This window comes from Glycine soja, chromosome 6 (assembly GCF_004193775.1).
Source record: "Glycine soja cultivar W05 chromosome 6, ASM419377v2, whole genome shotgun sequence".
Lineage (NCBI taxonomy): Eukaryota > Viridiplantae > Streptophyta > Magnoliopsida > Fabales > Fabaceae > Glycine > Glycine soja.
In genome coordinates, this window is record NC_041007.1 from 27,006,725 (window position 1) to 27,078,813 (window position 72,089).

At 36.7% G+C, this 72,089-nt stretch overlaps 1 protein-coding gene across 1 annotated transcript; it reads left to right on the forward strand.

The window, feature by feature from the left end:
• Positions 1 to 18,216: 18,216 nt before the first annotated feature.
• LOC114416745 (amino acid transporter AVT6A-like) lies at positions 18,217 to 29,641 on the forward strand. Its single transcript, XM_028381732.1, has 4 exons — positions 18,217 to 19,012; positions 20,079 to 20,282; positions 27,952 to 28,417; positions 28,999 to 29,641. The coding sequence occupies exons 1-4, from the start codon at positions 18,409 to 18,411 to the stop codon at positions 29,135 to 29,137; spliced, it is 1,413 nt and encodes a 470-aa protein (XP_028237533.1). The 5' UTR covers positions 18,217 to 18,408; the 3' UTR covers positions 29,138 to 29,641.
• The last annotated feature ends 42,448 nt before the right edge of the window (positions 29,642 to 72,089 follow it).

Below are 72,089 nucleotides of genomic sequence, written 5' to 3' on the forward strand. Positions count from 1 at the left end.
ACAAACCCTTCAGGTTGCTCCATATAGATTTCCTCTTCCAATTCACCATTTAGAAAAGCAGTTTTAACATCCATTTGGTGTACCACTAGACTGTGAATAGCAAAAAGAGATATTAGCACCCGAATAGATGTTATTCTAGTAACTGGTGAAAAGGTGTCGAAGAAATCCACATTCTCTCTTTGCCTAAAACCCTTGGCTACAAGGCGAGCCTTGTATTTATCCACAGTACCATCAGGTTTTAGTTTCTTTTTCAAGATCCATTTACAACCTATTGGTTTGCAACCAGGAGGCAAGTCTACTAAATGTTAGGTCTTGTTAGATTCTAAAGAATCCATCTCATCATTAATGGCTTCTTGCCACAAGTCAACATCCAAAGAAGACAAAGCTTCTTGGAGGTTTGATGGGTCCTCCTCTAATGTATAGGCCATATAATCGGGCCCATAATCTTTAGCAATTCTTGCTCTCTTACCTCTTCGAGGCTCTATATCTGGTTCTGGTTGTGCAAGATTTTCACTACTAATAGTAGGAAGATAACTAGATGAAGTACCCCCAATATTCCTTAATTTAAAAGGAAATTTATTTTCATAAAAATCCGCATCATTTGACTCTATGATCACTTTTGCGTTTAGGTCATAAAACCTATACGTTTTTCTATTAGAAGCATAACCAATGAACACACATTCATAGGCTCTGTTCTTTCTTTCAGCTTTACCATTCATTTCAGGTGAATATGGAGCAATCGTCTCATGTATGATTCCATGCAAATTATAAAACTCATTAAACAAACTGGAATCATACTCTGTGCCTTACCACTTCGAAGTTTCTTAATTTTCTTATTGAATTGATTTTCAATTCCTGTTACATATAACTTAAACATGTCAAGCGCTTCACTTTTATTTTTCATAAGGTATACATATGTATAATCAGAGCAATCATAAATAAAAGTGATAAAATATCGTTTTCCATTTTTGGTCAACATTCCATCAAATTCACATATATCAGAATGTATTAAATTCAATGGCTCAGATTCTTTAACTACTGATTTATGTGATTTCTTAGTTATTTTAGATTGACTGCAAAAAAACACATTTTTCAAAGTGATTTGAAGATAGCTTTGAAATAAAACCTAAGTTACTCATGTTAGATATGCAACGACTATTTATATGACAAAGTCTAGAATGCCAGATATTAAAATCACACAGCATGTAAGCAGAAGGAGAAACTTTATTAATATCAAGATTCAATTTGAACATGCCATCAGTGGCGTACCCTTTCCCTACAAATACCCTATTCTTGGTCAAAGTAAATAAATTTGCACCTATGGCCTGAGTAAACCCAGCCTTGTTTAAAAGAAAACCAGAAACCAAATTCTTTCTCATCTCTGGAGTATGCATCACATCTTTGAGAATCAAAGTCTTTCCAGGGTAAACTTCAGTTCAACATCTTCAGTTCCAATAACAGTAGTGGTATGGGAATCACCCAGCAACACTTTCTTATTTTCAACATTCGTGTATGTTTTAAACATAGCACGATCATAGCAGACATGGCGGGAGGCGCCAATGTCTACCCACCATCCATATGATCCTCCAATCATATTGATCTCAATTATCACAACTATGTATGGCTCTTGAGTCATGTTAGCCTAGGGAGCACCTATCATTGAAGGATTTCTGCATTTACATGCCATATGTTCCAGTTTGCCACAATTGTAGCAGAGGAATGGCTCACCGGGATTATTGTTGGCAGGTGGATGTTGTCTAGCATGTTGGACCCTTGGGGGGTTCTTGTTGCGGTTGGAGGTATTGTTCACATTGCGGTTCTGATTCTTAAGCTTTTTGCCAATAGGCTTCAGAACTGCACCTGTGTTCTTCCTTTTAGTGTTGTTGTGAGACACAACCAACACTTCATCTTTTTGATCTTGTCTGCGTGCCTCTTTCTCAATGTGCAGACGTGTGATCAGAGACTCCAAAGAGAATTCTTTGGTCTTGTGTCTGAGAAGATTTTTGAAATCCTTCCAGCCAGGAGGCAGCTTGTCTATGATGACAGCAACCTGAAATTGCTCATCCAAAGCCATACCCTCTGATATGATATCATGGGCAATTTTCTGTATATCATGGGATTGAGACTCTACTGATTTATCATCAGTCATTTGATACTTGAGGTAGCGGGTAACAACATACTTTTTAGTCCCAGCTTCCTCAGTATCATACTTCTCTTCTAGAGCCAGCCAAACTAATTTGGCACACTTATATGGGCTATAATAATCATAGAGATCATCAGCTAACCCATTCAGAATGAAATTCTTGCATAGGTAATAATTTTCATTCTAGAGAGCTAATTCCATAGTCATTTTATCCTTCACTTCCTTCTCAGCATCCTCAGGTACTACCGGAATATCAGTGTTCAAAACATAGGCAACTTTTCTCATAGTTAAAGAAAACATCATTTTTTGTTGCCAACGTTTGAAATAATACCCTTCAAACCTAAAAGGTTTGTTGAGGTCATTGCTGTTCGAGCTAGTAATATCTACGGTAGACATAGCATAGCCGAAATCATCTTAAAATTGTTGTAACAATAGTTTATGGCAAACCGAAAAAATTACTGGTTGAGTCACGAACAATATCGCATTCTTTAAGACGTTTCGTGGCACTGCCAAAAATTGTGCACGCAGACTATCAACCACGAAGTCCCCAGGATAAAATAGCTCAGATCACTGTATAAGATTCCCACTGCACTGAGGGAACCTTTTCTAGAATTACACCCCCTTGTATGACTTGAAAAGTCACTCTAACAGCCAATCGAAAATATGACTTGAAAAGTCACTCTAATAGCCAACCGAAAAATATGACTTGAAAAGTCACTATTATAGCCAACAGAAAATATGACTTAAAAAGTCAGTATTATGGCCAACCAAAATTTTAGAGCGACAGAAAGAAAGAGGGAGAAGTTTGCCGGAAATGCATCGGCTGAAATATCGGATGGAGAAAGAAAAGTTGAGGAAATGCTTCTCAACTGGGACGAGGAAAAAAGAAGAAAGGAGCTCTCTATATATAGGGAGTGAAACACTATTCAAGTGTTTATCCTGAGCGATGTGGGACTTGAAGCCTTTTTTATCTTTTTTTTTTCTCTTTTTTTTTCAAACTTTCATCCACATTCTCCTTTGTTCTAACAGAATCACCATCAAAGGATTTTTATCTGTTGACTTTCTCAATATTTTTATGGACTTTTTGGAAAAAACTGTGGATTACCATTGGGAGTGGAGAGCACCCCTTCGAGTTTCGTTGAACTTTTCAATGGAGACAACATTGGAAAGAAAATTGTCTAAATAGCAGAGTAGTGATCAATGAGTGCAAAAAATGTTACTCATGTCACCTCTATTAGTTAGCTTAGCGTGTGATCAATAAACTTTATTGAGAATAAGATGTAAGAAAATAACATGTATTATGAAAGTGGAACAAAACATACATTCGTAAGAAATTGATGTGTTAGTCATTCTTATCAAGCGTAAACCTCAATATTGTTCCTACAGTCTACTACAAGCTATGACATTGAGAATAGAATGAGGTTTAGAGAATTATTGCTGCTAGGCCTAATCGAAGTAGTTTCTTTTTATTATTGGTGTTGATTTTACTATAACAAATAGTGTAAGAATGTTACTCAACTAATAGGTTCTAGAATGAGGTTTGTTATTGAGCTATTAGGAAATTGTTGAATGCGTTAGTGCAAGATTGATATCATGCTATTATAAAAATATTATAATTTGTTGGCACAAAAAATGTTAGCCATTGGAGTAACAATTATTGATTGGCTACAACTGACATAAGGAAACCGATTGAGGCGACTAATGTGACTAATTTGAAGTAAAATAGTAAAATGAATAGAGTGAAACACTTTGAATAGTGTGTAGGTCAATTTAGAAAATGCGTAAGACAATTGGATGGATAATGGAGCGGTTGAAGGATTAATAGTTGTGATCTCCTAGATTTTAGGAATTTTTTAATTTTGTTTCAACTAGTGTAATTATTAGTTGATCATCATAAATAGGATCTGTCACATCGACACAAACACCAATACACAAAAATCCAGTCATTTTCTTGCCTATTATTTGTATTATTTCTCTCACTTGCCTTATTTCGCCTATTTCTTTAAGATTCTTTATTTGCTTTTAGTCATTTATTGGTTCCTTTACCGCAATTCCACATAAGAGTAATTTAATTTAGAAACTTCAGTTCATTGATTGCTAGAAAGCTCTTTGGAGTGGACTAGTAATTCAACCAAGGAACAGAATTCCTTCCTTGTGTCAATTGCTTAAAGAAAATCATTACTTGGTACTTAGTTGTCACCACAGTTAAGGGAATTTCATACCAACATAAAATTGCCAGGCCTAATGGGACCCCAGTTACATCATTAAGGTTTCCAACTCTTCTAGCAGACCATCCTTACGTATGCAATTACGATCATGGAAACAGAAAATGGAACCACTCGCTAAGGGATCTTCTAGCCATCGAGCCACTGCTCAAGTAGGCGTAGGTGATACATCGATAGCTCCCGCATATGTAGTCATTAATAACTTTGTGGTATCCATGACAAATGCTACTATTAGGGTTTTATTTTGCATTGGATTCAACTTATAGACCAAATGTAACCCAATCATGATGTAGTAACTGAACTATCGTGCAGGTCGTCTCCCAAAGGAATAAATGAGGGATTTCATGTAATTATTTAACTAAGAACTAGGTTTTTGTATTTTTGTTGTGTGATTGCCACAAAATAAATAACATAAAATAAATTACAATAAAAATTAAATGACAACAAAATAATTAATTAATGATAGAAATACTAGACTTAGATGGCGACGTCGATCTTGATGAATGAATGCCTAGGTTTGGACTTGGAATTCGCTTTGATCTACTGTAACTTCACTATTATCTACTCATCACTCTTGCTCATCCCCAATTCATTGATGTATTCTACCCCAATTCCTACATGGTTGCAGATTCTAAACTACTTTCCCGATACCTAATCCCTTGGACATATCGACACAAGCAATCAACATTAATGGTTGACAATTAGTGAGACTTAACCAAGATTATTCTATCCCTAGAGATAATCCCAATTAAGTACTTGATTCATGTTTAGGTTTCAACAAGGCTCGCCAAAGCGAAAGCCAATTCCTGAATTCATCTATAAGATGACCAATCAAATAAAAACATTAAGTACATAAACAAATAAAGAACTCAAGACGAAGAATTGAATTGATAGAATTAAAGCGAAACAAGGTTCATCCTTTCCACTCCTAGGTTGAACGAATTGCACTCATAAAAATAATACAATGAAACCTAGAGTTTCTAATGGAATAATGGAGGTGTCTAGTAGGTGGAAGTTTAAAATATAATTCTAGAAACTGCTTTGAACTTTTACTCGTTATAATGAATGTCTAGCCTCCTATTTATAGAATTGTAGCTAGGTTTAATGAAGGAGATAATTATAAAAAATTACAAGCAAATAATATCTCTAATTAGTTTAAGTAATTATCTTCTTCTTCAGCTGATTTATCCTTGAAAAATATCTTGCTCTTGATTTTTCTAGCTTTATCTTCAATTTTTGCAATTTCTCCTTCTAGCACTTTTTACTAATGTTGGGCCTCTGGAGCTCTTGCAAATATGATATATTTTTGCTGAAAAATTATCAAAAATTCATTAAAAATAACTAAAACATAAAATTTTACCTAAGACAAAGTAAAAAAACTGAATTTAAAGCTAATTTGATTCAAAACAAGGCCTAAAGTTAACTAAAATGCCAAATAAACGTCACAAAATGCATATGAAAATCCGATAAATTTGACGATTATCAACTACCAATCAGTCGAATCTTATCTTGGAAGACTGTGTAGATGGTAAGACATAATTTCTAAATACCATGCCAGTAGTACTAGAGATGGCGACACATGTCCCATCTGTCATACACCACCATATGGAGATGGGCGTCCATGATATCATGCAACAACTTTTGAAACAATTGGGACATATGGTGAAATGCATGGTCATGAATGAAATCCAAAATACTTGAGAGGAGGAACGTCATCATGGCTAGTCAGAGGAAACAACTAATTTTGTACCCAGAATTAAGCCTTGTCAACTTATGGTCATTGGGCCTGTGACAGGCATTGAAGCCTTTGGCCCCTCTCCAATGCAGTTTGGTACTATAAAAATGGCTAGGCGTCCACCTAATGTCTCAGGTGTCATTGGATTGCCATCATTACCCTCAACAACTTTCGTACCAATGTGATGCAATCCTACCCCGCAAGGGCATTGGATAGAAGACTCCAAGTAGATTGGGCCAGAGATGCAAGCGAATGCCCTATGGTTCTCATGAGCCTTAGGGCAGATTTCGGGTCCATGGGCTAAGTATGAGCCCACTTATCATAGTACATATTAGATTAAGGTTTTATTATTTTTGGGCCTTTTATTTTGGGCTCTATAATGTAGGTAAGGTACCCTAGAAATGTAGGATTTTTCAGCCCTTGTATTTTAGGGCACCTAGACTAATTTTTGTATTAGGGGTAGTTTTGTAATTTCACATGCATTAAGTGAATACTTGATGTGTGTGTTGGAAAATAAATTTAATTGAATTGGGAGAAGCCCAATCCAATTAAATTTTAGAGGGGGAGGTGAACATTTGCTTGCTACACCCCATTGCCACATCATATAGTCACACTTTGTGCATGTGCTTCATGCTTTACATGCCTTATGCCACCTAAGCATACTTAGTGGAAAATCTTGGACTTGATCTTGAATTAGTGGGCTGAACCATAGCTAAAATTCACTAATCATAATTAGTGAAATTTTGGCTCCAAAGTTTGGCTCCACAAATTCAATTTCAAATTCAGGTAAAATTTTTATAGAAATTCAAATTTCCCTCCAATTTTGTGTGACACTTAGGCTATAAATAGAGGCCTTGTGTGTGCATTTTTTATAACTTTGATCATTTGAAAATTAAACTTCATATTTCAAAGCTCTTTTAGAGCACAAAATTTCATGCTCTTCTCTTCCTCTCACTTCTTTCATCTCCTTCTTCCTCCAAGCTCTTATCCATGGCCTCCTATGGTGGTGAGCTTCTTCTAGACTCATCTTCTCCTTGAAGTGGCGTCTCCTCTCTCTCTTCCTTCTCTATTCCGCTGCCACTCATCTTCCAAGAAGCAAAGGAATTCATGGATGAAGAAGATCCTAGGCCTACAAGCTCCAATGGAGCTTACATCACAATGTTTCAACTGTCATCAAGATATATGGGTGGGGGTCAGACATGAGGGGACCCGAGTTGTAACGAACCGCTTCGTAGCGCGTCGCTACGATATCACTAACTCTAAAATGTAACATTTCAGTTTTAAGTGAAAACTGCATTAATTTGATTATGAAAACGAGGGTAAATTTTTCACGATATACATTCATCAAACAATGCACAAACACATGAATACATACATACATACATACATACATACATACATACATATATATATATATATATATATATATATATATATATATATTAAACCACTATACATCATTCGCATGTTAGAACATAATTCAATTTTTACATGTATCTAAACATGGGATTTACATGCCCAATCAAAAAGAGTCAAAGAACCAACTAAGGAAGAGTTGATAACAAAACACAACTTTCTCCCAAAATAAATTCTAACGTTACACCGGATCACGCAAGTAGTATAAAATGGTAAGTGAATATCGAGTATCGAACTCTCAGGGAACTTATTTTACTTGGTAAAGCTGTGGTTCAGTAAATAAATGTATTGGGATGAAAGTTTGGTGTGTGGTATGGACATATATGTAAACTAAACTATTCAAAAGCAAATCACGTGAGTAGTGGTGTGTGAAGACAGATAGACAACGTGTTGGTCTTCCTACTGGGTGACTGATGTTATTAAGGATGTTCTCTACCTAACAATGTTCATGTGTTCTATGTTGTCTCCTGGACTACTAAACCCCGATGTCTCATGCATGTTTAGTTTAATCCTAATCAAGCGTCATCCTCAGATGTCTCTTGTTGGACTAAACTTAACTAGAACCGCATTAAGACATAACATAACAAAAACTAGGTTACCGTACCCCGATGTCTCGTGAAAATATGATAAGCTAGCCTTGTCCTATCAGGTTCTAAGGATCAAACCATTTCCCAATGTTGAGTGACCCTAACTAAGCATGCAGTTGCATGATCAAGGCAAAGACACACTAAAATTAAATACTGATAGCACAGTGAACACAGAAAACATCATTAGATAGATATGAAAGTATTTACATCAAGTACACCATAGGAAGAACCAACTGAGGATTTAGCTCTCCATAGCAGGAAAGCTTCCTTTACAACAATGAGAAAAGAAGATGAAAGATAGAAGAAATACAAGTAGTGGGGATGTCTCCTCCACCTCTAGAAACCTCACAATCTCTCAAAATCTCATCCAAAGCTCCGCAAGATGGCTTCCTCATCAAGCTCAGCTCTCTCTCTGTCTCTCCACAACCAAAAACTCTAAAAAAACTCAACAACCCTTCCAAATCGAGATTTTAGCTTTAAATAGGCAATCCTGTCGGTGGGCGCGCGCTTAGCGGAAGATGAGCTCGCTTAGCACGCGTAAGTGACTTTTGGCTTAGCGCATGTCTTCTTGCTTAGCCTAAGGGTTAAATGTGGTGCGCTTAGCGAGTTGACACTCGCTCAATGCCTCTGTACAACTCATCCTTCTTCCAGATTCTTTTGCGCGCTTAGTTGGAGGATAGTGCGCTTAGCGGATGGCTCGCCCAGCGCGTGGCGTGGCTTAGCGAGTTCATAAATTCTGCACTTCACCAATCTTGCCCATTTTGCCTGAAATTGAAAAGGAATGATCATTAAATACACAAAATTGGGATACTGAGTATCTATTGCTTAAATTAACAAAAAGTAATTGCAATACTACCAAAAACAACTATAAATAGGAGGAGTCATAAACAATTTACAATAATTTCTTACACAAAAGTTAGTCGTATTGACCGACTAACAAATGTTATCACGTCGTCTTGGCGGCTCCAACAAAAGACTTCCCTTCAAGTCACCTACTACTACTCATCTGCTCCCACGGATGAAAGTTCGAGATTATCACAGGCACCAACCACACGGTACAAAAATTGTAAGGGTGAGTTTACTATAAAAGATCAACAAACACCAAATGACAATGATTAGCAAGAAAAAAGAACAATAACCACAATTGTTCTCAATAATCCATCAGTTCAACATACACTTAACAAGCTAGTCATCAACTTTTCCACAATTCAAATCAATTATGCTCATAATGATGCATGCACCTGACTCAACTTTAAAATGAATATGGTGCCATTTGTCCGGAAATAGCCTAAGTGTGTCCACATGACACCCTCACTTTGAAAAACTAGGCAACAAGTGTCGAGGTCAGCCTGTCGTGCACATGCAACTTCCTCCCCATGATGATTAACCTGAGTCTCAAGGAAGTTCTAAACCTAGTGATATGCCCCCAAGTACAAGTATATTTCCTCATGAAAAACTACAAGTACTTATTTGACAAAGGTTATACCATTTCCATGAAATATGGCGTATGAAACATGAGCATCACCAATACACTGACCATTGATAGTTAAAGATTCTAAGCCATCCCTTTCTCTCTCCAGAGATGCTTAAAACTCTTTAAACCGTCTATTTCCCCCTCTAGGGATATGCAACATGGTCACTACACCCCCCATGTACATACACAACATAAATCATCATAATTACATCATCAACATCAACATCATTTCATCTTAATATCATTGTCAACATCAACATCATCTCATCTCAATATCATTATCAACATCATCTCATCTCAATATTATCATCAACATTAATATCATCTCATCTCAACATCATCATCAACTTCACAAGCAATCATATTCCACATACATACATATGAATTCACGCCTAGGATTCACATTCCCTATGTCTTTAGACAACACAAACTTCACACAACAACAATCCATAATATCATGAGACTGATATTTTAAAGAAAGTTCTAAATTAAAGAGGAAAACTATGGTATTCAAAACAAACTCTTATACCTATTTAAATTTAATAAAGAAGTAAATAGAAGAACAAATATAAAATTTTGGGCAGTCTTTTCTGTAATTAAGACTTTTTCCAAAAATTACAATCATTATAACGACAACTTCAATAACAAATATATCACATCCCATTAGTTTAAAATATAGTTTTTCTTGAAAACCAACATACACATCAATAACAAATATATCACATCCCATTAGTTAATAACATAATTTTTCTTGAAAATCAGCACACACAAGGACAAGCATACATCTCCAAAATTGGGTTCCCTGACTCCAACTATGGTATCAAAAGTTGTAAGCAAACAATAAAATCCCCTCACCTATCTATATCTCTCTGTTAGTTCCTTGCGGTGTTGTTCTAAAATCTCTTAGGTTCATGTTCATTCGTCCAAATGCAGAGCTCTATATACTAAATCAAAGACAATTTAGTATAGATTTCAAAGACAAGGTTAATATCAACTTTTGGGGCCAAATGCCCATTCAATTTAAAAAGGGGCTAAAGGAGTGTTTTGAGATCCACATCAAAGAGATGCCATTTTGAAATTCTATTCACATCACTGTGACTAGGGTTCAGCGAAGGTTACAAAAACAAAGTCTATTTTATAAAAGGCAACTTTTACAATGCCTCATTTCAAGGGTTTTTCAAAGTAAGTGTAAAAACATCCAATAACGGTACCTAAGTCATAAGAGATGCAAAGATAGGCTCAAACTAACTAAGAGAAGACTTAGAAATCACGATTACCTCGAAGAAACCGTGAAAGGAGGATTGGAGGCCCCGTTCTCTACTGAATCCTCGAGTTGAGTTTTGAAGATTCCGCTTTGATTAAACTTTTCTTCTTCGTGCGGTGGTCCAACAGCAACCAACGACGGCTTGTGGAAGTCAGTGGTTGTTGACAGTGGTGGAGGAGGAGGTTGGGGGTGTTGGGTGAGGGTTTAGGGGAGAAAATGGGATAACAATGTGTGTTTTACGCTACTAGACATAGTTGTAGCCTACAAGAATCACCCAGGCAAAATTTTGCTTGCCTGGGAAACTCAGACTCGCCTGGGCAAGTTCTGGGCGAATTCTGCTCCAACATATTTTAGTACTTCTGTGCAAAGGTTATATCTCACACTCTAGATGTAATTTTGCAAATCCCGACGATTAAAACATGCAAACGTGGGTTTAAAACAGATAGTGGAAATCTAAAAGTTATCCAAAGGTTAACGAATCTTAGATCATGGTTTTACTGAAACATGTTTTGGGTCAATCTCAGAATCACACAGTTCTAACGCAGATCAATCAAAATCCACATAACCTAATATCCAGACCAAGTAGTTGCTCAAGGATAATTCACATAAAACTTCACTTATCCAAATTAATCAAGTAATTAAATAATACAAGAAATACATCAAATATATTTTTTCAGTTATCAAAATTTCAGGGCATTACATGTGTCATTAATATATGGGGCATCACTAGTCGATGACTAAGGGGAAAATACTCAAATTCCATTATGTATGCCACCCTATAATAGGGCAGGGCCACAAGCAGATGGCAGACAACACTCTTCCATGACAGAAAACCCTATACCCACTTAGACTGAGGCAAAAACGTCTGCTTCTCAGGCCATATATGCTAACATGATAGCAGATGCAATACATAAACATTTTGGGGTGAAATTGAAGCCAATTAAAGTGCTAGTGTATTGAAAGCCCTATCCATAGTGAATTAACAAAATTGCCCTTTTGCCAAAAAGGTGCAAGTTCCCAAATTTTGCAACTTTTTCAGGTGAGGATTGGTAATCCACCATGGAGGATGTTAGCTATTTTATGGCTCAGTGTTGAGAAGCCAACCAAAATGATTACTAGCAACTACAGTTGTTCCCCTTGTTGTTCACTAGCACGACATTCACTTGATATTCAAGTTTTTCACCAAATTCAGACATTTCGGTAGTCGATTTGATGAATACCAAAAAATTGGAAAACAACTTCAGACCTTCAACATATAAGACATTGTCTATGGAGGCTAGAGATGGAATATTATTTTACATGTAACAACAATCGTTCCTTTGCCCATGCCTTCAAAGGCAATTTTTCCTCCTTCAAGTGGCTTTAGGTCAAGGAACATAGAACTTTCCCCTGTCATGTGTAATAATGACTATGGAATCGATTCAAAACAAATAAAACTAGGAAATTATGTAGTACAAGATTAACCTAGGTCAACTCTGAGATACGATTCAATTTGGTTCCTACTTTGGTTCACTTATAAATAGTAAGGGGAATTTCAACAAATAGTTTGTAGGCACTGGAAGGAAATGCAAAAACACAAAACAAAAATGTGAAATCTAAACTAAAATAGAGTTTTAGTTGCAAAACACAAACAAAATCACACAAACATGTTGTATAACAGATTCAAAATCATCAATACAATTCACCAAACCAATGCAAATGAGTTATCATAGTTTGACAGAAAATGATCATATTATGAAATTTCAATCAATGTCATTGGAGTTAGTTCAATCGAATTAATCCCTAAATTCATTGAGATCGTAAATTAGGTTGGAATATTGTCAAAAAAATTTGTGATTAAATTTTGAAATTAGGAAATGAATCGATAACTTAATTCGTTTTTAATCCTAAGCCTAAAAGATGAACATTCACATAGAATTGAAATACTAAACCAAAACTCAAATTCAACTTTGCTTGGAGTGGATCCTTGGATTGATTGAGTGTTTAGCCTTCCATGATCATCACCAGTGAAAGAGCCACAAAATTTGTGCAAGAAAAATGAAGAACAAAAGTGAAAAGAGGAAGAAGAATGAAGAATAGTTGAGAGAAAAAGAGAGAAAAAAGTTTGATCTTAAAGCTTGCACAACAAGTAACTAAATCTATTTTTGATACAAAATGAAGTAACTAACTAACTAACTAACCAAATTCCATTAATATATACAGTTACTACTCAGACGAAAGGGATAGGTCTTGATTAGGCCCATTTAATCTACCTAATTAAACTAATTACACAAAGCGAAGTCCAAATTCATAGCACAGTTATTCAAGTACAGAGGTTTTGACTTCCAAGCCCAATTTAGCCCTCTAGATGATAGATATGGCCCTAGCTTATTTGTGAAAAAATTGAAGATCTATTTTTTAGATTTCTAGGGACTACTCACATGCTCCATTTTGAGTTCTGTAGTGTCCTATAGGCCTTACATAAGGCAGATAGGTCAAGTAAGCACAAAAATATGAAAATAAGTCACAATTATCAATTAAGCTCAATCATTTTCCAAAGACCAAAATTAAGTTAAAGTGAGAAAATAAGGGTCAAAGAGGTGTCAATTGAGCTAAGAAGAACAAAAAATTACTATACTACAAATGCTCAATCAATGTGCTGTGAGCATCGTCTATCCAGGTACCAGATTAAGCCCTGACCTTTTCCAACCAAGGATATCTGCAATAGGAACAATATGGGATTTTAGTACCCAAAACGTTTTGGGTCCAAAAACATTAGTACTCTTAGGCATTTTCTTCTTCTTATGGATACATTTGAATTTGGTGTGTCCAAACTTACCAAAAAAGTCATATTTGTTTGACTCAGACTGTGCCTTGGAGGATGATACCCCTTTCTCTAGACCTAGGCCAAACTGATCTTGTGGATGTTTGTGGAATTTTAAAAGCATGGTCAACATGTTTGAAGTTTCCAAAAACTTCCCAAAGTCTTTTGTATGACATTCTACTTCCTCTCTTAGTTTTTCAATTATGGAAGGTTCGTCTCTCTTATTGGCCTAACTTAGACTTTCTTCCAACATGTATATTTTCTTTTTCAGATATCCATTTCATTTCTTCAACTCAGCATTTTCAAAACAAATGATTTAAATTTTTCTATATATGTTTTACACTGAAGTGAAGTCACATGACAGTTTTGAAGAAGAACATCATAAGGCATATCCTCTTCATCATTTGATGAAGCGTTGGAAGAAGTATCAGATTCAGAGCATGTTTTTACCTTAACCTTTTCATCCGTATCAACCATCAGATAAATGTTGTCTTGCTCATCATCTGAATTGCTACTCTTCTCAATGTATGAGTCGTCTAAAGTGACCATCAAACACTTCTTTTTCTTGTCACTAGAGTAGCTCATTTTCTTTAGCTGGGGACACTGAAATTCAAACTAGATGATTTCATTTCTTTCCTCATTGTATTTCTTTTTCAATATTGTGTCCTTTCTTCTAGAGAAATGGTGGTATTTTCTTTTCTTCTTCATCATTTGTTTGAACTTCTTGGATACAAGAGCCACCTTGTCATTTGTGGACCCTTCAGAGTTGTCTGATCCATTAAACCCAACCATCTGCACTTTAAGAGCTTTAGAGGAGCTTTTTTTTCCTTCTCTTATGGAGTTGATTTCTCTAGATTTGAGGACAACACAATCTTTCTTTTGCAAATAATCATTATTCTGAAGATGCACTTTATGAACTTTAAGAATTCCTAACTACTCATCCCAGTCGGGATTCTTTAAGTCTCTAGCTGTTGGACCTTGTGGCCTCAATAATCATAAGAGGGATAGACTTAGAATGCAGAAGAAGCAACAACAATCAATTTAACAATGTTCTTTAAACATGCAAGACACAATTGATTGCAAAATAAATAAGATAGGGAAGAGAGAATGCAAACACAATTTTATACTGGTTCGGCCACTTCCCGTGCCTATGTCCAGTACTCAAGCAACCCACTTGAGATTTCCACTATCTTTGTAAAATCCTTTACAAAGTCTGAACCACACAGGGACAACCCATCCCTTGTGTTAAGATGCTTTACAACAAGAGACTCACAGTCTCTTAGCCAATTTCATTGAATAAGAAGAATGGAAGAAGAATTCTCTCTTAAAGAGAAGAATATTACAATGTAGATCATGTAAGAATCCTTATAGATTTTGCAAGTGTTTGGTCAAGGATTTCTTTTGAGAGAGCATTTGACAACGAAGTTCTTTTGGAATCTCTCTCATTGTCTTTTGAGAGGATAAGACATTTTTGCCAAGCAAAACTCTCTCTTCAATTTCGTCCCAAGTCACACATATATATAGGCCTTTGATGGCCATTCAAAATCCAAATGATAAGATGTGACTGTTGATGATATTCCTTGAAAATCCTCTCTGGTAATCGATTACAGAATTAGTGTAATCAATTACACAATTGTTTTTCTTGAACAGTTGTGACCCTTCATTTAAAATTTGAATTTCCAACGTTCAAAGTCTCTGGTAATCGATTACATATGATGTGTAATCGATTACACACTTTTAAACCATTGGTAATCGATTACATGTATTGGTAATCGATTACATGTACCTTGAATGACTTGAAACCTTTCATTGTGAGGCAAGGCTTGATCTTGAATCAAGGCTTTGTTTGTTGACACAATCTTGTATTAATCTTGAAGCAAAATGAGCCTTGTTTGATTCTTCTTTTGACATCATCAAAATCATGTATACATACATTCACACTAGCATCTTGAATAGTTGTAGTTTTAGGTTCCCACACCTTGGGGAAATTGTCCAACACCTTCTGGTTTATCTAGGCTTTGGAATATGTCTGGCCAAAAGCCTCCAAATTGTTTAGAAGAACTTGTAGCCTTCCAAACATATCGCCCATAGACTTTCCTTCCTTTATAGGGAAGCTCTCATAGTGACGAGTCAGAGTTGTAACTGTTTTGAGTTTGACGTCTTCTATTCCTTTATAGTTTATACTCAATGAGTCCTTGATCACTTTGGTTTTTTTAGCCTACAAATCTTATTGTACTCATTTTTGGATAGGGCACATGTTAGAGTATAATTGACTTTTGTGTTTAGCTCCATAATGGCTAGATCAACGTCTGCTCATTCTGCTTTAGGTGTGGAAATTGGAATGCCACCATTCATAGTGATAAGCCAGAACCTACATTGAATGCACTTGATGTATAACTCCATTATGTCCTTTAGTATAGGCATTTCTCTCCTGTGAAGCTTGGTGGCCTAATGTGGGATGCTCCCTCAGCAATGAACTGATCGTTGTTGTTGTTGTTGTTATCTGTCATCAGGATCTTTTCTTCTAGACATTGCTAGGTGCTCAATCCTTAAAGACTGAGCTCTGATACCAAACTGTAAACGAAAATATCACAAGAAAGGGGATTGAATTTTGCTTTTAGAAAATTTTAAAGTCTTTTCACAAGCAAACAAAGTTATCTTCTGAATGAAAGCTTTCTAAGACATATAACAAATTTTTAGAAAATGCATTCATACGATAATATTAGATTTGGTAAAACAAGAGTTTTTTAAATAACAAAATCAAATTCAAATCCTAGGTTAGTTAAAGCATAAGAGAAATGAAGAAAGATTAGACACAAAAGATTATATTGGTTCTTCTCTACCACTGAGACTACGTCTAAGTTTCACTAACTTCTCAAAAGTTACAAGTATTCTATCACGACCACTTTCGCCTCTTACAAATCAGGCTCTACCCCAAGCTTGATATAACCCAATATTCTTTGTCTTATCAAGCTATTGCTAGCTCTACACAAATCAGAAAGATGTATTGTTTGTGTTTGCACGATGACTAACTATGTAAGCATCTTATAGACAAATATGCGATCTCAACACTTAGTATAATCTTCGAAGATATTTAAAGTGTTTTGAGAGTTTTTCTAAACTTTACAAGAATTTAAATGAATGTGTGTAAGGTTCATAACCCATTTTTTCAAAGCTTATGATATATATATGTTTTCTTCTTTAAGTATCTATTGTCTCAACGAAAATTCTTCATTTAAGCTTTTGTTTGATGATTATGGCTATTGGAGCATTAAATGTATGTCCCTCCCCATGCAATGGAACCACTTTGATGGGCTTTCGTGTAGAACACTTTAGTAGAAAATCACTTCCTTTTGGTTAGAATAAATTTGCTCAGCAAAGCTCGTCTTTTAATGAAGATGGTGACTTTCAAACAAAATATTAAATAGTCTTAAATGTCATATCTTAAATGTTGTATTAAATCATGAATTTAGCTTACTATAGTCTAATACTTTAGACGTAGACCTACGAAACATATTTTGATATCGCATAAGACACAACTTTTAACATTTATATTTGTTTGCATTTAATCAAAATTATTAAGAGTCTTGATTAATTCTTAAGATACAAATGTCTGTTTCCTTAAAATAATAATAAAAGTTTTCATAATCAATATACATTATTTGATAACAAAAAAAAAGTTCTGATAATTAAATAATACTAATTCCAATAAAAAATATTGTAATTATTTGTGTATTTTTATATCAAATTGTCATAATCGAGCATTGAACTATAATATTACATCATTCAAAAGAGAAGTGTGGAGTCTCCATGCATAAGGTAGGAGAGTAAGGAAAATGATGCATGAACACCACCAAATTAGTTAAACACTTAAAGAAATATATAATATAATATAATATGTGATCGAAAACTGGAATTTTTTAGAAAGAAAAAAATTAGAAATAAAGAATATTAATAAAATATCTATAATGTTGAAGTGTCACCATGGCTAAAATAAAAATTTTGTTCTTCATTTTTTTAAATTCACAATTTTAATCCTTTATTTTTAAAATTATTCAACTTTTAAAAATTTCAAAAGTCTAGGTAGCCTAAGGCGAATTTTAAATATTAATTTATGGAGTTCGTTAATGTTAATTGACACGTGTCTATTTATTAATTACATGACAGTTATTTTTTTAAAATTGTTTAATTATTGATAAACCTAATTAATTAAAAATTAAAATATACACAATCATTAATCGAAATTAGTCAGACATTAAAATTATATTTTTTTAAAATGAGAAACCATGTTCCAATTAAAAAATAAAAAAATTAAAATCATAAAACTTTTAGATGAAAATGTTAAAATGTCTTAAATAAAATTTACGAATTTAAGAAAATAGGATGACAAGAAATTGAATTTTAATTTTTTTTTAAGTACAAAATCTAATTACTTTTTCTTCCCCAACCAAATAAGAGAAGTTATTTATTGTTTTTCTCCCCTTTCCTTTCTTTCTTTCTTTTTTTTTTTTTTTTTTTACTTTCATTCATTCATAACAAAGAAGGAAAGATAATAATACACAGTAGTGCGGAGGAGCGTCGAGAAAGAAAAGTGATTTCACCGTGTGTTTTTGGCGTTACCCTGCACTGTAGACACGCTTGGCTTGGCTGGCATTCGTGTTTGTATTTCACAATCACATTTCCCATTCATAAAATTATTATATACTCTGATTCTGATGTGGGTGTGGTGGGACTTGTGAGAGAGAGAGAGAGAGAAAGAAAATGATTGATAGCAATAACAATGTCAACATGAGCCACCACAATCCTAATTTCACAGGAACAAAGGAAGTTGTTGTTGAAGACGAGGAATCACCATTGTTGGCGTTGCCACTGCTAAGAAACAGAGAGGAAGATGAACAAGGGTCAGGGTCAAAGGCATCGGTTACTGGTTCTGTGTTCAATCTCTCAACAACCATCATCGGCGCCGGAATCATGGCCTTACCTGCAGCCATCAAAGTCGTCGGCGTCGGCGTCGGTGTCGTCGCCATCGTTTTCCTCGCCTTCCTAACACACACCTCTCTGGAGATTCTCCTCAGATTCACCAGAGTTGCCAAGGCTTCCACCTACGCCAACCTCATGGGTGATGCCTTTGGGAGTTCTGGGACATTGCTGTTTCACCTCTCTGTACTTATCAACAACTTTGGGATACTTGTTGTCTACGTTATCATAATTGGCGATGTCTTGTCCGGAACATCATCGAGTGGTGTTCATCATTTTGGGGTACTTGAAGGGTGGTTTGGTCAGTGCTGGTGGACTGCACGTACTTTTGTTCTTCTTCTCACAACCCTCTTCGTGTTTGCTCCATTGGGGTTCTTTAAGAGGATAGGTACCTACACTACACTTACACTGCACTACTATGTTATGGCTTCAAACATGTTACATATTTTAGAGCATCTCCAATGCTTCATGAGTTGCTTAAAATTAAGCACTCTGCTTAACAAATTTTTTCCATGGAGCGAATGATCTGACAGTGAGTTGCTTAATTCGTTCTTACTAATTAAAGAACCATTTTTCAATTACAAAATTTAATGTGGCCCACGTTACGCACTCACTCTAGCAACTTTAGCATTGAAGTAAATTTTTGTGTAAAGTTTTTAAATCTATGTGACATTGTAGAGCTTACAAATTTTAGATAAACAACTCATTTAAACAATCATGCATTGCAAATGTTCTTAGGACATTTGGTAATTGCTATGGAGTAATAATGATTATGGTACCACTGTGAATTCTTCATCCACCATCCACCCATCACACGTGGTTAACCCTATCACATGTGTACATTTATTTTTTTGATTCTGTGCCAGAGACCACGGGTGTTTTCCAACTCACTGGGTTAGAGACTAATCTCGCTTGCGATGTGTGACTCTCCCTGACGTAAGAAAATTTTGCACATAGGTTCTCTTGTTAATTAGAGGGTTCCCACACATGTGAACACAGCAGGGTCTTACACCACTGCGCCAACCAATTTGGGTTACCACTTGTGTAAATATGTTTAATTTTCTCTTACAAGTGATTAGGAGTAAATGAATATAATTATACACAGTTATCAATATGTACTTGTGGCACGGTTAAATAAGCCGCACAAGTGACTTTTAGTATCATGAGGTTATTAAAATGTTTAATGTTGGTAACTTTTCATCATAAATGGTTAAGAGAAAATGAATTTGATTATATATAATTATTAATCTGTACATGTGGCACTAATGAATAAATATGTATGCCTCACAAGTGATTTATCACGAGGTTATTGAAATGTCTAATGGGGTTAACTGTGCCATTAAAGTGGTTAACCTTGTCGAGTGGATGCTGGGAGGATATTTTATTTTCAGTGGGATGTTGATGATTTTCCTTTGGTATGTGGACAAGTTTAATTTTTATTTTTGTGACTGCAGATTCATTGAGACATACTTCTGCCTTAGCTGTGGCTCTGGCTATTGTGTTTCTACTCATAACTGCTGGAATTACATTCGTCAAATTGTTAAATGGCAGTATAGCTAGTCCGAGGTTGCTTCCTAATATTACTGATGTTACATCCATATGGAATCTCTTTACAGCAGTTCCAGTTCTTGTGACAGCTTTTGTTTGTCACTACAATGGTAAACTACCCGATTGTATTCTGCAATTTTAGCATTTGCCTCATGCTTTAATTCTGTGTTTCTTGCTTGAGAATATGTTCAAACTGGCACATTTCACTCTCTAATGTTTCAGATAATAATTTTATTTTACATTTTAAAATCCTGATTTAAGAAGTCCCCCCACTTCCATAAAAGTAGAGAGATGTGCTAATAACTCAAATGCTGTTACCTTATGTGTACAATACTTTCTGTAATAGAAGTACATATTTCCTGTCAAGTCAATATAGCAAATTTTTTTCATGAATATGCGATCTATCTGAGTCCTAGAAGCATATCTCAAAACAACACATTCTGCTTATTGTCTGGACTCTTGACTTGGTGCAATATGTTTCTCTTGCTTTGGAGGAAAGTGGATACGATTAAAAGGTGACAAATGAAAATAACACCAATTTAACCCATATTTTTCCATGTAGAGAAAACAAAGATACAATTCACTCAAAAATGATACTGGCAATGCAAGTTCCATTGACACTTATGCTTTGAATAGTTACAAACTTACAATTGCAGATGCAAATCTTCCTTTATTAACAGGGTTTCTATTTATTCTGCATGATCCCATGTGCATTATGCATATGCATTATGCATATTGGAATAATGAAATTTCTTTAATATTGGAATATAGTTTTCGTACTTTGGCACTTTGTTAATACTTGTCACCGACATATAAATTTTTTGTGCTATTGGTTAAATCCGATTTTTGGGTCTAAGTCCGATGATGGGGCTGAACAGGGCCTGAATCAATTGTTGTGTCTAGGCCTAAAGAAACTCATGATCTGGAAGGTTTATAGCATAAGGCAGAAATGTGGGCCATAGGGAGAGAGGGAGTTAATTACTTAGTTATGATGTTGGCATGCCAAGTTTGTTACACCTAGTTAAGAGTTTAAAGTTGGGGAGAGAGTGGAATGAGAGTCAAGGTGGTGTGTTTTCAAGTTTGTAGACAGGGAAATCTTCTCCTGAGGAAGCTAGTGGCTGTTGTGAGTCTTCCTGTTGTAAGAGCTTTATGATGGTACCAGCCCAATCTCTTGTTTTATTACTCTTGTAGTACAAATGCACAACTAGGGATTGGAGCCTACCCTCCCTAACTAACCACCGTGACTACTCCTGCCTAAGTAATTCCAGGCAGTCCAATTCTATTTATAGCTGACGGCTAACTAACTAACTAACTGCCTTTAACTGACTTGAACGGTTACAAGACTGACTAACTAACTGCCTTTAACTGACTTGAACAGTTACAAGGCTAACTACAAACAGTTACAAAGCTAACTACTAACTGTAACTGATCTTAGTCAGCTACCTAATCTTGGTTCTGGCTGCTCTGGCTGCTGCTCTGACTTCCTCTTATACTTGCCATGTGTCCTTCCTTCATACACTTGCTTAATCGGTAACCTAACAATACTCCCCCCCAAGAGAGCCACCTTGTCCTCAAGGTGAAATGCAGGAAATTGCTACTTCATAACATCAACCGATTCCCATGTAGCTTCAAAGTCAGGCAAATCTTTCCATTCGATGAGCACTTCAGCTGTGCCTGCAGGGTGGTTTCTGACAGCCTTGACAGCTAGAGGCTCTACCCTTAGCCCCAACTCATCAGTCAGCATTGGAGGCAAGGGTTGGGGTTTCATTGCAAGAGCCACAACTTTCTTTAATAGAGACACGTGAAAGACTGGATGAACTTTACTCTCGGGTGGTAAGTTGAGCTAGTAAGCTACTTTACCAATGACCTTAGAAATCAGATATGGTCCATAAAATCGAGGGCTTAATTTCTCATTCAACTTCTTAGCCAAAGATTTCAAACGATACAGTTGTAATTTCAGGTAAACCCAATCATCCACAGCCAAGTTAACATCCCTACGATGCTTATTGGCATATGCTCGCATCTAATCCTGAGCCTTAAGCAAATTAGTTCGTAGTTGGTCCAACAAAGAGTCCTTATCTTGTGTCAGCCTGTTGACCTCCTCTATTGTCGAAGGAACAGTTGTGCCTTTAAGAAATTGAGGTTGGTCTCTGCCATAGAGAACCCTGAAAGGAGTGAGCTTAGAGGAACTACTATAGTTAAGAGTTAAACCAAAATTCTGCCCAGCTTAAGCAGGAAGGCCAATGCTTTGGTTTTTCTCCTGTAACACACCTTAAGTATGTTTCCACTCTTCTATTGACCACCTCAGTCTGGCCTTCTGTTTAAGGGTGATATGCTGAACTAAATTTCAATTTAGTTCTAGCAGATTTTGAATAGTTCCCTCCAAAATTGACTCAGAAAAATCTTGTCCCGATCTGAAATGATGGTGTTTGGAAACCCATGTAATTTCACAGCCTCCTTGACAAATAGATCAGCTATGTCCTTTGCAGTGAAGGGGTGAGTAATGGGGATAAAATGAGCATACTTAGTCAATCTATCTTATTGAGAGCCCTATAATCCACACAAAATCTCCATCCTCCATCTTTCTTTTTCACTGATATAATAGGGCTTGCATAAGGACTGATACCGGGCCTAATAATCCCTGAATTCAGCATGTCATCCACTAGCTTCTCAATTTCATTTTTCTGGTAATCAGGGTACCTGTAAGGTCTTATGTTGGGGATTTCAGCTCCATTTTTTAACTCAATGCTATGGTCTTGTCTCCTTGAAGGAGGGAGACCACTAGGGTCTTGAAAGAACGGCAGTACCAGGGGTACTGATGATGAAAATATACAAAGCAGCTATGCTGCCAGCCTCCCAAAAACACAACTAAACCCATCACAAGGCCCCACCAAAAGACAAAAACAACCCAGATTAAGCAAAGGCCTCCATAAGGTTGGAAGACCAATGATTAAAAGGGATATTAAAATCTTTATCTCTAGCTTTAGACCAGGACCAAGCTAGGAATAAGGCATCATCCATCACTTTGGAAGATACAAAAGGAATGCCCTGAAAAATCAGTAAGTTCCTATGCTTCCAAATAGCAAAAGTTAAGGCAATCCACCACCCACACCATCTAGAATGGTTTCTCCCTACAACAAAACCATCGCAAAATAGACTGAAATGACTTGCTGGAGAAGAAGGGAGGGCTCCAATAGCCTGGATTCACCTCAAGGATTCCCACCACAGGCCAATAGTCTGATTGCATTGGAAAAAAAGATGGCCTGCCTCCTCCTGCTCAATATGACAAAGAGGGCAGACAGACTCCTGCAGGTCCAAATTTCTTCTGTGGAGATTAGCTCTAGTAGGGAGCCTATCCTTAATAAGCCTCCAAGTGAAAATGGCAGCCTTTGGGGGGATTTTTAATTTCCAAATAAGCTGAAAGTTCCTCCCATCTGAAGCAGATCTATTTTGATTTGACAGAAGCCTATAAGCTGACCTGATAGAATACATCCCACTAGGATCAGCTTTCCACAATAAGTTATCTTTCAAATGACACTGAATAGGATAAGCACTGATCTCTTCCATAAAAGCCACAGCTACTCCCTCCTCATACTCGAATAGGTGTCTCCTCTACTTCAGATCCCAATTCCAATTATTCTGGTAGAAGCTTCCCATGGTTGAAATAAGATCATTCTGCTGCTTACTAATGATAAAGAGCTGAGAATATTTCTGTTGCAAGTTGCAATCCTCCCCCAGCCAATTATCTTTCCAAAATCTAATTTTATCCCCACAACCTGCCTTCCAAGCCATATTTTGATGTATAATCTTGAAGTCATTGTGCTGATATATCTTCCTAAGATCCCTCCACCAATGAGAATCCCAACAATGAACTCTGCCATTCTGCAAGGCTGACCATCCCCCATATTTGGAATTTAGAACCCTGTGGTGGGAATTCTTCACTTGGGTTAAGGAAGACACAGTTCTCCATAATAGCCCTATGGCTAACTTTCTTCAGCTCTCAACTACAACTGGAGGAAAGGATATTACTAGAAGAAGGAAGATTTGGTGGTCGGCTACTACAAAGTCAATTTGGCAATTCAGAAATGACTTGGTGTTTCATAATCAGGCATTTGACATTCATAAGTTGGTAGATAACTCTATTTTCCTCACTTGGACCTGGCTTAAGGGGTGGGAAAAGAATTTTTGTGTTCCTTTTCATCACTGGTCCTCAGCAATGCCCTTAGCTTTTGTTTAAGTTTGTTTTGTAGGGAGGGGTATGTGGGTTTCCCCATGAGGGGATCATCTATTTTGTATCTTTTCAGGAGCCTTTTTCTCCTGTGTTTCATGTAGTACCCCTGGTACTCTTACATATCAATATATAATTATTCTTGGCGGTTCAAAAAAAAAAAAAAGGCTGACCATCCCCCATATTTGGAATTTAGAACCCTGACCCAGAACTGATTCTGTTTAGAATATAAATTTTCTAAAGATCCCCAAAGATCCCAAACTGGCTTTTAGCATAATTAATTTTCAGACCAAAAGCCATCTCAAAGCCTCTAAGCATTGCCTTCAAAACAAGAACATTCTCCCAAGAAGCTTGACCAATAAAGACAGTATCATCAGCATATTGGAGGATATTAATAGGCTCTTTTTGTTTTCCAACCAAGTAGCTTCGATAAAGATTTTTCAGAATGGCCTCTCTCATCAATCCAGTGAGACCTTCACCCACTATATTAAAGAGCAAAGGGGCTAGAGGGTCCCCTTGTCTCAGACCTCGAGTAGGGGCAAATTCTTTAGTAGGGCTACCATTTACTAAAATGGAAATGGTTGCTGATTGGAGACAGGCAGCAATCCATTGTCTCCATTTAGTACAGAAGCCTAATCTAGACAGCATATAATCCAAGAAAGACCAAGATACGGAGTCATAGGCCTTTTCAAAATCCACTTTGAAGACCATGACTGGCTGCTTTCTCTTCAGAGCTTCCTCCACCACCTCATTAAGGATCAGAATTCCATGAAGGATATGTCTATCCTTTATGAAGGCTGATTGCCTTTCATCGACAATACCAGAAATGAAACTCCTCAGCCTGTTTGTCAAGAGCTTGGCTATGACTTTGTACATATACCCAATGAGAGAAATAGGCCTGTAATCATTTAAAGATTGAGGATGATTTGTTTTAGGAAGAAGGGCGATGAAGGAAGCATTGCTGCCTCTAGGGAAACTTCCATGAAAGTGGAATTCATCCACAAATCTCCTGAATTCAGGTTTCAAAACCTTCCAAAAAGCCTTAATAAAATTGAAATTAAAACCATCGGGTCCCGGACATTTATCTCCACCACAACTCCAAACAGCGTCTTTAATCTCTTGGTCAGAAAAAGGGGCAGTGAGCCTCTCTCTTTGATTCTGATCAATAGAATGGAAGAAGACCCCATCTAGGGTGGTTCTGAACACCTTGTCTTCAGTAAATCTATGAAGAAAGAAATTAAGAACTTCATCCTTGACTAGGTTAGGCTGTTGAAAGATCTCATTATATTCCTCAAGAATACCTTCCATCCATGCAGGTATCAGGCTTGCTTCCGGTACAGCTTGTAGACCTCGACAGCACAACAGGAATCCCTCTCCTTCATTCTGTAGGACCTTGACAATGGATCTCAGCAAAGCAGCAGATCTGGCCATTGCCGGTTCTCCCTTTAATGTGAATGACCCCTCAGTTGTAGGTATCTTCAGAGTTAACTCTCTGAAATTTGCCCTTATCTCGCCTAGAGATGCCAACTATTCCATCCCTAATACCACATCCACTCCCGTCATTTCAAAGACAAATAAGTCTTGCTGGATTTCCATGCCTTGGATCTGCAATTTAAAATTCTTGCAGACTCCTTCACACCTGATTTTTCGTCCATCCCCTACTTCCACAGTATACGGTTTAGTAGGTGTGATTGGTATTTGCTGTTGTTTCACTACTGCAGCAGAAATGAAATTATGAGAGGCCCCACAGTCTACCAATATAATGACTCTGTTTTTGGCAATATTGACCCAAAGTCTAATGGATTTTTTTGAAGTCAATCCTAACATGCTATATAGGGACAGCTGAATACTCTGCAGTTGTTTCTCATTTCTTGCCCCTTCTTCTTTTTCGTCTTCTCCATCTTGTCCTTCTCCCAAAATAAGGTCTTGGAATTGGTTATTGGGGCATATATGACCAAGGCCAAATTTCCCATCACAACGGTAACAAAGTCCTTTTTCTACCCTCTCCTGGAACTCCGCATTTGAAAGCCTACTAAAAGGCCTACCTCTGTATGCCCCAGTGGACTTCACACTATTTGATTCCGAGCTCGAATTCGTCTCTCTTGTTTTTGCCGTGGTGCCTTTGTTTCCTAGATCCCATGTTACAGTTCTTGAGGAACTATAACTTCTAATTGGACCACCTCTGTTTCCTCCAACATTACCTTTTTCCATTAGTGAATTTTTCTCATCTATCCGTTGTGCATAGTCCATCAATTCAGGGAGGGTGTTTACTGGATGCAACTTCAGCTCTGCCCTCACCACCTCTTTCAGTCCATTTAGAAATATGCCTTTCAAATACTCAGGTTCTGTTCCTCTCAATGGACCTGCATACAATTCGAACTTCTCCCAATATTCTTCTACTGTTCCTTCGTGTTTCAGATTGAGTAGTAACTCATAGGGGCTTTGGTTCATCGAAGGCTGAAACCGCTGGATCACAACATTCTTGAAATCTGTCCAATTAGGGTTTTTCGTGCAAAATTCCCACCACTGGTACCAGGTTAGTGCCTTTCCTTCCATTGCGACCATGGCTGCCTGGATTTGATCTTCTTCCTCTACACCTTTAATCTCGAAATAGTGTTCCACCTTATTTGTCCAACCAAATGCATCTCCTCCATCAAAAATTGGAATCTCAAGTTTCTGCCACGTTACCTCTCCATCGCGATTTTGCCGTTCTGCATGGTCGCGATTGCCGCTTCCCTTATCGGTGCTCGACAAGATCCGCACCGCCGCCATTAGCTCTGCCATTTGTGCCTTCAGCTCCGCTTGTTCGATGCATTCCTCTTCAAACAATCGTTTCAAACTTGCGATGTCCTCACGTATGTTGATCATGCCTTCAAACCCTCGTTCCAGAAATTCCACACCACACATGCATCCATGTTTCCTCGAGTGGAAACCATGAATAGCTTCACGTCTCAGGATCGAAATTTTGCTCTGATACCAGTGATGGTACCAGCCCAATCTCTTGTTATATTACTCTTGTAGTACAAATGCACAACTAGGGATTGGAGCCTAGCCTCCCTAACCAACCACTGTGATTACTCCTGCCTAAGTAATTCCAGGCAGTCCAACTCTATTTATAGCTGATGGCTAACTAACTAACTAACTGCCTTTAAGTGACTTGAACGGTTACAAGGCTAACTAACTAACTGCCTTTAACTGACTTGAACAGTTACAAGGCTAACTACTAACAGTTACAAAGCTAACTACTACTGTAACTGATCTTAGTCAGCTACCTTAATCCTGGTTCTGGCTGCTGCTCTGACTTCCTCTTATACTTGCCATGTGTCCTTCCTTCATACACTTGCTTAATCGGTAACCTAACACTTTACTGCTTATTTGCTTGAATAATTCGTACACCATCCACTTTATTTCTGGTGTTCTATCAGCTATCACAATTTTTTTATGCTTTCTGTTATGCTCAGATACTTGATATAACAAACTAAAAGATTGAGCAGTGTTAAGTACTGGTAGAATATTTTTCAGCAAAGTTCTGTCCTGTCCTGTGCATGCAGTGCATACAATAGACAATGAGTTAGGAGACCCTTCCCTGATGCAACCAGTTATACGTGCATCGCTGGTCCTGTGTTCTAGCATTTACATTCTTACAGCATTATTTGGATTTCTCCTATTTGGTGAGTCAACACTTGATGATGTGCTGGCCAACTTTGATACTGATCTGGGCATCCCTTATAGCAGTCTACTCAATGACATTGTTCGTATCAGCTATGCCCTCCACCTCATGCTTGTTTTTCCAGTTATCTTCTTCTCACTGCGCTTCAATTTGGACGATCTTATCTTTCCTTCAGCTAGGCCCTTGGATTTGGATAAGTGTAGGTTTGTCTTGATCACCACTGGACTCATTGCTTTAATCTATGTGGCTGCAAATTTTGTACCTAGCATCTGGGATGCATTTCAATTCACAGGAGCAACTGCCACCGTTTGCCTTGGGTTTATTTTCCCTGCTGCAATTGCTCTTAGGTGGGTTTTCTTACTTATCTAAATGTAGTGATCACATCATGTTTCATTATTGTTAATTTGATCTAGTTCATTTTATTAAAGTGCTTGTGGTGAATCTTTATAACTAATCAATTAGTTGTTGTTTAGGGACTTTAAGCTCACAAAGCTTTTAGGATAAAGCTGAATGGCATTCATGTAAATATAATTGGCTGAGAATTCTTGGGATAAAAGGCTCTTTTATATTCTATCAACATAAATCCAACTCTTTCTTATGCTGAGAACTTTGCATTAAGGCCACTGGACTGCTATGATTTAGAACTTTTACTCTTTAGGATGACCTAAATTATAGAGATGGACTTGTTTTAGTACAAGGCTGAATAGTATATAGTAGCATGCCAGTGGTTGAGCTCAATTATGCAATCCTGAAATCAACATTGTAGAGTTGCCATCTCCTGTACTTTTGTTAATGCGTTCTGGAATGCTAGAAGTTGCCATGAATGTAATCTTTCAGTGATAAACAACAATTACTATTTAAAATTTGTTTTAACTTTAAAGCTAAATAGAGCTATTTTCCTTACTGGTCTATATTTCTGGCATTTCAGGGATCCCCATGGCATTGCAACAAAGAAGGACAAGATTTTATCCATTGTCATGATTTTTCTGGCTGTGTTCTCAAACGTTGTGGCTATATACAGTAATGCTGATGCCATGTTCAGAAAACATGTGGATCCTCACCAATGAGTTTTGTGTTGCCTACATTAGCATTCATTGAGAGATCTGTGCTCCCAGTTCATTAAACTAATATTCATGTTCTTGGCCTCGAAACCAGCAATGGCTTTGATGATAGTTCAATAGATCAAATTGTACGAGTTAATATTTTTTGTGAAGTTGATTTCAAAAACTACTGGACTTTTTCAAGGGTCACATTGCAAAAGGTTTTGAAAGTACAAGTGAAAGTGGAAGACTTTGATCAAATTTACATGTGGAAGACTGTCTGAAATATGGGTATTCATATAGTACATTTAATATTCGATATTTCTCAAAGCACTTATAGAGTGGTGCCCTGAGAGTGCCAATCAGGTTTGGTTTCTGATTCGTCTGTTTTCATGTTATCCTTGAATAATTATTTTTTGTAATAGTATACCTACAATGAAAGTAGGTTTAGTTAAGGGGAATAAATATCATATAAACAATAATTATACCTTCCGTGATTGAATGAACACTGTTTTTAAATTTGTGAAGTCATATATGTGGAAGCCCACTTTCTTTCATGACAAACCCAAGTTAGATAATCCATTTATTTGCATCCTCTATAAAGAGAAGATTTGGAAGACAATTGGAGTTCTAACCATGGGACTTCCCTTAAGCCCCAGGATCCTCAAGTCTGGCTTTCCCAGGGTCGTAATGTTTCTGAATCCAACAAATTTAGATTTCTTTAGGCAAAAACTAAGTGTGCAAATTTTAGACATTAATTTGCAACAAGCAATGGTAAGCATAACACAGGCATAATAAAGATCTATTAGTCTAATATGTTGTTAGTATCATTACAATGTTTATAGAAATGCAAACAACCGAATAAGGCTATTAGATCTATTGTGAATTTTCAAATACTAGGAAGAATTAAAAGCTTTACATCTATAATCCCTCCAAGTACATAGCAAAGTTATTAACCGATGAGGGTGAAGATACACACATACAACTAAGCTAGAGAGAATTAAATGCATATGTGATTCTGAATGACAACTTTGGAGGAGTAGAATCAGGTGCATCTGACGACGTGAGACACAATGTTTTGAATGTTAGTTGTTAATATTTTTAGTTTTTTTTTTCTTTGTCGGCAAATGTTAGTATGAGACACAAGGTTGATTCTGAACTTCAGGTATCTTGCACAGTGATTGCCAGCAGTGCAGAGGTAGAATATATATACTGTCTCATTCCCTTTGCTTGTTCCCAATGGGTGATTTACAGTAAAAATGCAGGTCTATGCATTACGGATGAAAAGTGTGGAACTGTGTCCAACTTTAAACGTTGAAGAGATGTAACTAGTAAACTCAAAGCAATTTCATGAATTCCTCTAGATTCAAAGCATTACTTTAAAAGACGAACGATCTTATTCTTAAAAATAAAGTTCATCGATCACACATATCACGTTAATTGTGACAATGACATGAGAAACATTTTTGCTATCTTTACTCAACTTTTCCTTGGTCATTTTCATCTATCTTTATAATTTTCTTTCCAATGTTAGCTCCATTGAAAAGTTCAATGAAAGAAGAATGGATACTCTCCACACCGGATGATATGTCTTCAATCACCTCCAGTGTTGTTAAATGGCGGCCATGGCGGCGCCATGGCGGATTTTTGAAAAAACGCTACCGAATAGCGGTGGCGTGGCGGGTTTGGGATGGTGGTCGTGGCGGTTATGGCGGAGTGGCGGAAAATGGCGTCCCTCCCGCACCCCACACGCGCACCCAGCCGCGACACCCGCAGCCGCACGCGCACGCAGCCGCGACGACCTCCGGCAGCGACGCACCGGCACAAACGGCGGCGACGAGCTCCGACAGCGACGCATCTGTCACAAACGGCGGCCTGCAGCGAGGAGTTCTCGCGGAGAAGACGAAGCTGCTGTCGCGAAGAAGAAGAAGGCGTCGCGAGGAAGAAGAAGGCGTAGGTTTTAGTTTTATTTTTGCTGTTTGACACCCCCTATTTTCTGTCTGCAGCTTTTTTTTTTTCCTTTTGCTATTTGACACCCCTTTTTACTTTTAACAGTCCCATTTTTTTTTTCGTATTTGACACCACAATTTTTTTTTTCTGTTCAGTCCTCTTTTAAATGGCTGAGTTTATTTGAACTCTTTAATGAGTTTATTTGGTGTTGGTACTTGATTATTGTATGAACTCATGAAACTTTTTTAGTTTATTTGAATGCAATCCTTTGTTTTTTTCAATTTCAATGAGTTTATATATATGTTTTTTTTTTTTGGTCCGCCATGACATCCGCCATTTTCCGCTACGCCATCCGCCATATTTTTATGGCGGATTTTTTACTTTCCGCCATGAACCGCCATCCGTCATTAACAACATTGATCACCTCTAATTTCCCTGGACCAAGGTAATATAATGTTTTGGCAAAAAAGTCTGCAAAAACATTCATAAAATTTGCTACTAAAAATCCTCTGATGGTGATTCTCTTGTACACAACGTCCAACGTGTTCGGTGAAGATCTCTTTCCGGCATCAATATACTCAGATATTACCCCACAAATAGTCACTCTTCCAAATGCTTTCATATTAACAATTTCTGCCTCCAGCATCTCACCCCCCAACATCGTCAAAATATATGTCAATTCCATCAGGAAAATACCTGCAATATAAAATAAAATACACCAAATGTAAACAATTTTTAAAGTACTAGTTTTGAACTTCTCTATATATATATAGAAAGAGGTTATGTTCCTTGCTCACAATAATGAGTCCTTAGAAGTCTTCTTTAAATTTTGTAAAAGATTCAAAATGAAAAAGGAGTATGCATTACTTTAATTAGAAGTGAAAATGGTGGAGTTTGAAAATGATAGCTTTCATTTATTCTATGAAGAGATGAAATTCTTCATAACTTTTCTATTGCTCGAACACCTCAACAAAATGATGTTGAGAGAAAGAATAGATTATTGCAAGAAATGAATAGAACCATGCTCAATGACAACTTTACACCTAAAAACTTCTGGACTGAAACAGTGAATACTGCTTGTTATTAATAGAACATAATTTATATAAGACTCATTCTAAAAAGAATTCCTTATGAACTGTGGAAAGGATGAAAGCCCAACATTTCATATTTTCATCCTTTTGGATGCTAGTGTTTCATTCTTAACATTAAAGACAACTTGGGAAAGTTTGACTCTAAGTGTGGTATTGGAACATTACTTGGGTACTTTGAAACATCCAAGGCATACAAAGTTTACAACCCTAAAACCTTATTTATAGAAGAAGCTATTCATGTAAGATTTAATGACACAAAGCCTAATACAAAAATGTCTAAGCTTGATGAATCTTTTGCAAATGTAAGACTGGTCGAAGACATTGGACCACTGATAGAACCATCTAAAGGAACAGACACGTCCAATCAAGTAATAGGAAAACCTCAAGAAGAAAGAGAACCAAATGGACAAATTCTGAGGAAGAACCATCCAAAAAGTTAGATCATTGGAGATCCCTCAACCAAAGTCTAGACAAGAGGATTTCTCAGACAACAAGGTTACATAATTTTCATTTCAAAAGTGAAACCCAAGCATATTAATGATGCAATGGAAGATGAGAACTAGGTAAAAACCATTCAAGAGGAACTTGAACAATTCCAGAAAACTAATTGAGATACCTCAACCAAAGTCCAAACAAGAGGATTTCTTAGACAACAAGGTTACACAACTTTCATTTCAGAAGTGGAACCCAAACATATTAATGATGCAATGAAAGATCAGAATTGGGTAAAAGCAATGCAAAAGGAACTTGAACAATTATAGAGAAATGATGTTTGGAAGCTTGTAGAACTACCTCAAGGAAAGAAAGCAGTGGGTGTTCAGAAACAAGCTGGACGAGGCAGGTAAGGTTTTGAGAAATAAGGCAAGACTGGTTGCAAATGGTTACTCACAATAGGAAGGCATAGATTATATAGAAACCTGTACTTCTTGTGACACCCTCTACTCCACACATATATGTACTAATAATAAAAAGAATAAAAATACAGAATTAATTAATAGTTTTAAAAAACATTTAAATAAAAATATTTCAAAAGGGTAAAAGGATCACATTCGCTTTAATATTGCCAAATAAAACTTATAAAAATACATATTCGACTCAGAGCGAGGCCGTCAAAGTTTACAAAAGAAATTTTGTTAAATGAGTGAGGTAAAATAAAATAACATCATGCAATTAAAATAAAAACTCTTCCCCAATGTCACATCCTAACAGAGCATTGTGTCCCAACGTCCTCTAGCACAATGTTCTTTAAAGTCATCCACCTAGTCATTTGCTCCCATGAACACAAGATTTGAGATCATCACGTGATCCAAACACAAATAGCACACAAGGAGTGAGTTATCACATTTCTAAAAAATAATACAAATAAACAAAGACGTAATCCAAATAAATTGTAGAAGTATTTATAACATAACTCAACTTAATACAACTCACGTCACTTCACCACTTTATCATTTAAAATTCATTTTTCAATCACCAGTCACATTACACATGAATCACACACTTGGGTCAAGATGTAATAACACTCATCAATTTCATAATAAATAATTAGCAAGCATTATGCAACAATTATATTAAGACTCAAGCCTATATGCAATGTGGTACCATGTCAGTGAAAAACCACCTTGGAGCGCTTAGGAGTACATAACAAGACACATCACACAATGGGTATGTCAGGTCACTCTCACTAAGCAAAATCATAAGGTGACTAGTCAGGGTCACTCTGTTTTGTGAGAATGCTCCAATCATATGGGACCAACATAGGCTTAAAGGAGTACTCAAACCGAGTGTCTTTACCCCCAAGGCCTAGACTTCGAAGAATCCGTTAGGGCCTCACCTTCCTGATTCGGGTCCAACCCCTAAAACAATTTTTTGCACGCAGACACTATTCATGAATTATACAATACCCACGACTTCATACTCGTGTTTCAAACACGTTTAACACATTGCGCTACAATTTAACACTAGTTCCTAACTAGGAATCCTACATCTTTCCTTTAACACTGCGCATAAACACTTTTCTCAAGATAAACACCAGTCGGGTTATTGTATAATTCACAACTCACAACACAAGTATTGTCACATCAAGTGTTAACCACTCATTCACAATCAAATTTCATATCCATAATTTTAACATCTCACAATATCACAATTCGCCATCACATGTTTACATGTATCTCGCAAAATTAACACATGTTCAACTTTGCACTTATACTCAATCTCAATAACAATGTTATAATCTCAAAGTAACATGTTATTTCACAATTCATCACATATTCAATTTATCACTTATACACAATTTCAACCACAATTTCATGATTCCAATATAATTATTTATTATGCTAATTTTATCCAAAACACAAACAAATTATACAAAAATGTTTCTCACAACACAAGGAGTAAAATCCCTTAAACAATTTCACATAATTATACAAAAAGAATTATAATACAATAAACATCCCAAAATAAACCTCAATTTGATCCCCTAAGGATTCCTACACTTGTTCATTCTAACCTCAATTGCGATAAACTCATCCCTTATCTCTAAGCGAGCTCATGTGCGTAGTCCGACAATGATAGCGGTGTCTCTAGTAGTTCTCTAAGATGCCTCAAAATTTTCCTTTGTTTGCTCTGTTAGGGTTTCCAAGCGTTAGAGAGAAGGATAAGAGATTGTAGCCTCCATTTTACTCCCAAAGTGCAAGGGACATTTCTCTCTTTGTGGACATTATTTCGAAAATCCGAACGGTGGAGATGTGTGAAAATGGATTCCAAAGGTGATGCAATCCTACCCTCTAAGGGTATTGAATAGAAGACTCCAAGAGGATTGGGCTAGAGCTGCTAAAGAAGGCCCTAGGGTTCTCAAGAACCTTAGGGTAAATTTTTGAGCCCATGGGCCAAGGTTGGATCCATTCTTCTTTGTAAATATTAGAATAGGTTTTTCTTTCTTTTGGGCCTTGTATTTTGGCCATTCTAGTAGTATAGGGTTTTAGCCTTGTATTTCAGGGCATTTTGAGTAGTCTTTGTAGTAGGGACTTTTTTTGTATTTTCATGTATTTTGGCATGAGGGTGAGCTTAGCTATTATAGGGGTTGGGTGTAGCTAAGCTCTAGCTTCTAATCTCAAGGAGGTGAGCTTAGCTATTAGAGGGGTGTGTGTAGCTAAGCTCTAGCTTCTCAAGGAAGTTTCTCAAGAAAGCTTCTAAAGGAAGCTTCTCAAGGAGGCGAGCTTAGTTATTAGAGGGGTGTGTGTAGCTAAGCTCTAGCTTCTCAAGGAAGCTAATCAAAGAAGTTTCTCAAGGAAGCTTCTTAAGGAAGCTTCTCAAGGAAGCTTCTTAAGGAAGCTTCTCAAGGAAGCTACCTAGGCTATAAATAGAAGCATGTGTAACACTTGTTGTAATTTTGATGAATAAGAGTCTTGTGAGACACACTTCAAAGTTCAACTTCTCTCCCTCTTTTCCTCCTTCAATTTCGTGCTCCCCCCTCTCTCTTTCTTTTCCTCCATTGAAGCTTCCTCTCTAAGCTTCTTATCCAAGGCACTCTCTTGGTGGTGAAGCTCCTTCTTCCATGGCTTATTCCCTAGTGGATGGCGCCTTCTCTCACCTCTTCTCCTTTATCTTCCGCTGCATCTCCATGGTGGAAAATCACCATTGAAGGATCTCACTGAAGCTCAAAGATTCAGCTTCCATAGAATATTCACAAGCAAGCTTCCATCAAAAGGTGGTGTCTAAATTGCATAATAGTTATCGAGTCTAGGATCGTAGTTTTATTGGGATAGGTTTTGGATCTCTACGGGAGAACATTTCTCTCGCCTCCAACATTGTTTTGCAAATTCCAACGTTGAGAATGTTTGGAAATGAGTTCCGAACCTAATGCTCAAATTTCACAATGATCCAATGGTCAACGAGTCTGAGATCCTCATTTTACTGAAACAAGTTTGAGTGTATGCAGAAAAAAGAGAGGGTTTTGGAAGGAGGAGAAGGGAACACGGAATTGAGAGGAAGAGGAAGCGTAGAGACTATTGTTAGTTTGAAAACTGACTTAACATGTCTCTATTTATAGTTAGGGTACTCCCAACTTATTATTTACTTTATTTTTCTTTATTTATTATTTTATAAACAAATATTCTATTTTATTTCTTATCAAATGAATAAATCAAATATCGTTTTTATTTTTCTTCAAACCATTATTTTAATAAAGTTATTTCTCCTTATTTATTTAATTATAAAAACCTCACCATTTTTCTAAAAATTTATTTATTTTTAACTAAAAAACCTTTTAAATTTATTTTACAAAAAATGGGGTGTTACACTCCTGTTGCTTGTCTAGAAGCAATATGCACTTTACTCTCATTTGCAGCTCATACAAAAATGAGATTATACCAAATGGACATAAAAAGCACATTTCTTAATGGACTGATACAAGAAGAAGTCTATGTAGAACAACCTCCTGGGTTTGAGGGTAACACTTTTCTACACCATGTTATGAAACTTTATAAAACATTGTATGGACTTACACAAGCTCTTAGAACTTGGTATGAATGTCTAAGTTCATTTCTTGTAAATAATGACTTTGAAAGAGGAAAAATGGATACAACTTTATTTCGCAAGAGCTATGAATCCCAATTTATATTAGTTCAAATTTATGTGGACAACATTATCTTTAGTGCTAATACAGGTTGAATTCAAAATGTGTATGATGGGAGAGCTGAACTTAAGACTACTATTAAAATAGACCAACAATGGAATCAATATCCATCAAACCAAGTATGTCAAGGAACATCTCAAGAAGTTCAAGTTGGAAGATGAAAAAAAGATGTAGACTCCAATGCATCCAACAACATGGATTGGACGAGGAATCCAACAAAGTGGACAACTTTCAATACAGAGCAATGATTGGATTCTTATTGCATCTAACTGCGTCCAAACTTGATGATGCAATCCTACCCCCAAGCGCACTGGATAGAAGACTCTAAGAAGATTGGGCCAGAGATGCAGGAGACGACCCTAGGGTTCTCATGAGCCTTAGGGTAGATTTTGGACCCATGAGCTAAGTACGAGCCCACTTATCTTTGTACATATTAGATTAGGGTTTCATTATTTTTGAGCTTTGTATTTAGGACTCCATAGTCTAGGGAGGGTACCCTAGTAATGTAGTATTTTTCAGCCCTTGTATTTTAGGGCACATAGACTAGTTTTTGTATTAGAGGTAGTTTTGTAATTTTAGATGCATTAAGTGCTCTATTTGATGTGTGTGTTGGGAAAGAAATTTAATTAAATTGGGAGAAGCCCAATCCAATTAAATTTTGGACCAGTCTAAGGGGGAGGTGAGCATTTGCTTGCTATATCCCATTGCCACATCATATAGTCACACTTTGTGCATGTCCTTCATGTTTTTCATGCCTCATGACACCTAAGCACACTTAGTGGAGAATCTTAGACTTGATCTTGGATTAGTGGGCTGACCATAGCTGAAATTCACTAATCATAATTAGTGAAATTTTGGCTCCACAAATTCAAATTCAAATTCAAATTCAAGTGAAATTTGGATAAAAATTAAAATTTCCCTCCAATTTTGTGTGACACTTAGGCTATAAATAGAGGTTTTGTGTGTACATTTTTCAACTTTGATCATTTGAGAAATTAGACTTCAAATTCCAGACCTCATTTGAGGCATAAAATTCGTGCCCTTCTCTCTCCCTCTCCCTCCACTCATCTTCTCTTACCTTCAAGCTCTTATCCATGGTTTCCTGTGGTGGTGAGCTTGTTCTTGACTCATCTTCTCCTTGAAGTGGTGTCTCCAATCACCTTTTCTCCATCTCCATTCTACTACCATTGATCTTCAAGAAGCAAAGGACTCTATTGATGAAGAAGATCCAAGGCCTACAAGCTCCACATGGAGCTACATCACCTAACATATTGTTCAGTGTTAGACTATGTGCTAGATTGCAACAAGACCTAAGGGAAGTTCACTTAATTGTTGTCAAAAGAATATTTATATATTTAATGGGAACTCCTAATCTTGGTCTTTACTTTAAGCATAGCAAGGAATTCAAGTTGATCAGTGACTATGATGCTGACTATGCTAGTGACAAACTTGAAAGAAGAAGCACTATTTGTTGGAACAAGTGGCCTCGGAATAATTAAGATGGAGGGGTTGAATTAATTATGAACGTGTCTTGACTAATTTAAAATTTATCCTTCCTAATGTTACTAGATTCAATTAGGCTTTACTACTAAGTTATGAGAAAGTAAAGAACATAAACAATAACTTAGAAAAAAGTAAAGCGGAAATAAAAAGTGCACAATGGAAAAGTAAAGAGCATAGGGAAGAAGAAAGCAAACACAAGTTTTATACTGGTTTGGCAACGACCCGTGCCTATATTCAGTCCTCAAGCAACCTCTTGAGATTTCCTTTCCTTGTAAAAATCCTTTACAAGCAAAGGGCCACAAAGGATGTACCCTCCCTTGTTCTCTTTGAACAACCAAGTAGATGTACCCTCTACTTGAAGCAAACGACAAAGGATGTACCCTCCCTTGTGTTCACTATTACAACCAAGAAGCTACCCGCTTCTTACACAGAATTCTCAGACAGTTAGTTTGAATTTAGTGTTTGGACAAAGAATTCTCAAACGGTTAGTTCTTTGAATTCTTTGTTTGGGGAATCAAAAGAATTCTCAGACGATTAATTCTTTGAATTCTTTTGGTAAGAGAGAGAAGGAAAGAAGAATAAGAGAAAAACAGAAGGATAGCACAGTTTTTGTTTTTGCAGAATTTTCCTTTCTTCAAGGAAAGATTGAACAAAAACTTAGAATGAATTTGGCAAAGGTTTTGCAAGAGAAAAGCAGTGGAAAATTCTGTGTAATCAGATGTGTTTTTCTGTGTTATTGTATTGTTATTGTATATTGTATTATGTATATTTAAAATGCGTGTCAAGGCCTTATATTTATAGAACCTTGATACCTTTTGAGAAAACCATGTTAAGAGTTATAACTCTTAACATTTTCTTCAAAAACATTCACTGGCAATCGATTACCATAATGGTGTAATCGATTACACAATGTATTTTATGAAAAGTTGTGACTCTTCACAATTGGATTTGAATTTCAACGTTTAGATTCACTTGTAATCGATTACTAATATAGTGTAATCGATTACACTATTTGAAAATCATTTTGGAACGTTGCAAAGCACAGAAACCAGTTTGAAAACCATCCTGGTCACAGGTAATCAATTACTACCAAATGGTAATCGATTACTAGAGAGTAAAAACTCTGGTAACTTAGAAGATTTCAGAAAATCCTTTTTAAAACAAAAAGTGTGCTATTTGATGTTTTTTGAAAAATACTTTTTACTACCTATTTTGACTTGGCTTGATGCTTCTTGATTTCTTCATTTGATTCTTGAATCTTTGAGTGGAATCTTGAATGCTTGATTCTTTAATCTTGAAACAACTCTTTGAGCTTTGGCATCATCAAAACATCTTGGTGAATCATCATGGTAGCTTTGCTTCCACAATCTCCCTCTTTTTTATGATGACAAACCTGAAATCAAGAGATGCATACAAGCTATTTTCTAGTTGTTCACTCACTTTATTCTCCCCCTTTCTTTTTGAGTTTAAGCTTCATTTTTAGTTAAGTTAATAATTGTATGAATTCTTGATTTAAATAGCCCCAAATTTTTCTCTCCCTTTAGCATCAACAAAAAGGCCAAAGTGCATTGTAACATAAAATCAAACACAAATGGATAAACATACAAGAAATGTATTCATACAAGAAAAAAGGAGAAACTTATAAAAATCAAAAAAAATAATAAATTATTCACAAATCATAATAAAAACATATGTATCAAATAAGTCATAAGTCATCAACAGTAACCAAGTAGAACGATAACATAAAGCTACTAACAAGTTCTAAAATTCTAGAAAATGAAGTACTAATAAAGTTTCAAAACATAGCCAAATACACGACTTAGAAATAGAAAATACCATAAACTATAATAATAATCTAAGTGGATGGTGGCGGTGGAAGGTTGAAGCAATCTCTGATGTAAGTAATGTCGCCTTCAATCTTCGTGATCCTAGAATCCATCTCTCCGAATCGAATGTCTACTTGACTCTCCAAGGAATCAAATCTCTCTCCAACATAGGTCTGAAGACTATCAAACCTATCCATGACACTCTACAGAAGAGAAGAATCCTCTCGAGCGGGCGAGCATTCCTCAGCATCATGTGGTTGAGCATCCTTCTTTACCCAAGAGTCATCACGCTCTTTGCGGTAACCAAAGGAGGCGACCACTGCAGCCCCAATGGAAAAGGACTTCTTGATTTGAACAGAAGGTTCAAAATCAAGAGGTACCTAGAAATGGTGAAGAAAGAGAGAAATAAGATGAGGATAGAGTAAGGGAGCGTTTGATTGCAATGTCTTATTCATGCGATAACGGACTAAATGAGCCCAGTCGATTTGACGATCGGTAAGAAATGCCCACATGATAATGAGATCTTCTTCAGAAACCTGTGCAAGGTTTGAAGATCTTGGAAGCAAAATGCGAACAATAAGATAGTGGAGGATGCGACAATCAAATGCCAATGAACCAGCAAGAAGCCTTCCGATCATATCCGCTTGGTTGGTGCAAACCAACCGACGGGCATCAGAAACAGAGAAATCGAACTTCCAATCATCATCAAGTGTACCTTCAAACAGTACACCATCACTGGATAGCTGGGTGAGTTCAAAGAAAAGGGACTGGTCTATGACCATCTTAATCCCATATACCTTAGAAATCAAGGAACCTTCTTGAATTTCTAAGTTTGAATAAAAAACTTTCACTAACTCAGGATGAATAGGAATTTTTAAAGACATAAACGGAATGAGACCAAAGTTCTGAAATGCTTGAACACACTCAAATGTTTCATAAAAAAAGAACTCCATGTCCATGAACTTAGGATCTATTATAGAGCAAGAAGAAAAGAGAGTTGTGTACCAGATACGTTGCTCTTCAGATGAGAACAACGTGGAGGACGAAATGGAAGGTGGAATTGGAGTATCATGAGACTCAGAGTTCCGTTGGCTTCTACTCGAAGAACCCTTTCGCTTCTTCGATGGTTCTGCCATTTGAGGGAGTTTTTGGAAGTTTTGATCGGTGGAAAATAAAGAGAATGAAAAAATGATGAATTTTGGGCTTTGTGGGACTTGATTTGGACAAGAATTGAGGGAGAAATCATGTTTTGAAATTTAGGAATTTAGGGGTTGCATCGCTACAGAAATCGCGTTCCAGTGGTTTCTGAAAAATTCGAATTTATAGACAGAGACGCTCTGTGACACCCTCTACCCTGACATATAAATAAATAAAATATATAAAAATATCGGTAACCAAATTTGCATGGGTAAAAGGTTCACATTCACTTCACTATTATCAATTAAAACTTATTAAAAATATATTCGGCTCGAAACAAGGCCGTCAAAATTTACAAAAATATTTTGTTAAATCAGTGAGATAAAATAAAATAGACTAACATTATGCAATTAATATAAAACTTATGCCCCACTATCACATCCTATCAGAGCATTGTGTCCCGACGTCCTTCAGCACAAGGTTCCTTTAAGCACTTCACCTAACCATCTGCTCCCCCGAACACAAGGTTCAAGATCATCACAGGATCCAAACACAAACAACAAATCGGGAGTGAGTTATCACATTCCTAACTACTAGAGAGAAACAAAACAACATATAGTAGCCAAATACAATTTACTTAGCATATCTCACATTATTTCATCACTTTGTCATTCAAAATTCACTTTTCAATCATCAATCACACCTTTCAATCATCAATCACAATACACAAGAATCACACACTCCGATCAAGACATAATAACACATCAATTTAATAATGAACAATTAGCAAGCGCATGAGACAGTTATGCTAAGACTCAAGCCTATATGCAATGTGGTACCATGTCAGTGAAAAACCACCCTGGGGCGCTTGGGAGTACATAACAAGACACACCACACAATGGGTTTGTCAAGTCACTCTCACTAAGTAAGATCATATGGAGACCAGTCAGGGTCACGATGTTTTGCGAGAATGCTCCAACCATATGGGATCAGCATAGGCTTAAAGGAGCACTCAAACCCGGTAACCCCCAAGGCCTACACTCCGAAGAGTCCGTCAGGGCCTCTCCCTCCTGATTCAGGTCTAACCCCTAAAATCATTTTAGCACACAGACACTGCTAGTGAATTATACAATATCCACAACCTCACACTCGTGTCTTAAACACGTACAACATATTGCGCTACAATTTAACACTGGTTCCTAAATAGGAACCTACACTTTCTCTTTAACACTGCACATTTACACTTTTCTCAAGATAACACTGGTCGGGTTATTGTACAATTCACAGCTTACAACACAAATAATGTTACATCAAGAGTTAATCACACACTTATTCACAACCAAAACTCATTCACAATTTCACATCTCATAATGTCACAATCCACCATCACATGTTTTCACGTATCTCACAATTCAACACCTGTTCTACTTTACACTTTTACTCAATCTCAATAACAATATTATAATCTCAAGGCAACATATTATTCCACAATTCATCACATATTTCATTTATAAGCACTGCTCATGAATTATACAATACCACGACCTCACACTCATGTTTCAAACATGTTTAACACAATTGCGCTACAATTTAACACTGATTCCTAACTAGGAACCTACACTTTCTCTTTAACACTGCGCATAAACACTGGTCGGGTTATTGTATAATTCATAGCTCACGATATAATTAATGTAACATCAAGTGTTAAACACATCCACTTATTCACAATCGAATATCATGTCAACACTTTAACATCTCATAACATCACATCAACCATCTCATAACATTCCCAATGATATTCATAAGGTACAACATACACATGTTCATGAAATTTAACCATAATATTCTCAAACTCCAACACTTAATAATTTTTGGAATCATACTATAACACTCTACAATATTATTTACATAAATTATTAATATAAATAACTACCTCTATATATATAAGCTAGCATACATCATATTAAATCACAATTTCAAAGTAAGCTTTCAATGCACAAATTCTAAATAATTATATGAACACTTTGGTCAGTTTCAATTATGATATTAATTTTTTAAATTATATATAAAAACCTAAACAGCAAGAAAAAGAGAAAATACAAAATCAATATCTCTCTCTAAATTTCTCCTTACTTTATTTCATCAATTCATATTAATTAGAAAAAGTACTCAATTTATAGGGTTCACGCTCAATACAATAGCATATCAATTTCACAACAATTGGTCTGTCAAACATATATAATTCACTGTAATAATTATAAGGATAAAATGAAATTGCAAAAACACCCAAAAACTCATTCCAATTGATATCTCTAAGGATCCCTACACATGTTCTCACTAGTTCCCAATTGTGAATAACTCATCCCTTACCTTTAAGCGGAATCACGTGTCTTCAGCCAGTGATAGCAACATCTCTAGTGGTTCCCATAGATTCCTCCAATTTTTTTTCCTCTAACTGTTCCGATAGAGTTCCCAAACGTCAAAGAGACAGAGAAGGGATTGAAGCCTCCACTTGTACTGTCTTCATGCGATTTATTTTTCTCCCTCCAAAAATATTATCTCAAAAATCACAACGGTGAAAGCGTGTGAAGTTGAATTTCGAACAACATATCCAAATTTCATGAAAATCCAACGGTTCAAGAAACCGGGATTGTAGTTTTACCGAGACAGCTCTGGGTTTCTGCGGGAAAGGAAAATGCTACAATGCGAGGGGTATTTCTCTTTGCTCGGGCATATAATCGAATTTCCCAACGGTGGGAATGCTCGGAATTGGGTTGCAAACGTGATGCTTAAATTTCATGACGATCCAACGGTGAATGAGTCAGAGATCGCCATTTTTCTAAGACAGGTTAGGTGGCTTGCGGGAAAAAGAGAGGGTTTTGGGAGAAGAGAGAAAAAAAAAATTGTGAGGCAGAGGAGGCTGAGGAATCAGTCTGAAAACTGACCTAGCATGTTGCTATTTATAGTTAGGGGCATTTATGACCTATTATTTACTCTATTTATTTATTTATTTATTATTTATTATTTTATAAAAACAAACTTTATTTTATTTTCTATCAAACAAATAAATAAAATACCCTTTTTATTTTTTCTCAAATCTTTATTTTAATTAATAATTATATCTCCTTATTTATTTATTTGTAAAATCTCATCATTTTTTTAAAATTCTATTTATTTATAAATAACAATCATTTTTAATCTAGTTTACGAAAATTGGGATGTTACACGCTCTATAATCGATGACAGGAATGTTGTAATCGATTACACTTAGCCTGGCTATCTGTAATCGATTACTTGTGAAGGTAATCGATTACCAGACACCTTTTTCCTAAGATTAAGTGCTAATTGACTATCAACACTTTCCAAGATGAATTTTTATTAACATAGAAGGTTTTAACATATCAAAATAATTTTATTTGAAATAAAATATAATAATTTTGAAAAGCATAAAAATATTTTGAGCAATCAATCAAGTAATTCAAACATATCAAACAAGAATCACATATGGATTGAATGATATAGATCACAGACATCATCAAACATTCAGATTTGTTAAAGGTAATTTAAAACTTGGAAAGTTGAAAGAACACAATCAATCATTTTAAAAACAATCCCAAAATCAACAATCAACAAAAAATGTTAGTCATCATGTTAACAATTTAATTTAAAATTAATGAACTGAACCACTTAAGTTGAGTAATTAGATAAGATAATACCTTTTTCGTGATTGGAATTTTTGATCTTCATCATTGGAATGAAATGGAAATTAGATTACCATCTTGATTTTAGTCCCTTTGAGTGATGTCCTCTTCACTCTCATTAGTCTTTTGTTAGAAGATTGATTTCCTGCTTTTCAGATTCTTCGGATGAATCGTTGTCATCCCAAGCGATTTAAGCCTTCTTGGTCTTTCTTTCTTCATGACTTTTCTTATCACTCTTCTCTAGCCATTGCTCGTTTGAGGGGCAATTTGCTTTGATGTGACCAAGTTGATTGCACTTGTAGCATCTAAGAGTTGGAGAACCTTCATGGGATCTTTTTCCATGGTTGAAATTTTGATGCCTCTCACTTCTTCTATTCTTGACAAATTTGTGAAACTTCTTCACAAAAAGTGAGAAGTCTTCTTCATCTTCATTTTCCTCTTGCATTGATGAAGAGGCTTTTAGTGCTATGCTTCGTTTCCTCTTGTCGGTTTCTTCATTTTGATTTAGCCGTTGAAGTTCCATCTCATGTTCCTATAATTTGCCAAAAAGTGTGGCAAGAGACATAGAAGAAAGATCTTTACTTTCAGAAATGACAGTTACCTTGGGCTACCATTCCCTACTTAAGCATCTCAAAACTTTATTAATTAAATCTTCATTAGGAAATGTTTTTCCTAAGGAGGCAAGGTGATTAACTACGTGTGTGAATCTTTTCTGCATGCTTTGGATGTTCTCATTTGTGTTCATCCTAAAAAGTTCATATTCATGGGTTAAAGTATTAATCCTAGATCTCTTAACATTAGTTGTGCCCTCATGTGTGAGTTGAAGTGTGTCCCACATCTCCTTGACACTTGTACAGTTTGAGACTCTAAAATATTCATCTATTCCTAGGGTAGAAGTAATAATGTTTTTGGCTTTAAGATTATATTGGACTCTTCTTCTATCTTCTTCAGACCATTTATCTCTAGGTTTTTCTGTTGTTGTGCTTGTGCTTCCATCTACTATGGTGGGTACATAAGGTCCTATTTCTATTGCTTCCCAAATGTTTAAATCTATGGCTTCAATAAAGATTTGCATTCGGGTTTTCCAGTAGTGGTAACCCTCACCATTAAAGATAGGTGGCCTATGGATGGAGTTTCCTTCGGGGAACAAAAAATTTGAGGAGACCATTGATCTTGAAGTTGTGAAACTTTTCTCAAGAAACCTGCTCTGATACCACTTGTTGGAACAAGTGGCCTCGAAATAATTAAGAAGGGGGGGGGGGGGTTGAATTAATTATGAACGTGTCTTGACTAATTAAAAATTTATCCTTCTTAATGTTACTAGATTCAATTAGGCTTTACTACTAAGTTATGAGAAAGTAGAGAAAAGAAACAATAACTTAGACAAAAGTAAAGCGAAAATAAAAAGTGCACAGCGGAAAAGTAAAGAGCATAGGGAAGAAGAAAGCAAACACAAGTTTTATACTGGTTCGGCAACGACCCGTGCCTACATCCGATCCTCAAGCAACCTCTTGAGATTTCCTTTCCTTGTAAAAATCCTTTACAAGCAAAGAGCCACAAAGGATGTACCCTCCCTTGTTCTCTTTGAACAACCAAGTAGATGTACCCTCTGCTTGAAGCAAACCACAAAGGATGTACCTTCCCTTGTGTTCACTATTACAACCAAGAAGCTACCCGCTTCTTACATAGAATTCTCAGACGGTTAGTTCTGCGAATTCAGTGTTTGGGCAAAGAATTCTCAGATGGTTAGTGCTTTGAATTCTTTATTTGGGGAATCAAAAGAATTCTCAAACGGTTAGTTCTTTGAATTCTTTTGGCAAAAGAGAGAAGGAAAGAAGAATAAGAGAAAAACAGAAGGATAGCACAGTTTTTGTTTTTGCAGAATTTTCCTTTCTTCAAGGAAAGATTGAACAAAAACTTAGAATGAATTTGGCAAAGGTTTTGCAAGAGAAAAGCAGTGGAAAATTCTGTGTAATCAGATGTGTTTTTCTGTGTTATTGTATTGTTATTGTATATTGTATTATGTATATTTAAAATGCGTGTCAAGGTCTTATATTTATAGAACCTTGATACCTTTTGAGAAAATCATGTTAAGAGTTATAACTCTTAACATTTTCTTCAAAAACATTCACTGGCAATCGATTACCATAATGGTGTAATCGATTACACAATGTATTTTATGAAAAGTTGTGACTCTTCACAATTGGATTTGAATTTCAACGTTTAGATTCACTTGTAATCGATTACTAATATAGTGTAATCGATTACACTATTTGAAAATCATTTTGGAACGTTGCAAAGCACAAAAACCAGTTTGAAAACCATCCTGGTCACTGGTAATCGATTACTACCAAATGGTAATCGATTACTAGAGAGTAAAAACTCTGGTAACTTAGAAGATTTCAGAAAATCCTTTTTAAAACAAAAAGTATGCTATTTGATGTTTTTTGAAAAATACTTTTTACTACCTATTTTGACTTGGCTTGATGCTTCTTGATTTCTTCATTTGATTCTTGCATCTTTGAGTGGAATCTTGAATGCTTGATTATTTAATCTTGAAACAACTCTTTGAGCTTTGGCATCATCAAAACATGTTGGTGAATCATCATGGTAGCTTTGCTTCCACACTAGTGGAAGCTGCCATCTCATTGGTGGAAACCTAGTCACTTGGATCAACAAGAAGAAAGGATCAATAGTACTATTCACTGAAGAAGTAGAATACATATCAACAACAAGTTGTTGTACTCAAATGATATAGATAAAGAATCAACTGGAAGACTACAACATAAGTGAAGGAAACATCCCTAAGTACTATGATAACAAGGATGATATAAGTATTTTCAAAAATATAGATTACACAACACTTTCTTAGAGACTATGTTCAGAAGGGAACAATGGAACTATAGTTTGTACCCATTGATGGTCAGCTTGCTGACATTCTCACAAAACCCCTTATTGAAGAAAGGTTGATTCCAATAAGGGATCAACTTGGAATAGACCTTGTAATGGAATGATTAGTGTATCTGGATGCTTGACAAGTTACATTTTTCATCTAGAGGACACATAGTCCAATGGTAACACATACATTCATGCATGACTGGATGATTAACGAGTGGATGAGGGATATTTTCAAAACTCCACACCTTATTAAAACATTGCATTTTTGAATGCTGAGCTATCCTTGAGTAATAGGCCTCTTAATTATCTTTTAAAAGCCTAGAGAAACCACCCACATTCCTATATGAACTCTTTCAAATAAGGGCAACAATCTATCTTCATTATCTTTGCAAGAATTCTCAAGATTTTTCTCAAGAAAACCTCATAGAAACCCTAATCTTCTTAAATCACCATGACAAGCTCCCACAAAACATTGCTCCTGGCATGTCCATCATCACCACAATTGCCACCACTATCTACACTAAAGGAGAATCCATTGTTCACATTAAACACTTCTTTGACATTGAAATGTTTAAAGGAATTGGTATTACCATACAATGCACACTAAAGCTCTGTGGCATCTGTGGTTACTTCAACAATCCACAACTGATATACCCAAAACTCATTAGAATGTTCTGGAGGAACACTCAACTCAAGGATTGAAAGATTATGTCCAAGGTTCTTGGAAATTAGGTGGTGTTGTCCATGGATGCCATTGCACAAGTCACAGGGTGCGTCAAGCATATTCCATAATTTCTCTAGGGAAAGAATCTCAAGGAGACAGATGGGAAAAAGAAGGCTCAATACAACCTTCTATGTGATATGGCCAAAGTCTGGTCCAACATCACTCAGAAGAGCTTCATGCACAAAGTAGGTTGAAAAGACTTTGTGTCTGACCAACATAAATTTGTGCTCTTCCATATGATGGATGAGGTCCCCTTCGACCTTCCACACACAATCTACATCAACATTATGAGGAACATGAAGAATTTGGAAGGAGTGGATGACATCTACTATGCTACCCTTGTCAACAAACTCCTTAGGGAATATCAAGTCTTTCACGTCTTTGAGGGAATGGATGAGGAAACCAAGTAGTCCATCATCAATAAAGGTATCTTCATCGCCAGACAACAACATTTCAGTGTTGCCAACCTAAAGGCAATGAAGGTAGACATAAAGAGGAACATGCATATTCCTCCAATGGACCAAGATGACATCCAGCAGAAAAGGTAGAAGAAGCTGGCCAAAACCGTTACTGATAAAGACAAGGCTTTAGAAACCTTAGGCCTTGCTGAAAAGGTAAAGGTGATTCTCAAGGGGCAAAAGGACAAGGCAAGATGTTAGTCGGTTAATACGACTAACTTTTGTGTAAGAACCTGTTGTAAATTGTATACAACTCCTCCCATTTATAGTTCTTTTTGTAGTATTGTAATTACTTTTTGTTAATATAGGTAATCAATACTCAGTATCCCAAATTTGTGTATTTAATGATAATTCTATTTCAATTTTAGGTAAAATGGGCAAGATTGGTGAAGTGCAGAATTCATTAATTCGCTAAGTCGTTTCACGCCCTGAGCGAGCAATACGCTAAGCGCGCCATCCGCTGGCTGAGAGCATAGAAGACTCTGGAAGAAGGATGAGCTGTACAGAAGCGCTGAGCGAGTGTCAACTCACTAAGTGCACCGCCTACATCCTCCAAGCTGAGCGAGAAGACTGGCGCTAAGCCAAAAGCCACTTATGCACGCTAAGTGAGCGATGATCTTGCTAAGCGCGCGGCCACCGACAGGATTGCCTATTTAAGCTTAAATCTCGAATTTGTGAGGGAGTTTTTTTTTTAGTTTTTAGTTTTGGTTATGGAGAGACTGAGGGATATTTGAGCTTGACAAGGAAGCCATCTTGCGGAGCTTTAGATGAGATTTTAAGTGATTGTGAGGTTTCTAGAGGTGGAGGAGATACCCCCACTACTTGTACTTCTTCAGTCTTTCATTTTCTCTTTTCATTGTTGTAAAAGAAGCTTCCCTGCTATAGAGAGTGATCGAAGCCGTATCTGAATCAAATAAACATTAAAATGCAGTATCTAGGAAGTGATCCTAGGTCGTCTCCCAACAAGCAATGGTCAAACAAACATTCAAAACATATAATAACAAAAGAGTAACAAATTGGGGGGGGGGGATTTGTTTGTTTTTGTAACTTAAACAGCAAGTAAACTTGAATTAAAAACTAACAGAACTAAAACATGTTGTTTCCCCTTGATTCAAAAGCAAGTCTTTTATCCTAGGTTACAAGAATTTATCCCTAATCAGTTCAACCACTTAATCCAACCCGAAATTAATTTACTAACCAAAAATTAACACAAGGTTGTCATTATGTGATTAAGCAACACATACACCAATTAATCCCTCTCACATGTCCATTAAGCATGAACGTGAATTAAGCACAGAGACAATTAATCAAGCATTAAGCATGTATGGATTAATATCAGCAGCAATACAAAATAATTGGTGAAGGGGAAAAACTTATCAGAATTTGATATTAAGAACAAAACCTTAGAGAGCTATGCTTAATCCTCAAGAGAAAACAACACTAGAGATTCAGCCTTCCATTAATAGCAGAAACAAAATGGAATTTGAAGCAGAAAATGGAAATGGAAATTGAAGCAGAAAACGAAACTGGAAATTGCTACGTGAATAGTACCGTGTGAACAGTAACACGAAAAGAAGCTGAAAAAATGAAAACCCTACAATACTCTCTGTCTTTGTGAACAATAACCAGACCCCTACTAAAACTCTAGCAGCTGGGCTCACTAAAGGTCACTAATCTGATTATTAGGCCCAATAAGGTCTGGTGGCCCAATTACAAAAATACCACCCAAAAATGAAATAAAATAAAACTAGACAACAAATAAAATTGTCTGCTCTCTTCAAGTCCAAGCCGGTTCAGCCCAATTTCGGATCCAAGCCCAATTGCTTATAATTCTCCTAAAATTAAATTAAAACACAAAATTAGTCAAGTAGGCCCAAATGATAAAACTGCATAATTAATTTGACAATTAAGACTAATCAGTAATTAAAATGGTGACAGAAAGGGGTAAGAAATAAGAGAAAATAATGACGCATCAAATTCCCCCACACTTAGCCTTTTGCATTCCTGGGCAAAATCAAAAAGCAGAGTAAGGAACAAATCCAAAGACATTAAAGAGAGACAAACAAACACAAAAACATTTACATATTTCTCAATGAATCTCAAGGAGTGAAAGGAATAAGTAACATTCAACACGTAAAGAGTTAAAGAATCATGACAGTCATGAAAATCATCCAAGCACCTCAAACATGGCAAGGTAGTCAATCAGCTCAGAAATTGAATGAAAAGTGATAAAGCCTCACAAGATATGCACTCAATCTCTCAAGTGTCTAGGCTACTGTTTACTCTCAGAGCACCCATGAAAAACAAACACCACATTGACTTGGCAAGACACTAAAATTGACAACCAAACACCACAAACACATGCACATGAGGATCAAAAGGTCTTTTAAGGTTGTAATGGGGCCAGGGACAAGGTAGAGGAAAGTATGGGATAAGTAGCTAAAACCCAAAGGAATAGAGGAGCAATGGGGAATAAGTGGAAATTAAGCAAAAGTAGTAAACCCAAAACCAAAATTAAAAAGTAAGCATAAAAAGTAAACCCAAAACCTCCAATATTAACAAAATCAACGAAGTCCTCAAACCAGTCCAAGACCTCAAAACAAGACCTCATTTATTCAACTTCATTCTTTTTCTGTTTTTCTCTTTTTTTTTTGGTTTTTTTTTTTGTGTAAAACGAAAATTTGAAAGCATTTTGAATATTTGAAAAATAAAGCAACAATTAGGCAATATATGTATATACATCAAGCATGGCAAAAATACATCATCAAGCATGGCAAAAAAAAAAACATATCATCCAATGAAACATACCCCCCACACTTATTCCCAAAACAATTCCAAAGCTCCAAAATTCCTTAAGGGTAGGGTGAGATCATGATTTTTCACTTAAGGCTTGTAATGAGCTTCAAAAAAAGAAAGGGGAACATAGGCTCAAAGGGGCTATCAAGGGAATTAATTCAAGGTAGGCTCATTTGGCTAAATGCTTATAAGAACAAAATGCCTAATCATCTCCCAACATGCATATGAACCAAGAGTATCAACAAGAGTCAAGCCAAGACTATTGTGCAAGCAATCAATGGGGCAAAGCACACCGAATAAAATAGATGATGATGGCTCAAAATCTCACCAAGGGTAAATCTATCACTTTCAATTCAACCTTTCAAAACTAACTTGACATGTAGAGAAAAACAAGAATTTCAATTCACAAAATGCCAAGAAACTCCTATTAACAATCTCCCCCCCACACTTAAACAACACATTGTCCTCAATTTAGCACAATCATAAGATCAAGAGCAATCAGAACAATCAATAAAATTGGACAAGTGCAATAAAAGTAAAGAAGGAGACAGAAAAAGAAAACTCCCTAAGTCATGGCGAAAGAGAAGTAGGGTGAAGTAAGGAGGTCTCTTCCACCACTACATCCACCAAGGAGGGATTTGTGAGGAATGGTTTTAGCCGGTGTCCATTGACCTTGAAGCTCTTATCTGTGGATTCACTTTTGATCTCAATTGTACCATAAGGAAAAACATTAGTCACCACAAAAGGACCAATCCACTTTGACCTCAACTTACCACTCATGAGTCTGAGCCTAGAGTTATACAATAAAACTTTCTGTCCAACCACAAAGTCCTTCTTAGCTATCAAGCTGTCATGGAACTTCTTGGTCTTCTCCTTGTAGAATTTGGAATTCTCATAGGCTTCTAAAATGATCTCATCTAGCTCACTTAGTTGCAACTTCCTTTCCTCTCCATCCTGATCAATAGAGAAGTTACAGGTCTTTACAGCCCAGTAGGCTCTGTGCTCTATCTCTACAGGAAGATGACATGCCTTGCCAAAGATAACCCGATAAGGAGACATTCCTATGGGTGCTTTGTAGGCAGTCCTATGCGCCCAAAGAGCATCATCCAGCCTGGTGCTCTAATCCTTTCTGTTTGACTGCATAATCTTCTCCAAGATCCTTTTTATCTCCCTGTTTGAAATCTCAGCCTGCCCATTAGTTTGGGGGTGGTAAGGTGTGGAAATTTTGTGCATGACCCCATACTTTTTGAGCAAGGCATACATGGAGCTGTTACAAAAATGGGTGCCTTGATCACTAACGATGGCTCTAGGGACTCCAAACCTGCAAAACAGATTAAATCTAACAAAATCCACAACAACCTTAGCATTGTTAGTTCTGGTGGGTTTGGCTTCCACCCATTTTGAAACATAATCATCAGCAAGGAGAATATAAACAAAACCAAAAGAGACAGGGAAAAGCCCCATAAAGTCTATACCCCAGACATCAAACACCTCACAAAACAACATGGGTTGTTGAGGCATTTGCTGTCTCCATGAAAGTGAGCCGCTTGCTCTCTGACAAGACTCACAAGTGCTATAGATTCTCCACGCATCCTTGAAGATGGTGGGCCAATAGAAACCACAGTCAAGCACCTTGCGAGCTGTCCTCTGAATGCCAAGATGACCACTTGGTGCGGAAGAATGACAGAATTGCAGGACCGAGTCAATCTCATGGTCTGGAATGCATCTCCTAATAACCTGGTCACTGCACAACTTCCACAAATAGGGGTCATCCCAAAAATAATGCTTAGCATTGCTCTTAATTTTATCAGTTTGAGTTTTAGATGCTAAAGGAGGAAAAACAGAAGCAACTAAATAATTCATAATATTAACAAACCAAGGAGTGGAGAAGGAATAAAAAATATTATACAAAATGTACAAATGGTCATCCGGAAAATCATCCTGAATGGGTGAGTCCTCAGACGCACGCTCAATCCTACTCAGGTGGTCAGCCACGAGGTTTTGCACACCGCTCCGATCACGGATCTCCAAATCAAACTCTCGGAGCCAAAGCATCCACCTGATCAATCTAGGCTTTGATTCAGCCTTCTTCAACAGTTACTTCAGAGCTGCATGGTCAGTATAAACAATAACAAGAGTTCCAAGCAAATATGAACGAAATTTCTCAAGAGCAAAAGCTATCGCTAATAGCTCATTCTCTATGGTAGTGTAATTTGCTTGGGCAGCATCGAAAGTTCTGGTAGCGTAGTAGATCACCCAAAGCAGCTTGTCAATCTTTTGAGCAAGGACAGCCCCCAATGCATAATTGGATGCATTGCACATCAACTCAAATGGGGCTGTCCAATCAGGTGCCTGAATGATATGGGTGGTAGTCAACGCACGCTTGAGGCAATCAAAAGCCTCTTTGCACCGGTCATCAAAATCAAACTCCACCTCCTTTTGCAGTAGATTGGGTGGTGGAAGGGCCACTTTGCTAAAGTCCTTGATAAAGAGCCTATAAAACCCTGCATGGCCAAGAAAAGAACGAACCTCCCACACGCAAGAGGGGTAAGACAATTGTGAAATAACAACTATCTTTGTAGGGTCTACCTCTATGCCCCTACTGGAAATGATATGCCCTAAAACTATACCTTGTTCTACCATGAAGTGACATTTTTCAAAATTCAGCACAAGGTTAGTTTCAATGCATCTATTAAGAACTCTATCTAGACTATCCAAACATGCATCAAAAGAGGATCCATAAATAGTAAAATCATCCATAAACACCTCTATGCAACTCTCTAAAAATCACTGAAAATGCTAAGCATACACCGCTGGAAGGTACCAGGGGCGTTGTATAGGCCAAAGGGCATCCTCTTATAGGAAAAAGTGCCAAAGGGACATGTGAATGTGGTCTTTTCTTGATCCTCAGGAGCAATATGAATTTGTAATTAACCAGAAAAACCATCAAGAAAATAGTAATGAGACTTACCTGCCAAGCGCTGAAGCATTTGATCAATGAATGGCAGGGGAAAATGATCTTTTCTGGTTGCCTGGTTCAGCCTCCTATAATCAATGCAGACTCGCCAGCTGTTCTACACTCTTGTGGGGATATGCTCATCCCTCTCATTCTTGATCACTGTGAGGCTTGTCTTCTTAGGAACCACTTGGACTTGACTCACCCACTGGCTGTCAGAAATGGGGTAGATGATTCCAGCTTGTAAGAGCTTGGTCACCTCCTTCTTCACCACATCTAGAATGATGGGGTTTAGTCACCGCTGTGGCTGCCTCACTGGCTTAGCTTCATCCTCTAAAAGTATCTTATGCATGCAGGTAAATGAGCTAATACCAGGAATGTTTGCTAAAGTCCATCCAATGGCTTTCTTGTGCTTCTTGAGCACTAGCAACAACTTCTCCTCTTGCTCAGCAGCAAGGGAGGCAGAGATGATCAATGGAAATTTTTCCTTGTCCTCCAAGTAAGCATACTTGAGGTTTACTGGTAAGGGCTTCAACTCTGGTGTGGGTGGTGGCTGAACAGTGGGAGGAACCAGGGTAGGAGAAAAAGAGGAGGGTTCCTCAGCCTGTACCTCATAAAGCAAGTCAGAAGTATATGTACTTCCTGCAATATGGTTAGTGCGTTCTAACTCTAAAAAATCAACATCAAGAGATACAACACCCAAAAAATCAGAACCAGACTCAAATTCAAATTTACTCTCAGCATAAAAATCAGATACAGGATCAAATTCAAACTCAGATTCAGATTCAATGCATGTGGAATGACAAGTATGCAAATCAGATAAAAATGGATGTTTCCTACCATGAAGAGAATCAAAATCAAACATATAATCATTAACAATCTGATCAAGTATCTCAGCACGAAAAAAAGAATGATCCTCAGATGGATTTTTCATGGCATCAAGAATGTTAAAATGAACAACAATATCACCAAATTCCATAGACAATGTGCCAGCATAAACATCTATCTTGGTTCGGGCTGTTTTCATAAATGGCCTGCCTAAAATAATTGGAACTGAACCATGGGAAAATCCCTCTTCCATATCAAGAACATAAAAATCAGAAGGAAAAATAAGTTCACCAACCCGAACCAACACATCCTCTATGAAACCTGCAGGGTAAGCAACACTTCTATTTGCCAAGTGAATCACCACATCCATAGGTTGCAAAGGTCTAAGAGATAAAGAATTGAAAATGGAAAGAGGCATGAAACTAACTGATGCTCCTAGATCTAGCATGGCATTCTCAAATTTGTTGTTCCCAATAATGCAAGGTATACAGAAAGTACCTGGGTCCTTACATTTCTCAGGAATGTGAGGAACAAATTTACCTATCAATGCTGACACATTTCTGCCCATGCTAATCCTTTCATTTCCTTTGAGCCTCCTTTTGTGGGTGCAAAACTCCTTTAGAAACTTGGCATATCTTGGAATTTGCTTGATGGCATCTAGCAGAGGTATGTTCACCTCTACTTTCCTAAAGGTCTCCAATATCTCCTTATCCACTTCTTCCATCTTTTTGTTTGGAATTGCTCTAGGTGGAAATGGAAGAGGGATAAGAGGTTGCTGCAAGTCAGAACTACTAGAAGAAGGTCCACTTGCATGAAAATTTTTGTTAGCTCCCTCATGATCAGGAAGCTTTCTCTTTTGTGCAGCTAGCTCATCCTCTTTTTCAGGTGTAGATTGAAGCTTCACAGGTTTGGGTGCAGGTGCTGCTATTGGTGGAGGATCTTCAATTTGCTTGCCAGACCTCAAGGTGATGGCACTCACATTTCTCGGATTCTGCACAGTTTGTGAAGGCAATTTGTCAGAATTTTGGGACTGAGCTTGGTTCAACTGAGTAGCCATCTGCCCCATCTGATTTGTCAGAATCTAAATGGAGGCTCTTGTCTCTTGCTGAAATTGCATATTCTGGATGGTCATTTGCCTCACTAACTCCTCTAAGGAAGGTTGAGAAGGGGCCTCAGTTGCTTGTTGTCTTTGTTGTTGTTGCTGCTGCTACTGTATTGGAGGAGGAACATATGGCCTGCTTGGACCAACAACATTCTGGAAAGGAGGGACAGGTTGTTGTTGTTGCTATTGTTGTTGTGGAGGATTTTTCCATCTCAGATTTGGATGATTCTTCCAACCTGGATTGTATCTGTTGATTGAAAGATCATAATTATTTTGTTGTTGTTGGTTTTGCTACTGAGGGGGTCTATTATAAATGTTTGCAGCATAGGCTTCAGGTTGCTCATTGACTCCAGATTGCTGTAAAGAAGGACATAGATCTGTATTGTGATCAGTAGAAGAACATAGACCATAGACTCTTGCAACAGTAACAGGTGCAGATGCAGATTTCTAATTTATGGCAAGCTGAGTTACTAGGTTGACCAAGGCATCAAGTTTTCCCTCAAGCTTCTTATTTTTAGTAGATGAAGATGAATCCGTGGCCACATCATGGACTCCTCTAAGGACAATAACATCATTTCTTGCACTAAATTGTTGGGAGTTGGAAGCCATCTTCTCAATCAGATTCCTAGCCTTAACAGGAGTCATATCACCAAGAGCTTCACCATTGGCAACATCAATCATACTCCTCTCCATGTTGCTAAGTCCCTCATAGAAATATTGCAGAAAGAGTTGCTCAAAAATATGGTGGTGAGGACAGCTTGCACACAATTTCTTGAATCTTTCCCAGTACTCATACAAGCTCTCTCCACTAAGTTGCTTGATGCCTAAAATGTCTTTTCTGATGGCAGTGGTCCTAGATGCAGGGAAGAATTTCTCCAAGAACACCCTCTTAAGGTCATCCCAGTTGGTAATGGACCTGGGAGTAAGGTAGTACAACCAATCTTTCGCCACTCGCTCCAGAGAATGAGGAAAAGCCTTTAGAAAGATATGATCTTCCTAGACATCAGGGGGCTTCATGGTGGAACAAACAATATGGAACTCCTTAAGATTCTTATGAGGATCTTCACCTGCAAGACCATGAAACTTGGGCAGCAAATGTATTTGTCCAGTCTTGAGAACATATGGAACATCCTCATCAGGATATTGAATGCACAAGCTTTCATAAGTGAAGTCAGGTGCAGCCATCTCCCTAAGAGTCCTCTCACGAGGTGGAGATTGAGCCATGTTCTCAGTATGAAAATTAGCAACCGAATGTTCAAAATCAGAATGTTCATAATCACCAGCAACAGAATGCTCAGAATGCTCAAAATGATAAGGATGCACACTATGCCTAACTAATCTATGAAAGGTTCTATCTATTTCAGGATCAAAGGGTTGTAAATCACCTGGATTGCCCCTAGTAATGCACTATATGCAGCAATTCATGTATTTCTCAAACAAGCAGCAAAGGGGGGTAAAACTACAACTATACTCAAGTGATATCCAAATGAGCTGAAAATTTGTGAGCAACACCCTAAAATCATGAAAAAATAGCACAAAAATTTTCAGACAAAAATTCAAAGTCTAACTATGAAAACTGCCTAAGAAAAGTTTAGAAAAATAGGACAATAATACTTGAAAAATAAAAAAAAACTTAGTAAGCAGCTGATTTTTTAAGTTTTGAGAACCGCAACCAGCTAAAGCAATTGGACGGCTTGGGAAATTTTTTTCTACCCCAAATGCATATATAATAATAGTCATTCTGATAACCGGAACAAAAGTTATGGCCGTTTTAAGTTTTGCTAAAAACAAGTTCCCAAATTTTTTGAATCTCTAAAATTCAGCCACACCAAGTGCTTTTGGTATTTTTCACACAAAATATGGATCAAAAGAAACTACCACACAAAAAATCAGCCAACAATAACAACTCTAGCTATCAAGACAAAAATCGCCAATTAATTAGCTAAATCCGACACTATTCACAGCACTATTCACAGCACAACACTTCTGAACAGGGGACGCCTTTGAAAAACAAAACAGAACACTACACTCCTGAAACACACACAAACAACACTAAACAACAGAACTACACACAAAACAACTAAACACTGCAAATTAATCACATAACACAGATTTTATAAGAAAACACAGAAACAAACACAAACACACAAAAACATAATTATGAACCTTTGAACCACTACTCCCTGGCAACGACGCCAAATTTAATCGAAGCTGTATCCGAATCAAATAAACATTAAAATGCAGTATCTAGGAAGTGATCCTAGGTCGTCTCCCAGCGTGCAATGGTCAAACAAACGTTCATAACATATAATAACAAAACAGTAACAAATTGGAGGGGGGGTTTGTTTGTTTTTGTAATTTAAACATCAAGTAAAGTTGAATTAAAAACTAATAGAACTAAAACATGTTGTATCCCCTTGATTCAAAAGCAAGTCTCTTATCCTAGGTTACAAGAATTTATCCCTAATCAGTTCAACCACTTAATCCAACCCGAAATTAATTTACTAAGCGAAAATTAACACAAGGCTATCATTATGTGATTAAGCAACACATACACCAATTAATCCCTCTCACATGTCCATTAAGCATGAACGTGAATTAAGTACAGAGACAATTAATCAAGCATTAAGCATGCATGGATTAATATCAACAACAATACGAAATAATTGGTGAAGGGGAAAAACTGGTCAGAATTTGATATTAAGAACAAAACCTTAGAGAGCTATGCTTAATCCTCAAGAGAAAACAACACTAGAGATTCAACCTTCCATTAATAGCAGAAACGAAATGGAATTTGAAGCAGAAAACGGAAATGGAAATTGAAGCAGAAAACGAAACTGGAAATTGCTACGTGAACAGTACCGCGTGAACAGTAACACGGAAAGAAGCTGAAAAAATGAAAACCCTACAATACTCCCTGTCTTTGTGAACAGTAACCAGACCCCTACTAAAACCCTAGCAGTTGGGCTTACTAAAGGTCACTATTCTGATTATTGGGCCCAATAAGGTCTGGTGGCCCAATTACAAAAATACCGCCCAAAAATGAAATAAAATAAAACTAGACGACAAATAAAATTGTCTGCTCTCTTCAAGTCCAAGCCGGTTTAGCCCAATTTCGGATCCAAGCCCAATTGCTTATAATTCTCCTGAAATTAAATTAAAACACAGAAATAGTCAAGTAGGTCCAAATGATAAAACTGCATAATTAATTTGACAATTAAGGCTAATCAGTAATTAAAATGGTGACAGAAAGGGGTAAGAAATAGGAGAAAATAATTATGCATCAGAGAGCTAAATCCTCTGTTGGTTCTTCCTATGGGGTACTTGATGTAAATGCTTTCATATTTATCTAATGATGTTTTATGTGTTCACTGAGCTATCAGTACTTAATTCTAGTGTGCCTTTGCCTTAATCACGCAATTCCATGCTTGGTTAGGGTCACTCAATATTGGGAAATGGTTTGATCCTTAGAACCTGATAGGATGGGGCTAGCTTATCGTATTTTCACGAGACATCGGGGTACGATAACTTAGTTTTTGGTATGTTATGTCTTAATGCGGTTCTAGTTAAGTTTAGTCCAACAAGAGACATCTGAGGACGATGCTTGATTAGGATTAGGCTAAACATGAGTGAGACATCGGGGTTTAATAGTCCAGGAGACAACATAGAACACAGGAACATTGTTAGGTAGAGAACATCCTTAGTAACATCAGTCTACTCAGTAGGAAGACCAACAAGCTATCTATCTGTCTTCACACATCGCTACTCACCTTTACTCACTTTTGAATAGTTTAGTTTACATACTTGTCCATACCACGCACCAAACTTTTCTCACAAGACGCTTATTTGTTGAATCACAACTTTACCAAGTAAAACAAGTTCCCCGAGAGTTTGATACTCGGTATTCACTTACCGTTTTATACTACTTGAGCGATCCGGTACACTTGCTGGCCGCCCAACACAAGACCAGTAAGCAAAGCCAATAACAAGAGGAAGAGGAAGAGATTGTTGCCAAGGAGCAATGGACAAAGAAAAACATGAAGTGTCTAGACCCTCTCTTCCAATCCTGTCTTAGAAGACTCGTCCATAGACCACTCCTATCAGGAGGAGTCAAAGACAGATCTCTAAGCAAAGTGAAATAGAGGATGAGGGCCCTCTGATAATCCCAAGGAATCACAAAGTGTAGCAAGAAGTACCTGTTGTCCAGAAAAAGCAAAAACTTGAACAACCAATCATTCCTTCATCTTTCACAAGGAAGAGGAAGAAGACAAGAGTTGAACGCAAGTCCATGGCTATAATGGAAACCATTAGGATACCATCATTCGGCGACTCTAGTTCGTTAGATAGTGAGGTAACTCTAACACTCACTTCACACCCCACACAGTCCAAGAAGCCTCCATCTCCAATCAACACATATAAGTTTCCACCACTTGGATCCACATGGAAGAGGAGTTGGAGACCATGAGTACAATAAATAGATGAAGAGATTGCTTGCATGAAGTTTCATGTTGCCTTCTTTAGAAATCAACAAAACTATTGGAAGAAGAGAGAGATCATCCAACGTCCATATTTGGAACCCATCCAACAACAACATGAGGTAGTGACTCATCTTCAATAAAGGATGTATGACCACATCCATACTTCCTAAGCTCCATACAAGGCTCTACCTCTAGGTGCCATTGTGGCTCTAGATACTCCTTCATGGATGAGACCAATGTATCTCAACCTGGTCAAGATGGGTCCTCATTGGATGTCCAGTGGTACCCCGAGAACCACTTGTCCATCCTCTGTGCCAGTAGAGTAGAAGCAGAAGGAAGTTATCATTTCCAATGATCCCTTTGCCAATACACCAAGGTTCACTCCATGATGCAAGCTCCATTGGAGCTTGTAGGCCTAGGATCTTCTTCATCAATGTATTCCTTTGCTTCTTGGAAGATAAATGGCAGCGGAATGGAGAAGGAAGAGAGAGAGGAGATGCCACTTCAAGGAGAAGATGAGTCTAGAAGAAGCTCACCACCATAGGAGGCCATGGATAAGAGCTTGGAGGAAGAAGGAGATGAATGAAGGGAGAGGGAGAGAAGAGCACGAAATTTTGTGCTCTAAATGAGCTCTGAAATCTGAAGTTAATATTCAAATCATCAAAGTTGAAAAAAATGCACACACATGACCTCTATTTATAGCCTAAGTGTCACACAAAATTGGAGGGAAATTCAAATTTCACTTGAATTTGAAATTGAATTTGTGGAGCCAAACTTTGGAGCCAAAATTTCACTAATTATGATTAGTGAATTTTAGTTATGGTTCAGCCCACTAATCCAAGATCAATTCCAAGATTCTCCACTAAGTGTGCTTAGGTGTCATGAGGCATGAAAAGCATGAAGGACATGCACAAAGTGTGACTATATGATGTGGCAATAGGGTGTAGTAAGCAAATGCTCACCTCCCCCTCTAAAATTTAATTGGATTGGGCTTCTACCAATTCAATTAAATTTATTTCCAACCACACACATCAAATATCCACTTAGTGCAAGTGAAATTACAAAACTACCCCTAATACAAAAACTAGTCTAGGTGCCCTAAAATACAAGGGCTGAAAAATCCTATATTTCTAGGGTACCCTACCTACAATATGGAGCCCTAAATACAAGGACCAAATATAATGACATCCTAGTCTAATATGTACAAAGATAATTGGACCCAACCTTGGCCCATGGGCTCAGAAATCTACCTTAAGGTTCATGAGAACCCTAGGGCCTTCTTCAGCAGCTCTAGCCCAATCTTCTTGGAGCCTCTTGCTCATGGTTCTAGTGACTGATCCCTTCTTCAGCAGCTCTAGCCCAATCTTCTTGGAACAAGAAGCTAAGAAGAAGGCTGATGTAGAAGCTAGATGCAAAACTACTACTAAAAGGAAGGTTGAGGCAGAGGCTAAGAAGACAAGACCCGACAAGGTAGTTTCCAAACCAATTGTTGTAGTTGTTGAAGCACCAGAAGTGGCTAAGTCCACTCCAGTCATAGTTGTTGAGAAGCCAACAGATAAGGCTGATGAGGCTCCAATTGAACCATCCTCACATGAAGCTACATCAAGGACACAACTATTGTCATTGTCCATACCACCACATCTGGACCCATTCCAATCAATTTTGCTCCTCCAGAAGTTGTGACTAAGAATGAAGTCAAGGAGATGATTGGAATGGAAATGGAATACTTTGATGAGAAGCAAAGGGTTGAGAATGAAGAGTTTAGACGCATCATGCAACAAGCTATCACTACTCAATTCAGTAATCTTGGTGAATATCTCATTTTGAACCTCTAACAGACCTAGATGCGTCTGCTTAGTGCTGCTATTGCTACCCCAATGCTGCTTCCATTCTTCCGACCTCTGCCTAAACACAAACACTTAGTCTTGACCCTCCACCATAAATATTCATTCCCCAAACACTTTCTCCACCATCGACTCACTTTGGCATACGACCACCACCAAACCACCACCACCACCCCTACTCAGGATCAACAATGATGTCTTTTATCACTTCTTTCACCTTCAAACCCATTGTCTTTTTGGTAATGACAAAAGGGGGAGAAGTTTATGAAAGAATTTTTTATGTAAACACCAGTCAATTAATAAAATAAGGTGTTTTAAAAGATTCCAATATATCAGTGTTTACACTTGCATCCACTTATGCATAAGTATATTAGACTTAGGGGGTGCTAAAAGCCACCACACATAGCATTCTAATATGTTGTCATTCATACAAAAACTATTTTGATCTATACATGCTATATTCATTGCTCAAAATTTGTATAGTTTGTCATCATCAAAATGGGGGAGATTGTTAGGCACTAGATGACCCAGACGTCTCTTAAGGTCTTGATGAAAACAAAGATATAAATTTATGTTAACCATTTTTTTACATGTAAGTCAATAGGATTTATGATTGGAAGCTACACCAAGAGAGACTTATCCATTAGTGGATACCTCGTCCACAAGAAGTAGGAAGTACTCGTCTAGTCCATCCAAACACTAATTGAAATATGCACGTTTATTTGAATTATCAATTTATGCCAGTTTATATGATTTGATTTAAAAGGAATAAATCTGTGAATTAATCTTATATTTTCTTTTATAAGTTTAACGACAATATTGAGTTATGAATGACAGATAAGAAAAATTCTGATCCTATTAGAGAAAGACGCACAATATTTGCTAATTCCAAGAAATAAGATCAAGCTACACAATGGTCATATTATTCAATCTTGAAGATACTTTCCCCAATTACGAGTCTCTCTATAAATACAACATCAATATTTGAAGAAAGAAGACCAACATGTACAGAAAAACAAGAATTATGAATAAAGAAACAAGAGAAAAGAAAAACATCTATTGAGAAATACACTGAGCTTAAGAGAATTCATCCTTTGCGATATATTAGAACTTCATTGTAAATTCACTCTTTGATTGTTGTAAATAATCTCTGATTCTATATGAAACTTCTATTTGTGAAAGCCAAGAGTAACTTAGTGACAAACAATATTTGGGTGAGTTAGATTCAAGGGGAGTCTAAGGGTCGTGCTAGTAGTGACCTTGAGAATACTCGTCAGCCAGAGGTGATAGAAAATAATACTTGTTGTAGTCAAGTTTGATTAATGGAACCCTTTACTAGTTGGTAAAGGAGAACTGAATGCAACTTAGGTTGAATGAACCAATATAAAATGAAGTATTTTTACTGCTCTTCTTTAGCTTATTAGAGTTTTTCAAAATCCATTATTGATACATCTTGCACACAAGGTTTTCACTGAAAAATAAGTTTTATAGATAATTGGACGAAAGTCCACCTATACTTTAGAAAACTTATCCTGGTCACTGTATGAGGGCTTTCAAGAAACTTGTTTATTAAATAAACGTCTTCCATTTGAAATGGTTTTATATTTTAACTCACACACTATTCAACCCCTTTCTAGTTTGATTTATTGTGAGAGAGATACCGATAAGTCAAATATCAAGGGTGTTACAAATGGTATGAGAGCAAACCTCTCACCCAGTACGGTATGGTTCAAGAATGAACCGGTTGAAAGCTAGCGGGCATGTAACACCCTGATGAATCACACCAAAAATAGAGAGATCCAAAGGCTATGCTAGTATGGGGTCATACAGTTGATGATGACTTAAAAGAATTAATTAGTACTACATATATCAACAAGATACATTTACTTTTCGGTAGCCTATCACATAAGAACTCTATAGTTAAGTATGATTGGCTTGGAATAGTTATGGGATGGGTGACCTTTTGGGAAGCTTCCTGGAATGCGTGTGGGTGGGGACAAAGGATCTCTTTTTGGTTATATGCATGTCTTAGGAGAACTAAGTCTAATTTCATAATGTAAAAATGTGTAGTTCTTTTCAACTTCTAGGTTCTTGTTTGGATGCTTGCATGTGTAAGTGTATGATGTTTTAGTGCATGCCTTTCTAGTGTGCCTTTGCACCTGTAAGTGAGAGGAATGCGATTTTCCCCAACCCTAGAATGCTTAATTCATGTAATTGTTATATTTAAATAATATTTTGCACTCGTATTGACATTTTATTGTTTTTGAAACTGTGACTAAAAAATCTGATGCAATCCTATCCCGCAAGGGCATTGGGTAGAAGACTCCAAGTAGATTGGGCTAGAGATCCAAGGGAAGGCCCTAAGGTTCTCATGAGCCTTAGGGTAGATTTCAAGCCCATGGGCTAAGCATGACCCGCTTATCTTTGTAAATATTAGAATAGGTTTTTTCTTCGTTTGGGCCTTGTATTTTGGCCATTCTAATAGTATAGGGTTTTAGCCTTGTATTTCGGGGCATTTTGAGTAGTCTTTGTAGTAAGGACTTTTTTTTTTGTATTTTCTTTGTAGTAAGGGTTTTACCCCATGACAAAAAAAACATGAAAATACAAAAAAAAAGTCCTTACTACAAAGACTACTCAAAATGCCCCGAAATACAAGGCTAAAACCCTATACTATTAGAATGGCCAAAATACAAGGCCCAAACGAAGAAAAAACCTATTCTAATATTTACAAAGATAAGCGGGTCATGCTTAGCCCATGGGCTTGAAATCTACCCTAAGGCTCATGAGAACCTTAGGGCCTTCCCTTGGATCTCTAGCCCAATCTACTTGGAGTCTTCTACCCAATGCCCTTGCGGGATAGGATTGCATCAAAATCTATAATGTCATTATATTATATTCTCTTAATTATTTCTATTTGTCCATTATGCTTTATGTGTTGGGGAGTGGTTAGTAAGGGGATATAATCAAGAGTTAGGTGTTTATCTACCTCGAGAATGGAAGTGAGGATTTAGTCATGTGGGGGATAAAAAGATAGTAACCTTAGTCTTCTTGACTAGGCTAGACTTGGTGATAGAGATGTTAACCTATGTGTCTCATGTTAGAGATAGGGGGAGCAACAACATGGAACAACCTAAGGCTAAAGCTTGAAGCTGAAAGAAAAGTTTGAAGAAGTTTTGGATTTTACATGCCTAACTCCCTTGAGTGGCATTTGTATTGGTTGTTAACTTGATTGTTGCATCTTAGTACATTTGATATCTGTGTTGCATTGTGCGTCATCATAGTGTGAGTGGAGAAAATTTTCTAAGTTAGAAAAATTTCTTTAAAGGCAAAAACTCTTTGTTTTAATCGATTACAGAGTTGTTGTAATCGATTACAATAAGCTGTTTAAAGCTTAAAGAGTTAAGTCTCATATTGGTTTAATCGATTACGGTAGTATTTTAATCGATTACACTGTTGTTTGAGACAATGACTGTTTTTTTAGGAGTCTCTACTTTAGTCGATTTCCAGATGGATTAATCGATTACTTCTCTCTCATTTAAGTTGTTCAGAGGTGAACAAAGAACACTTTAATCAATTACTTAGGCTATCTAATCGATTACATAGTTCTTGAGTTGTTTTCCAGATATTGGATGAACACTTTAATTGATTACTTGGATAATTTGATTGATTACTTCATTGAAATATACAATTACCTTATAGATTTAATCAATTACAGGCGGTTATAACTATTTTTTCTATAAATAACCAACTTGTGTTCACATCTACACATCAAGAGATCATTAGAGAATACTCAATACATCTCAAAAATTACTTCTTAGCCTCAGAATGAGCAAGATTTCTTCCTGTCATTAACGAATAAGAGTAGAGACAAAAAGAGCTTTATAGTAACTCACAACTTCTTAATATTTTGATTTGTGAGATCTTTTCTTGAAAGCGAGTTGCGTCTTTTGAGTAGAAGAAGATCAACTTCTCAATCCAGCAAAGTTTTTGTGGAAAGATTGGTGAGGTTGTATCTCTCCTACTCGATTTTATTCATGTGTATGGTTTTTACACCATCTTGTGTTTATGCGTGAATTGCTTACAACATGCAAGAATAGGGTTTTCTAGTTTGGACTAAGAGTAGGGTTCTCTTAGGCTTATATTCACAGAGGGTCCTAGTGTTGGATGCCTTAGTCTCTTTTTGTAAGGTGGAAATTGTAGATTGATTGTGATTGCTTGTAAGATTTCTTGATGCATAGTGGAAATCTAATTCAGGTTGTGGATTAGATAACTGGATTAGGTTATCTAGAAATAGAGAGTGAACTAGTGTAAAAGATTGTGTCTTTTTTTCTTGTTCATATCTTTCTCTCATTCAAGTTTTAATCAAGGTTTTAAAGATTCAAGTTTTATGATTGTGAAAGAAAGGAAGTTAATGAATGATCATGTGTAAGGAAGGATTTATTAAGGACTGATTACGTTCGATTTATATTTGCTTTGTGATACGATCCATAGAAAGTTTTTAACTCTTTTTTTAAAAGTATATTTTTTGTTTTGAAAACCAATTCACCCCCCTCTTGGTTCATAGAGTTCCATCATCTTTTTTCAATTGGTATTAGAGCTAAGTCTTGAAAGATACTTAATATCACAATTTTCTAACAAGATGGGCTCTAAACAAATCACTTTCAAAGAGGGTGCATCTTTGAATCGACCTCCTTTATTTGGGGGTGAACATTTTTCTTTTTGGAAAAAGAGAATTGAAATCTTTATTCAATCAATTGATCTTGGTGCATGGAATGCCATCATTAAAGGTCCTTTCATTCATACTAAAGAAGTGAATGGTGAATTAATACCTAAAGAATGGGATGAAATTATAGATGATGAGAAAAGACTAGGGCAAGATGAGCAAAAGGCGAAGAATATTCTAACTTCTAGTTTATCTTCTGATGAATTCTTTTGTACTGCAAGGTGCAAAAGAAATTTGGAATATGCTTGAAGTCTATCATGAAGGCACAACAGATGTGAGAAGAGCAAGAAAACACACTATTGTATCCAAATATGAAGCATTTCAAATGAAGAATGGGGAAACCATTTCAGAACTTCAAACAAGATTCACTTACATTGTGAACTATCTCCTTGGTCTTGGAAAAACGCTTGAAGATGAAGAGATGAACATCAAGATTTTAAATTGTCTCAAAGGAACTTGGGAACCAAAGATTACAACAATCAAGGAATCCAAGAATCTATTTACAATGACGATGGAAGCTCTCTTCGATAAATTGCTAGCCTATGAACATGAATTAACTCAACAATCTTATGCAGAAGAAACAGAAAAGAAAAGGAAAGGAATAACACTGAAAGTCAACTCCTCAAGGGAAGAGTATCAAGACAGTTCGAATAGTGATAAGATGTTGGAAACTTAAATTTAATGGTAAGAAAGTTTGGAAAATTTCTCAGGAAATCAAATGACAGAAAATTCTCCAAATCTTCCAAGAAGGTTGACAACAACAACTGTAATAGTTACACATGTTTTAAATGTGGTAAGCAAGGCCATATTAAATCTGAGTGTCTTATCTACCTTTAGAAAACATGGTGATGAAAAGAAAGGGAAGAAGGACAGAAAAGAAAAGAAAACCTACATAGCATGCGAAGATAGTGCATCAACAACTTCCAACTCTTCAAGTGATGAAGAAATTGCTAACACGTGCTTAATGGAAAAATCCATAAATGATCCGTCAACAAGTGAAGAAATTGAGGTAAATTCGAATTTTGAAGAACTTTTAGAAGCATTTAATGAGATGAATGGGGAAGCTCAAAGGCTTGTTGTGTTAAACAAAAAACTGAAAAGTGAATTGAAATTGCATGCCAATAAATTGTCTTCAACATAAGAAGAGCTAAACAAACTGAAGCAAGAAAATGAAAAGCTTGTTTCAAAATGTAAAGCCATTGCTTGTGATGATACCTTTACTTCCTTTAACATGGATGAATGATTACAAGTTTTTGAAAACAAAGCTTGAGAATTTAAAAAAAGATCACTATGTGAATGTATGAAATTGCAAACTGAGCTTTCCTACCTTAAAGATTTGTTTGGAAAATTAAACAAAGGGAAGAGTGATCTTAATCACATGCTCAGTATGCAAAAACATACTACAGATAAGACTGGTTTGGGATATAAGAAACAAACCTCCTGTGACGTCCCTAAATAATAACTGGTTTAATAGTAATAAATTAAATAGCAGAAACCATGGGATTTTTTTTTCTTTTTCTCTTTTTTTTCGCACTATTATTCATTTCACGGTAATTAAATTCAGAAGGAAAATTATCACTACAGAGTCCTGAATGGCCAGTTCACAACTCTATACGGATTCATTTCTTTCTGATCACTCATAAGCTCTAAACTATTTTGCTCTTTCAAAAATATACCAGCCATCATTTTAGGTCGTCACGTGAGAAATAATAAGATGCGGTCGGTAAACTCTTTTCAAATAAAGTTTGTTAACATTTCCTTTTCAAATAACAAGATCAAACATAATTATATTTATCATCTAAAACTGTCCAAAATATGGGAGTTTGCAAAATAACATAGTGACATCCAGAGCAAAGGTAACAACTGTGGTGGCTTCAGCCACAATATATACAATCATCATAATTTCTATACAATAGGTCTACCCACCCAAAAATCAAAAGAGTAAACATAGCAGTCTGAACTAGATACACCCACCCACAAAAAGTATGTATGCCTAGTCTAAGGAGCCGTCTGCTACGATGAAGAGTCGTCACTATTCGCTGTCCCTCCAAGGCCACTGATCGAGGCCGTACCCGAATCAAATAAACATTAAAATGTAGTAACTAGGAAGTGATCCTAGATCGTTTCCCAACGAGCAGTGACAAGCCAAATGTTCATAATATACTTGCAGTAACAGTAACAGTAACGATGGGGGGGGGGGGTTGTTTGCTTTTGTAAATTAAACAGCGAATATATGTGAATTAGAAAATATCAGAATTAAAACACGTTGCTTCCCCTTGATTCACAAGCAAGTCTCTTATCCTAGGTTACGAGAGTTTATCCTTTATCAGTTTAACCACTTAATCCAACCCTAAATTAAATTACTAAGCGAAATTCAACATAAGGCATTCATTATGTGATTAAGCATCACATACACCAATTACTCATAAACGATCATTAAGCATGAACGTACATTAAGCGCAGAGACAATTAATCAAGCACTAAGCATGCGTGAATTAAAAGCAAAAAATTCAAAGTAATTAGTGAAGAGGAAAAACTAAACAGAATTTAACAGTAATAATAGAACCTCAAAGAGAACTGTGCTTGATCCTCAAGGGAAAACAACGCTGCGGACTTAGCCTTCCATTAATCAAATAGAGAATGAAATTTTATTGATAAAACTAAAAGTCTGAACTGGAATTGTAAAAAAACGAAAATAAAAGAGAAAGAGAAGAGAGACTAAAACTAAAAACGAAAAAATAGAAGAGAGAGAGGAGAGAGAGAGAGTCTCCCGCGAGGGAGAGAGGGAGTCCCCTAAACTAGAACCTTGGTGCTGTTATATATTTTTTTTCAGCCCCAAAGCTTACAAATATGTTTTAAATCCAAGCCTATAAGTAAAATCAAATCAAATCTAGATAAGATAAGATAAGATAAGATCTAGATGAAATAATATCTAGATGAGATCAAATCTAAATAATATCTAGATAAGATAAGATCTAATTTTATAGAATAAATTAGTCTGCCCTCTTCAAGTCCAAGCCCAATTCTAGATTCAAGCCCAATGCTTCATTAATTCCCGAAATTAGATTAAAAACATCAAATTAGCTGAATGGGCCCAAATAATAAAACTGCCTAATTAATTGACAATTAAGACCAATCAATAATTAAAATGGTGCAAAAAGGGTTTAGAAAATAGAAGAAAATGATGGCACATCAAAACCCCCCATACTTAGCCTTTTGCACTCCTGGGAAAAATGAAACAAAGAACAAAATCCAAGGATATCAGAGGGAGACAAACAAAAACATTCACATATTTCTCAATGAACATCAAGGAATAAAAGGAATGGGTAACATCTAACATAAGGAGATCCAAAAAGTCAAGACATTCATGAAAATCATCCAAGCAACCCAATCATGGCAAAATAGTTAATCAGCTCAAGAATGAAAAGTGATAAAGCCTCACAAGATATACACTCTATCTCTCAAGTGTCTAGGCTACTATTTACCCTCAAAGCACCCATGAAAGCAAACACCACATAAACTTGGCAAGATTCTAAAATTGACAATCAACCCATAAACACAAGCACATGAGGATCAAAAGGTCTTTTAAGGTTGTAATGGGGCCAAGGACAAGGTATGGAGAAATATGGAATAAGTGGCTAAATCCCAAAGGAATAGAGGAGCAAAGGGGAATAAGTGCATATTAAGAAAAAAATAAGAAAATAAAAAGAAGTAAAGATAAAAATTAAACATGAAGAGTAGAACCAAGAGTTTCATCATTCTTGTGCCATTTAAGATCTTATTCACTCAACTTTATTGCTTTTCTTTTTTTTTTTTTTTCCGAATTTTTTTTTTTCGATTTTTTTTTTTTGCCTTTGAGAAACAACATTTCATTCAGCATGTCCAACATTTAACCAATATACAATGTACATCAAGTATGGCCCAAAATACATCATGAAGCATAGCCAACAAAACAAGTTGTCCAATGAAACAAAAACCCCCCACACTTATTCCCAAAACAATTCCAAAGCTCCAAAATTCCTTAAGGATATGGTAATATCATGGTTTTTCACTTAAGGCTTGTAGTGAGCTTCAAAACAAGGAAAGGGAAACAAGGCTCAAAAGGGCTATCAAAGGAATTAATTCAAGGTAAGTCCATTTGGCTAGAAGCTTATAAGAACAAAATTGCCTTAATCATTTCCAAATATGCATGTGAATTAGGACGCATCAACAAGAATCAAGCCAAGGCTATTGTGCAAGCAATCAATGGGGCAAAACACACCAAATGATTATAATGATGGATGGCTCAAATTCTCACAAAGGTAAAATCATCACTTTCAAATTGA

Coding starts and splice junctions, on each gene's coding strand:
- LOC114416745 (XM_028381732.1), top strand. CDS start 18,409: ATGATTGATAGCAATAACAATGTCAACATGAGCCACCACAATCCTAAT. Junction 19,013..20,078: donor GGGGTTCTTTAAGAGGATAG/GTACCTACACTA, acceptor TTGTGACTGCAG/ATTCATTGAGACATACTTCT. Junction 20,283..27,951: donor TTTTGTTTGTCACTACAATG/GTAAACTACCCG, acceptor CTGTGCATGCAG/TGCATACAATAGACAATGAG.